Genomic DNA, 60,948 nt, shown 5'->3' on the forward strand with positions numbered 1-60,948 from the left:
CCTCCCCCAGCACGTGGCTAGCCCATCCGCCCTCCCCATGGCTAACAGCGGGGAACATTTCTGTTCAGGCACAGGCAAATAGCCCAGCAGGAACGGGCACCTCTGAATGTCCCCTTAAGAAAAGTACCCTATTTCAACCAGGTGACCATGAATGGTATCACTGTCCTGAGGATAACACAGAGAGATAAAGAACAGATGTTGTTTGAATGCCAGCAAACATACACTGCAATGCTTTGTTCTACAATGATTCCCAAGTACGTGCTACTGGCCTGGTGTGGTAAAGTGTCCTACCATGGTGGATGGAATAAGGCTGCCATCCCCAGAAACCTTTTGCAAAGGCTTTGGGAGTATATCCAGGAGAGCCACGAATGCCAGGGCAAATTAATCATTAAACATGCTTGCTTTTAAACCATGTATAGTATTTTAAAAGGTACACTCATCAGAGGTCCCTTCTCCACCTGGCGGGTCCAGGAGGCAGCCCCGGGAGGCAGGTTTGGGGGGTACTGGCTCCAGGTCCAGGGTGAGAAACAGTTCCTGGCTGTCGGGAAAACCGGTTTCTCCACTTGCTTGCTGTGAGCTATCTACAACCTCATCATCATCATCATCATCCTCGTCCCCAAAACCTGCTTCCATGTTGCCTCCATCTCCATTGAAGGAGTCAAAGAACACAGCTGGGGTAGTGGTGGCTGAACCCCCTAAAATGGCATGCAGCTCATCATAGAAGCGACATGTTTTAGGCTCTGACCTGGAGTGGCCGTTCACCTCTCTGGTTTTCTGGTAGGCTTGCCTCAGCTCCTTAAGTTTCACGCGGCACTGCTTCGGGTCCCTGTTATGGCCTCTGTCCTTCAGGCCCTGGGAGATTTTGACAAATGTTTTGGCATTTCGAAAACTGGAACGTAGTTCTGATAGCACGGATTCCTCTCCCCATACAGCGATCAGATCCTGTACCTCCCATTCGGTCCATGCTGCAGCTCTTTTGCGATTCTGGGACTCCATCATAGTCACCTCTGCTGATGAGCTCTGCATGGTCACCTGCAGTTTGCCATGCTGGCCAAACAGGAAATTGAAATTCAAAAGTTCGCAGGTCTTTTCGTGTCTACCTGGCCAGTGCATCTGAGTTGAGAATGCTGTCCAGAGGGGTCACAATGGAGCACTCTGGAATAGCTCCCGGAGGCCAATACCGTCTAATTGTGTCCACAGTACCCCAAATTTGACTCAGCAAGGCCGATTTCAGCACTAATCCCCTTGTTGGGGGAGGAGTAAGGAAATCGATTTTAAGAGCCCTTTAAGTCGAAAAAAAGGGCTTCGTCATGTGGACGGGTGCAGGGTTAAAGCGATCTAACGCTACTAAATTTGACCTCAACTCCTAGTGTAGACCAGGGCAAAGTGCCCAGCCCATGAAACTAACTCAAAAAGCTTTTAAATGCTTCTTGACCAAGCTTCCTAAATGCAGGATGTCCTGAGATGCTGAAAGGAGCATGTTCCAGAGGTGCAGATGGGAGCGAACCAGCTCTAACTCAGTGCAGATGAGTGCTAACGGGTAGCGAGTGCACCCTTCATTGAAAGTGTATCTCCAGTCTTTGCCGGTGTAGGACCTGATTTTCTATTGCCTTACATATTGGGCAGCATCTACATCTGTGCAAAATAAGTGTGAAACAAACCCAATCAAAAAGACTCTCCTGTCCCAATTCACTCCCACAGCAGGTGATTCGACAAGCCCTTGTGATTGGGGTATCTGATAAATATTACAAGATCCCAAAGACACTTTACCACCATTAGAATCATAGAATCATTGAACCATAGAATCTCAGGGTTGGAAGGGACCTCAGGTGGTCATCTAGTCTAACCCCCTGCTCAAAGCAGGACCAGTCCCCAACTAAATCATCCCAGCCAGGGCTTTGTCAAGCCTGACCTTAAAAACCTCTAAGGAAGGAGATTCCACCATCTCTCTAGGTAACCCATTCCAGTGCTTCACCACCCTCCTAGTGAAGAAGTTTTTCCTAATATCCAACCTAAACCTCCCCCACTGCAACTTGAGACCATTACTCCTTGTTCTGTCATCTGGTACCACTGAGAACAGTCTAGCTCCATCCTCTTTGGAACCCCCTTTCAGGTGGTTGAAAGCAGCTGTCAAATCCCCCCTCATTCTTCTCTTCTGAAGACTAAATAATCCCAGTTCCCTCAGCCTCTCCTCATAAGTCATGTGCTCCAGTCCCCTAATCATTTTTGTTGCCCTCCGCTGGACTCTCTCCAATTTTTCCACATCTTTCTTGTAGTGTGGGGCCCAAAACTGGACACAGTACTCCAGATGAGGCCTCACCAATGTCGAATAGAGGGGAACGATCACGTCCCTCGATCTGCTGGCAATGCCCCTACTTATACATCCCAAAATGCCATTGGCCTTCTTGGCAACAGGGGCACACTGTTGACTCATATCCAGGTTCTCATCCACTATAACCCTAGGTCCTTTTCTGCAGAACTGCTGCCTAGCCATTCGGTCCCTAGTCTGTAGCGGTGCATTGGATTCTTCCGTCCTAAGTGCAGGACTCTGCACTTCTCCTTGTTAAACCTCATGAGATTTCTTTTGGCCCAATCCTCTAATTTGTCTAGGTCCCTCTGTATCCTATCCCTACCCTCCAGCATATCTACCTCTCCTCCCAGTTTAGTGTCATCTGCAAACTTGCTGAGGGTGCAATCCACACCATCCTCCAGATCATTTATGAAGATATTGAACAAAACCGGCCCCAGGACCGACCCTTGGGGCACTCCATTTGATATTGGCTGCCAACTAGACATGGAGCCATTGATCACTACCCATTGAGCCCGACAATCTAGCCAGCTTTCTATCCACCTTATGGTCCATTCATCCAGCCAATACTTCTTTAACTTGCTGGCAAGAATACTGTGGGAGACCATGTCAAAAGCTTTGCTAAAGTCAAGGAACAACACATCCACCGCTTTCCCTTCATCCACAGAGCCAGTTATCTCATCATAGAAGGCAATTAGATTAGTCAGGCATAACTTGCCCTTGGTGAATCCATGCTGACTGTTCCTGATCACTTTTCTCTCATCTAAGTGCTTCAGAATTGATTCCTTGAGGACCTGCTCCATGATTTTTCCGGGGACTGAGGTGAGGCTGACTGGCCTGTAATTCCCAGGATCATCCTCCTTCCCTTTTTTAAAGATGGGCACTACATTAGCCTTTTTCCAGTCATCCAGGACTTCCCCAGGTCGCCATGAGTTTTCAAAGATAATGGCCAATGGCTCTGCAATCACATCCGCCAACTCCTTTAGCACTCTTGGATGCAATGCACCCGGCCCCATGGACTTGTGCACGTCCAGCTTTTCTAAATAGTCCCGAACCACTTCTTTCTCCACAGAGGGCTGGTCACCACCTCCCCATGCTGTGCTGCCCAGTGCAGCAGTCTGGGAGCTGACCTTGTTCATGAAGACAGAGGCAAAAAAAGCATTGAGTACATTAGCTTTTTCCATATCCTCTGTTACTAGGTTGCCTCCCTCATTCAGTAAGGGGCCCACACTTTCCTTGACTTTCTTCTTGTTGCTAACAAACCTCAAGAAATCCTTAGATGAAGGATAGCAGACATAGGTGCCTGGGACTGGTAAGGGTTGAGGACACCCAGGGGATTGTGACTGGAGGTGCACCACCAACATTTTTTCAATAAATGTCCCTCAAAAAAGTATTGGAAGTAGTGGCCGGACGTCGTCCTGTGTCTGTGTCTCAACTGATCTAGTGAGAGAGAAAAAATAACGAATGCATATGGAAATGGCAGTGTAATAATATCCATTTCATTTTATGATTCTGGAACCGATTAACTGATGAGGGGTAGAGTACATGCCAGCAACAAGTGGGTTTTGTGCAGTTATGCGTAATGAATATGACTGAAAAGTGTGTTCTGCTGTTTACCAACCTCTATTACATTTCTGCTCCAGCAGCATGCTGTCTACCAGATTAAAGCGTGTATGTTGTTGTTAGTACAGTTGTATGGATTGGCTTTTGTAATTGTACAAATAATATCTGCTTTGCTGATTATATTTCTTTCCCATCTGTACTTTTGGTTACATGTGTCATGAGCGGCATGAGTGCTTCTTCCAAGTAAACAATCTGGTAGCAGTCGAGATTGCTAAATCCATAACCCTAAAGAAAACTGTGCTTTTGTCTATTAAAGTGCTCAGACTTTCCTTTGTAAGGAAATGTGTTTGTTTGAGTACTTCAGGGTACTTTTTGTCTCTCAGCAGCATCTAAAAACCTGAAAATGTTTAGTTTAACTGGCTACAGCTGGTGTTGATCCTATGACGACAGCAGAGGTTTAAAGGGCTGTGCAAAGGGGAAAAATTAGGTTATGCCCTCTTTTAATTATAGTTCTTTATGATGTATAATCAAAGCCTGAAACCTGAATTTTTGTTGTCTGGGTTTTTTCACATTAGAAATTCAGATCTGATTCACTTGTCTTTTCCTGGAAGACTCTGTGGACAATTGGAGAACTAGTAGGATTATGACATCATAAGTAAGGCTATGATTTAGTCATGGGTATTTTTAGTAAAAGTCATGGACCGGTCATGGTCAATCCTATCCATGACTTATACTATAAATACTCCTGACTAAATCTTGGTGGTGGGGGGGACACCTGGGGAGGCCACTGCTGGGAGGGGACAGGGCCAGGGGCACCAGCTGCCGGGTGCCGCCGAGCAGTGGCTGCCCCGACTGCCCCAGGGACCGCTGCTCAGGCAGTCCCCAGGGCCAGACACTGCTCAGGTGGTCCCCAGGCCAGCTAGACCGGCTGCTGCTTGGGCGGTCCCTTGGGCCAGCTGAACAGGGCTGCCCGAGCAGTGGCTGGTCCAACTGGCCCCAGGGCCGCTCCAGCAGCAGCCAGTGTGGCTGTCCCTGGGGCCACCTGAGCAGCGGGCCTGGGAGACAGCTCTTTAGGTGGCCCTGGGGTCAGCCACACTGGCCGCTGCAGAAGTCACAGAGGTCGTGTAAGGTCATGGAATCCATGACTTCCAAGACCTCCGTGACCGACATGGAGCCCTAATCATAGAATCATAGAATATCAGGGTTAGAAGGGACCCCAGAAGGTCATCTAGTCCAACCCCCTGCTCGAAGCAGGACCAATTCCCAGTTAAATCATCCCAGCCAGGGCTTTGTCAAGCCTGACCTTAAAAACCTCTAAGGAAGGAGATTCTACCACCTCCCTAGGTAACGCATTCCAGTGTTTCACCACCCTCTTAGTGAAAAAGTTTTTCCTAATATCCAATCTAAACCTCCCCCACTGCAACTTGAGACCATTACTCCTTGTTCTGTCATCTGCTACCATTGAGAACAGTCTAGAGCCATCCTCTTTGGAACCCCCTTTCAGGTAGTTGAAAGCAGCTATCAAATCCCCCCTCATTCTTCTCTTCTGCAGGCTAAACAATCCCAGCTCCCTCAGCCTCTCCTCATAAGTCATGTGTTCTAGACCCCTAATCATTTTTGTTGCCCTTCGCTGGACTCTCTCCAATTTATCCACATGCTTCTTGTAGTGTGGGGCCCAAAACTGGACACAGTACTCCAGATGAGGCCTCACCAATGTCGAATAGAGGGGAACGATCACGTCCCTCGATCTGCTCGCTATGCCCCTACTTATACATCCCAAAATGCCATTGGCCTTCTTGGCAACAAGGGCACACTGCTGACTCATATCCAGCTTCTCGTCCACTGTCACCCCTAGGTCCTTTTCCACAGAACTGCTGCCTAGCCATTCGGCCCCTAGTCTGTAGCGGTGCATTGGATTCTTCCGTCCTAAGTGCAGGACCCTGCACTTATCCTTATTGAACCTCATCAGATTTCTTTTGGCTCAATCCTCCAATTTGTCTAGGTCCTTCTGTATCCCTCCCCTCCAGCGTATCTACCACTCCTCCCAGTTTAGTATCATCCGCAAATTTGCTGAGAGTGCAATCTACACCATCCTCCAGATCATTTATGAAGATATTGAACAAAACCGGCCCCAGGACCAACCCCTGGGGCACTCCACTTGACACCGGCTGCCAACTAGACATGGAGCCATTGATCACTACCCATTGAGTCCGACAATCTAGCCAGCTTTCTACCCACCTTATAGTGCATTCATCCAGCCCATACTTCCTTAACTTGCTGACAAGAATACTGTGGGAGACTGTGTCAAAAGCTTTGCTAAAGTCAAGAAACAATACATCCACTGCTTTCCCTTCATCCACAGAACCAGCAATCTCATCATAAAAGGCGATTAGATTAGTCAGGCATGACCTTCCCTTGGTGAATCCATGCTGACTGTTCCTGATCACTGTCCTCTCATGCAAGTGCTTCAGGATTGATTCTTTGAGGACCTGCTCCATAATTTTTCCAGGGACTGAGGTGAGGCTGACTGGCCTGTAATTCCCAGGATCTTCCTTCTTCCCTTTTTTAAAGATTGGCACTACATTAGCCTTTTTCCAGTCATCCGGGACTTCCCCCGTTCTCCACGAGTTTTCAAAGATAATGGCCAATGGCTCTGCAATCACAGCCGCCAATTCCTTCAGCACTCTCGGATGCAACTCGTCCGGCCCCATGGACTTGTGCACGTCCAGCTTTTCTAAATAGTCCCTAACCACCTCTATCTCCACAGAGGGCTGGCCATCTATTCCCCATTTTGTGATGCCCAGCGCAGCAGTCTGGGAGCTGACCTTGTTAGTGAAGACAGAGGCAAAAAAAGCATTGAGTACATTAGCTTTTTCCACATCCTCTGTCACTAGGTTGCCTCCCTCATTCAGTAAGGGGCCCACACTTTCCTTGGCTTTCTTCTTGTTGCCAACATACCTGAAGAAACCCTTCTTCTTACTCTTGACATCTCTTGCTAGCTGCAGCTCCAGGTGCGATTTGGCCCTCCTGATATCATTCCTACATGCCAGAGCAATATTTTTATACTCTTCCCTGGTCATATGTCCAACCTTCCACTTCTTGTAGGCTTCTTTTTTATGTTTAAGATCCGCTAGGATTTCACCATTAAGCCAAGCTGGTCGCCTGCCATATTTACTATTCTTTCGACTCATCGGGATGGTTTGTCCCTGTAACCTCAACAGGGATTCCTTGAAATACAGCCAGCTCTTCTGGACTCCTTTCCCCTTCATGTTAGTCCCCCAGGGGATCCTGGCCATCCGTTCCCTGAGGGATTCGAAGTCTGCTTTCCTGAAGTCCAGGGTCCGTATCCTGCTGCTTACCTTTCTTCCCTGCGTCAGGATCCTGAACTCAACCAACTCATGGTCACTGCCTCCCAGATTCCCATCCACTTTTGCTTCCCCCACTAATTCTACCCAGTTTGTGAGCAGCAGGTCAAGAAAAGCGCCCCCCCTAGTTGGCTCCTCTAGCACTTGCGCCAGGAAATTGTCCCCTATGCTTTCCAAAAACTTCCTGGATTGTCTATGCAACTTCCTGGATTGTCTATGCATAAGTATCAAGGAGATGAAGACTGAGCAATGGATATCAGAAGGGATTTTTATTCAGGTTGGTTAAAACGTGCATTTAACTCAAACCTTTGCCAAAGATATAGGAGAAAAGTGTTTTGTGAAAGGTTCAATATCCTGCCCCTTAAAGGCAGTAAAAGTTCCCACTCCAGCAAAAACAGGGAAAGATTAAACTTGGCATTCCTGTTATTTTCAAGGCAAAATCCAAGAAAAAAACATAAAACCCACCTCAATCTTTAAACGTTACAAAGAAGCAACGAGGGCACGAAACCCACGGTTTTCTGTCTGCAGGTCACTTTCAACTGGCTGGCTATTTTCACACTGGGGGAATGTGTGCTGTTTCTTTCTCTTTCCTTTTCTTTAATTTTTGATTGAGGTTCTATAATGGATGGGATTAGGCGTAGATCCGCTAAAGATTTTTACATGTGCTTGATCTTACACAAGGTGTTAAAGGATGCAGGCCTAAATTATAGCTGTGATGGGACTATTGAAGTACATAAATCCTTGCAGGATTGGGGCTTAAGTTTGAAAATAGTGCAATATGACAATCAGTATTACAGATGGACAAGCTTCCAGAAAGTCACTAGCCATGCTCTTGGTTGGAACCGAATTTAGAATAAGAATGGTAAAGATTAACCTTCAAACATATAAAGAAAAAAAACAACAGGCCCCTGGAGTATTTTTCTTAGTGTTACCACAAGCATTCATGGCAAAGAGAGGTAAGTGAAGATTAAAAACTGAAATGCCTGGCTGAAAAATTGATGTATGTGTTAGGTGTATAGACAACTGGAAATCTTTTTTTGCACTCTGTGGAGTGATACAGGCAGATTAGACTGCAGCTAAATGTTGGCTGCAAAGTGCAGGTGATTGTTGCGGGAAAAGTAAGGTAATGGAAAGAGGAAAAGAGATTGGGTAACCAAAATGCCTACAGAGAGCATGTGAGCGAATAAGTGGGAAATAACATGTGGTAGTTTTACTCTAAAAAGTGACTATATAAAAAATGGCACTGTCTGGCTTTACAAGTCTGCTTCCTGTGTGCATGCAGAGCCATATATGCTTATTTTAGTGACAAAGGTAAATTTTTACCATGGTCTTCCCTGGAGACATAACACAGCTGAGTTGGGAGAGTGTGCTGGGTTCTGTTCTGCCTTGTACTTTATTTCAGGGCCATCTGTGCATTCCCATTTGCCTTCAAATTACACTCCCACTGAAGGCAGGAGAATCACACAGGTGTAACTGAAAACATATTTGGAGGGCAATGGGGGCAGCATTTGGCTTGCTGAATTTTATTGATGATTCATGAGCCAGGACAGTTCCAGTTTGACCTTCGGATCCCAGGCTGAGTTTGCTGAGCTTGAAGTTAGAAAAAAAAATCTGTCCTTGTAAACTGAGTGAATGAGTGATCTGGAAATCATTGAGACATCCTAAACATGGAGCCCCATGATGTCATTTGTATAGTCACTTCTCCAAGTACAAGGGCACTGTAAGCTCTGAAGCAAATAACATACATAAGGTTTAGAGAGGAATAAAGAGGAAACATTAAGAACTGAACTACTAAGACTTTGGGCCAAATCTTGAGAAAGGATTTATGTTTCTAAGGTATCTGTAAACAGAGGCAGGAGACATGACAAAAGCCCATGTGCTTTCCCCTCTCTCAGTTGTGCGTTAATGAGTGAGGCAAAATCATGGGAAAAGCCATGATGGGCAGTACAGAGGGGAAAGGCAGCTGCATGGGATGGTCTTTCTTTGGCATACCTGCTTGATTCCCCTCTCTAAAAGATCTGCACAGCTGATAGATCACACTGAGAAGCGAGGCCATAGTAGGGGATTAAGTCTCAGTAGGAAACAGGGAGGAAATACATTGTCATGTTTTGTTTACCTCATACAGTTAAAGTTGCAGACTTTGATGCTTCTTGAAGCTATTACTAAGTCACTTTATTCTCTGTGAACCATCTTGAAGGGAGCCCCATGCTCCACAAGTATGCTGATTTGGCTCCAGAGGAGACAGATCACAGTGTGAAGGGAAAGTAGTTCAGTCTAGTTGGCTGAGATCTGCCAACTCTGGGGCGTTTGTTATCCCACAGATCTGTGGCCGCATGGTTGGTTTTATGTTTAACAGTTTGTGGGAAATTGGGAGATGCCTATTAATTTTCAGTGCAAGTATTGTAGCAAAATACCCATTAAAAAGTCCTTAAACAAAGGCGAGTACAAGTGCTAGCAATCACACAAGATTTTTGTAGATTCGTAAAACTGTTGGGCTGGAAGGGGACCTTGAGAGGTCGTCTAGCCCCCACCCCCTGTGCTGTGGCAGGATTCAATACACGTAAAACCACCCCTGACAGATGTTTGTCTAACCTGTTCATACAAGCATCCAATGACCAGAATCTACAACCTCCCTGAGTTTTTTGTGCATCTTGTACAAATCTGTACAGATCTCCACTGAAGGTTGGATTCTTATGGCTATAACTAAAGGTGATTATAATAGAAGAATAGGTTTATCAAAGGAATCTGCTATAGACAGACTGACAAGAAGGAGCAAAATATAGAGAAGAAGATAACAGAGATCAAAGTAACAGGTTTCAGAGTAACAGCCGTGTTAGTCTGTATTCGCAAAAAGAAAAGGAGGACTTGTGGCACCTTAGAGACTAACCAATTTAGTTTGTGGAAAGCAGCAAACCAGTGATTTCAAACAAAGTACCTGACGTGTAGTAAGAAATCTGAAGTCAGAGGAATAAACTAAGAAATGTCTGTATTCTTTGAATAGGACAAGTGCTTCCTTCCACAAAGTATGAAGGAAAGAAACAATTTCCAACTAAGGTTGTGTGGTTTGTACATAAGGCAATGATTTTGGCATGTATATTTTTATTAAAAGCCACGGACAGGACATGGGCAATAAATCACGCTGAAGCCGAATCCTGAGCCCCGCTGCCTGGGGCAGAAGCCCAAATCCACGCCCCACTGCCCAGGGCTGAAGTTGAAGCCAAAGAACTTGCAGACATGTTAAAATCACAGAATCTGTGACCTCTGTGACAGAGTCGTAGCCTTACACTATGCTCAAAATATACTTCTAGGTGTTGAATGACAGGATCAGATTAGTGAAGACTAAGTAGAGATGTCTATATTTATCATAGTCTAATTAGAGTTACAATTACTACCACTGTGAGACCAAATAAGGATGTTGAATTTCAGCATAGCAAATTTCAAAAGAATTTGGGAAGAGCCAAGTGAAACCAAATGAGGTAAATCAGTGGAAGGTTAGGACACACAAGGGAGATGAAAAGTGCTGAGCGAGAATTTATAACCCTTAGACTTACCATACATTATCTGCCATCTAGCAAAAAGGAAACTAGCAATAGCAAAACAGATTTGGAAGTTAGTTACTGAGGTGGATAGAGGTGGGCAAGGTTTAAAGCACCTGTTGCAGACGCTGGACTGGAAGAATTAAGCAATGAGGTGTGGCAAATGTAAGCAAAAAGAAAATGGGCTGAAATTAAAGGAGCATGTCACTAGAGAGTAAGAAATTATTTGGAAAAAGTTACAATAAAACAAGGAACAAACATCAGTAAAACAGGCTGACTTAGAATTGTGGAAATTAATCTGAAAATACCTATTGGGCCATCTTGTCCATCTCCTTGCCGTGCAGCACTGGGACAATATAATTCTTTGTCTAGTTTAGTTTTAAATGAATCAAGTGATATGATTAATCAGGCACCATCAAACAGTATCTTACAGTGTCCTCTGGACTCCAAAGGCTAGATTTCAAAAGACCTCCAGTGTGTGTGCCTACATCCACTTAAACATGCAAAACCGATATTGATCACATACAGCAGTATTTGAGCAGACAGTTGTCCAGTTACCCAGTCTATGTCCAAATGAGTATGTATGCACACTATTTGTACAAACAAATCATAAGACTGTGGAAATTTGACTCCAAACATCTCTTCTTTTCAATCCACTGCTCTGAAGTAAAGAAAGCACCGCTCATTATTTATTAAGGACATAGACAAACATTATTTTCTGCTCACACACACCCTGTGTGGTAGTAGTAAAGTCACATCCTATTTGCACTAGTTCATAAAAAAGTAAGTACAGATGGTAAGAAGGTGACACTCATGAATAAAGCAGTGAACAGAGAGGACAAGTTAATTTCATCTTCCATAATAAGTATGGAGGGAAAGAGTTTGCTGACTGAAAAGATTTCTAAACTAAATTGAAAGGCTTTTGATGACCAGATCAAAATGTCTTTAGTATTTGTGAAAGGGGCAGAGGTGAAGGTTTGCAAGTAAGGCCTACTACTAGCAATTTTCAGTTCATTTACATATCTCAACAGTGATAAGGTCATTGCTGTGACATTTCCAAAAATGCCCAGTTGGTCAATCAGAATATGGATAATCAAGTCCTGATTGTGAAAAGCAGCCTTGATTTTGCACCTTGATAATGCCTGAAAATAATTATGGGTACAATACTGTGGTTGCAAATAAAGTGCACCCACAATTTATAGGACGCAGTCGCTACCCGATTTCTACATGCTATAAAATGTAGCCATAATGATGACTGTGTGAAGCATTGCACCGGTAACTATTTCCAGGTGCAAAATCAGAAGCGGAGATGAGGTTCTTCTAAAAACAAGGAGTTCTATGTCAAAATCTGTACGCTTATTTGAGAATGGATTCATCCAAGGAAGATCATGCCTAACAAATCTGATAGGATTTTTAAAGAAGTGCGTATGGGCTTGATTTACTTTGACTTCAGTTTTTTGTAATTTTGCTTCAGGAAACTTTGCTTCTCTGCAAAGCTATCATGTATGGTATAACTAAGACTGCTAGTCTTTCACAGTAGTCACGGATTCTGTGACTTTCTGGGACCTCCATGACTTCTGCTGTGGCTGCCGCCCAACCAGCTGGGGCAACCCCAGGGCCAGCCACATCAGCCGCTGCTCGGGCGGCCCCAGGCATCTGATCCAGGGCACTGCCCCAGAGCAGCAGTCGAGGAGCAGCAGCGGCACCCAGGGCTGCCCCCAGAGCAGCGGCAGTGGGGGGACCCCAGGCCACCACCCCTCCCCAGTGGCCTAAGGGGGGTAGGGGGGAGTGTGACATTGCACTTTATATGATTTTATGAAAATATGCTTATGAGTGTGAATATAATGTAACTGGAATATGCTTCCTTCAAAAGGTCTCTTATAAGGTATCATTACAAAGCTTATAATCTACTGAGTGTGGTCATCCTATTTGTATGTATGTATCATTCTTGTATCTGAAACTAGAAATATGAAATATAACTCTGAGGTCCTATTGTAATTATGCAAAGTGTGGGCCATTAATAGTGGCTTGGAATTTTGATGGCTGCCATTAACCAGAACAATTGACTGTGGATGGCTCTGTTTACTTGTAAGTCTTTCGGTATACCTGTGTGCTGGCAAGTGGGTAATGAAGTCTTACAGTGCCATGTGATCATATCACCTGAACTGGAATCCATCTTTAACCTGGTGCTTTTCCATTTAGAAGGAGGGGTGGGAACCTAGAGAGGTACAAAGGATTCCTGCCTTGTGCGAAAGATCTATAAGGGGTGGAACAGAACAAAGGGGGCTGCAGTCATGAGAAGTCCCCTAGCTACCGCCTGAGCTAGAGCACAGACTGTACCGGGGAAAGGATTGGGCCTAGACTAGAAGGAGGCTAGTCTGTTTTCAGTTAAGCCTGCAGCTTTTGGGGGACGTTGTTCAGACCTGGGTCTGTGTTTGTAGCAGGCTAGCATGTCTGGCTCAAACCAGGCAGGGCACTGAAGTCCCAAGCTGCCAGGGAAAACGGGCTCAGAGTTCGTCTCGGTACATCAGATGGCAGTCCCAAAGGGGGTTTCTGTGATCCGACCCATAACAGGGGGACCCTGGGCCGCCGCCGCCCCCTCCTCAGCAGCAGTGGCAGGGGGCCCCAGGCTGCCCCTACCCCACGCCAGCAGTGGCGGGGCCCAGAGTGCCCCACCCAGGATCAGCAGCATCCCTGGAAGCGGCTCCCCCCCCTTCCAGCACCTAAGATTTAGTTAGGGCCATTTTTAGTAAAAGTCATGGACAGGTCACCATCCTGTGACTTTGCCGGTGACCTGTCCGTGACTTTTACTAAAAATACCGTGACCTAAGTCGTAGCCTTAGGTATAAGTATGAAGCACTTGAGAGGGTAAAGAATCACTTAGATCTCAAAGACAGAGGGTACTTGTCAGTGCTAGTAGTTAGGGAGTGATATAGAAGACTAATGAAATGCCTAAAGGATGCACATGAGAACCAGTTCTGCTCATTTCATTAGGTGGAACATGCAGCAAGATGATGAATTTTTCATTATAATATAAAACTGGAGATGTGAAAGTGGGGCAGACAATATAAAGGAGGAGGAGACTGTGAGCAGCATTGTGGTTTAAGCAATTCAGTGCATAGAAATGTAAGGTACAGAAAGTGCTGGGGACCAAAAAAAAAAACTAGGAATGCAACTTTAAAAAAAGGGCTGTAAAAAGGAAATAATACTGGGTTGCTTGAATAAATGTGTTCCTGTGTACGGAGTTAACCTCAAAAATGAGGTTATTAGCCACCCTCAGTGTGGCACTCCAGGTAAATGGAATGGGCCAGATTCTCTGATGCCACAGCACCAATGTAAATTGGTCCTTAAAGCTGATGTAACTAGCCTAGGGAAGATTAGCACTGCTCAGGCAAGATCCTCCAGGTGTGTAGCAGTGGAGTAGGGACTCTGATTACACTCTCCTCCATGTTGCCAGTCTTGCTCTTTTCAAACTCAGCCTGTAAATTGCTCACTTTGATTTGGTTTTCTAATAATCACAGATTACCCAAGTACTTTCAGAAACATCCTGGTTTTCCCATCCAGCTGTGCTCTCACCCCCACAACTACTGACCACTGTAGTACCTCTCTGGAACTCTTGCTCCTGAGAGGTGATGCCTCACCTTCCACCCCCACAACCACATTTCCCACCTGGGAATGGCAGGGGAATGGGGAAGGGATGAATTTCCTGCAGCCAGTTATAGAATCTGGCTGCAGGAAATCAAAGTGTGTGTGTGGCGGGGGGGGAGTTCAGAGATAAATACATTCTTTTCCCCTATGAAAAGTGGTGATGGGGAGGAGTTCAGAGATAAATGTGGATTCCTTTAGTAATTGCTGCCCATTTCAAGGGTGCAACTGGAAGCAGAAAGTGAAGGCAGGAAAGTGGAAACCTTGAAAAAAAGCTGCAAGTTACAGCAGGTCAGAGGAATACAAGGAAACTAAAGTGAGGATGAAAAGCAGAAGGATTTACAGAATCCAGGAGAGAAGAAGTGTCCTTAGGAAAAAGCTGCAGTAGCTGTATTACTGTCTGATCTCCTCATCTTTCAAGGGACCAAAGTTAAGGCCTTGAACAGAAGGGAGAAAAATGGAAAAAATGTAGAATGTCAGAAAATGGCCATTGATAGTGAGGAGGTGGGACTGGTACCTGTGGCAAGTTGTGTTTGGAGGGAACAGTTGTGTGAAAAGGAAATATATTGCTGTAATGGAAAATGACTTGAATATGAATACTAGAGTATGGCAACTACTCAGATGTAGGCCAGATTGTGTCAGATCATCGTATGTGGAATAGACATCTCAGGAGGTTCCTCTGATTTGGTTGCTTAAATATATATGCAGATAGTGGCAGGTAGGAGGATGGCACAGAGGGAGAAGGTGCTTTCTTTATGCTCTGGCAAAGGAAGAGACATATTCAGCTGTGAGTAGGCAGCAGTAAACCCTGAGATAATAAAAAGAGTGACCTGGTGCTATGCAGAGCATGAAAGGGTAAGAGCAATATTTGGGCAGTGAGGTTACAGGATACAATAGAACCCAACAGAGAAAAGGCCAGTTGCAGTAAGTGGCCAAAATTGAAATATTGGGTGTTACTAGTTGCATGACCATTGTGTAGGAGAATTCAGAGGAACATTCATCAGTAAATTCTGGTCTTTCATCCCAGAAAAACTTTGTATACACAGGGAGTGGTATATCGTTGCCATTCATTCCTGTCCATGGCTTGTTCCTTCATTAAGCCCCGCCTGATCATGTCCCTGTGAACAATGTCCTGCCATCTAGTCAGTGTTCGACCTCTAGGTTGGACTGACCTTTATTGTGTTTTCATTATTTTCTTTGACCCCCTAGGATAGCACAGGAAATTCTGGTAGCATCTATAAAATCTTCTCCCCAATGTCTAGCCAGAATAGCTTGGCTGGGTGCAGGTGAATTTCCACTCCTAACACCACTAGGCCATGGAGTGGCATGAAAGCCAGTTAGTTCCTTTTCCCGCCTCACCCTTGGCCTGCCTCAAATTGTCCAAGTGTGACAGAGTTCAGGGAGACGTCTATCTAGCCACCTCAAGAACTGCTTTTCACCTTGTACAGCACAACTACACAGAGTCCATAGCACCCAGTGAGGTGGAGGGAGCAACTGGCCCTACGTGTGCAGGATACTGTTTATCTGAAAATCCTCCAAGATTTACATGCAAACAGAGTGCGGGCATTCAACACTACACTGTACGCGAAACTGAAATGTGTTTCCCTGATTCCATTGTTATCAGGCAGTCCATATTGTAAGAATGTGGCTGCAGTTTCGGCATGTACAATGGTTTTTAGTATTAGCTGCATATTTATAATATTGCCTAACAAAGAGTGACCAACAATAGGGTACACTGCTAATATAAAATAGCCACCAATTATCATTGACAGAAAGTCCAGACAAAAGATGGGGGAACTTTTGTAACCTCATAGTAAATAAAATAAATAGAAATACCAAAGATATCTTTTTGCTGTGGGTTGGGACTTTCAAGGGGACCTAAGGGAGTTTCATAGAGTGTAAGGCAGTGGTGGACAGTGGTGTTTACATTGACTGTCCAGAGGCGTGGCCGCGGTTCACTGTTCCTGGCCAATGGGAGCTGTAGGAAGTGGCGCAGGCCGCAGGGACATGCTGGCTGCTGCTTCCTGCAGCTCCCAATGGCCGGGAACAGCGAACCATGGCCACTGGGAGCTGTGGGCGGCCGTGCCTGCGGACAGTCAATGTTTACATTGTCTTACGGCCCGCCAGCAGATTGCCCTGATGGGCTGCAGGTTGCCCACCACTAATGTAAGGCCAGACAGGACCATTAGATCATCTAGTCTGACCTCCTGCGTATCACAGGCCATCGATTTTCACCCAAATACCCCGAGTGACTTCAGATAAACGAAAACATTTCAGTCCTCAGGAAGCTAAATTGCTGTGTGCCACAGAGAACAGGAGGGACTTATGTGACACCAGTGCTGAAGGCCCCTGCAATGGCAGGGAATTGATTAGGTGAGATATAGCCAGATGATCCCACCAGGCGATCTGCACCCCATGCTGCAAAGGAAGGTGAGAAACCCTCAAGATCCCTGCCAATCTGACCTGGGGGAAAATTCTTTCCTAGCCCCAAATCAAGTGTTCAGTTGGATGCTGAACATGTGAGCATGACACACCGACCAGCTATCTAAAACAAGGGGATTCTCTATACCACATCAGAACACCGGTCTACCTCATCAGGTAGCCTGTCTCTAGCAGTGTGGCAGATCTCCAGTGCTTCAGAGGAACAAAACCAAACCCTCAATCCCAAATTATAATTGTGCATTGGTGGGAGGGAAAAAATTCTTCTTGACCCCTGCCGGTGACTTGCTGAAGCCCTGAAGCATGAGTTTAGATTACAGTCGTACAGTGCTACAAGTATTATGAGCAAGCTGAGGGCAGTGTTCTCCCCGAGGCCCACAAAGGAAGGGGGTGAACAGGGGAGTAACAGATTTACAGATTTCAAGGTCCAAAGGGATCACCATGGCCATCTAGTCCAACCCTTACACACACGGGCCACAGAACTTCTCTCAGAAGCTGGATTAAAGCATATCTTTCAAAAAAGGCTACTAGTGATAGTTAGTTCACCACCTCCCCCAGTAAACTACTCGAGTAGTTGATTACCCTCGCTGCTAGGAAATGTCATCTGATTTCAAGGTTGAATTTGTCCAATTTTAACTTCCAGCCATTGACTCTTGTTTTGCTTTTGTCAGCAAGATTGAAGAGCTCTCCCCTCCCCTCCCCCGTCAGATAGCTTTTCCATGTGTAAGTACCTAGGCATAGTGATCAAGTCGCCTCTCAACCTGCTGTTCCAGGGGTGGCCAACCTGTGGCTCCAGAGCCACATGCGGCTCTTCAGAGGTTAATATGGTGGCTCCTTGCATAGGCTGGAGCTACAGGCGCCAACTTTCCAATGTGCGACAGGGTGTTCACTGCTCAACCCATGGCTCGGCCCCAGGCCCCAGCCCCGCCCCACTCCTTCCCCCAAGGCCCCCGCCCCTTCCCCTGAGTCCCCCGCGCCCTTGCTCCTCCTCCTCCCTGCACACCACAAATCAGCTGATCGCGGCAAGCGGGAGGCACAGGGATGGAGGGCTAGGTACTGATTGGCGGTGCTGCTGGTGGGTGGGAGACATTGGGCAGGAGGGAGCTGAGTGGGGGGCTGCTGATGTGTTACTGTGGCTCTTTGGCAATGCACATTGGTAAATTCTGGCTCCTTCTCAGGCTCAGGTTGGCCACCCCTGTGCTATTCGATAAACTGAATAAGTTGAGCTCCTTCAGCCTCACATCAGAAGGCTTGTTTTCTGGCCCCTGGATCATTCCTTTGGCCCTCCTTTGAACTCTGTCCAATATTTCCACATCCTTTTGAAGTGCGGGCACCAGAACTGGACACAGTATTCTAGCAGAGGCCTTACCATGCTGTTTAGAGATACAAGATCACTTCCCTGCTTTTCTACTTGATATTCTCCTTTTCATATGTCCAAGGAGCTCTTTTTGCCACAGCACTGCTTTGAGAGCTCGTGTTGAGACGATTATCTATGATGATCCTCTAAAATCCTTTTCTGAGTCACCTCCCAACCTGTAGGTAACCTGCTGTCTTCGTTCTCATATGTATTACATTGCACTTGCTGTAGTAAAGTGCATTTTGTTGGATTGTAACCATTTAACCAGGCAAGTCAGATTACTCCAAAACAATATCCTGTCCTCCTCATTATTTTACTATCCCACCAATCCTTGTATCATCTGCAGACTTTATCGGCGAAGATTTGCACATAGGCCCAGATCCTCAAAGGTATTTAGACACCTAACTCCCATGGATTCAATAGGACATAGGCACTTACATACCTTTGAAAATCTGGGACCTAATTTCCATTGAAAACCATTGCGAGTTGGGGGCCTGACTCCCTTTGGCTCCATTAAGAATCCCAGCAGTAACCCTTGTCCTCCCTTTGCCCTAACCTACTAATGTCTGTACTTAGAGAGTGACTAATCTTGGCTCAGAACTCTTGTTACCTCATGTACATTATCCCCCAACCTATACTGCCTGTTTGAAGGAGCCTCAAACCACAGCCTCTCCAGCAACTGTCTCTTTTTCTAGCCAGGGCAGGTGTAAGTACCATTTATACAGATCGTTGCAGTGGTTCCCTCTGGTGGTATTGCACATTAGGGGGCTGATTCTGTGAGATACAGAGCACCTTCTGCAAGATGCTGAACAAGCACGATACTCACTGACTTTTGTGAGCGTTGAGGGTGTTCAGTACTCAGCTGGATTGGGCTTTAAGGATAAGGATGTAGCTGCTCTGGACAGTATCTGGATCTTTTCCATGTTTGCTGATATTCAGTCAATTACAGCGGATCCTCCCAGTGTTTCAGAAGTTATGTATTTCTTCCTTATTTATTAGTCTATTTGTAATACTGATAGTCCGTGTAAGTATAAAACCACCAGGTGATCTGAGCTCATTATCCTATTTTATCTGAAATATTGCAATTTACATTCCTTAGCTGACCACTAGAGGTTTAGCTAAGTGTTCTTTCTCTCCCACGCTTTCTGTGTAACTGTAAAACATCTGCATTTACTCAGCACTCATCTTTATTTCACACTTTGTTTCCTTTGCAGATCATGCAGCTATTATTTCCAGCTAGAAAAATGTAAGCACTCCGCAGATGCAGAAGTGTACAGAATGAGGTAGATGAATTGTAAAACACCAGCAGGTTCTCTTGCTAAACTAGTCTGTTAGCTGAACATTTTCACTTGCAACAGGTGTTCCCAACATCACAAGGTCTAAAGTACTAGCCATATATGGCCTGATTCAGTGGAAGGCGAGGGCGCTCAGCACCTTGCAGGAATTACTTAGATATGATGGCAATGACTGCTCAAGAAAAACCTAAGCTAGATGGTCCTACAGAAGAGTAAGACACTGAGACTGCAAAACACATCAAGCAAAATGAGGTCATTTAAAGTATAAAATAAAATAATACAAAAGAAATTATGCAGTACAAATCAAATTACATGCTTTCCTCTCAAGTGCACTCATGAAGTAGATATTGTTTACTTATTCACAGTTCCTTACTTGGATTTTTAGACACTAATGTCTGTTTACTCTTTTGTATGGGAAAGCAAATGGATTTTAAATTCATATTTTATGAAATATTATATTTGTTAAATTTGGGGGGGGGGTATTGTAACACACACATTTCTTCCGCTGTTTATTCAAGTTAACAATAGGAATTGCTTGCTAGTAAGAAAACAGAATAAAATAATGAGGTTTTGTTTGGGAAGTAAAACCCCTAAGATAAATAAAACGGGTGTGATGGGGTGAACAAACCCCACAGTGGGCAAAAAGGGGTTAAGGGATTATTTTGGGCCCAGACAGCCCAAATGCTCCATCTGATGGAGGAATTAAAAAACAGGGAATTAGCTCATTTGGGGGTAGACTTGGAAGAGAGCAGGCCTGCAGTGCAGAGAAGAGGAAAGGCTGAAGTCTCTGATACAATTGCCCCAAAAGGGCCCTCCCTGAAGGAAGGGAGGACCTACCCCAGAAACAATCGGAGCGGGAAGTACCTCTCTCTCCCTTCTATGTGGACCCTGGACATTGGTAATCCCCCTTTATTTTCTTTATTTGGACTCCCCCAGCAGGGGAAAGCCTTGGACTAAGCTGACTCAGGGTAGGGAAAATAGGAAGCGGCCCAGGGACACCAGCCTCGGTTGCCAGACCACTGGTAGCCCATAGGGCCCTGGGTTGGAGTCCAGTGGAGCGGGAGAGCCCAGGCTCCCCTACCAACAACCCGCCCATCCCCCTGCCGGTCATGGGTTGAAGCCATGACCAGTAGGCTATGCTTCCCAACCAAACTGCTAATGAGGACCATTACAAAGGGTAACTAAAACTTGCTGTTCCCTTGTTTGTAGCGCTCAGTACTAGTATCGGAGAGCTGTTATACACATATACACTACCCCTCTGAGATACTTGTTATGGAGGGATGGAAAAAAGCCATACATTTTGCCTCATACAGTGTAACTCTTGGCACCTTCTCATCAGAAGGAAGCGTTCTGTTGACTATTAAATTAAGCAGCTTGAAAGATGTATCATTTCCCTGATTAAAATAAGATTTAAGAAATGACAACATGGGGGAGGGAACCTCACAAGTTCGGAGTGTGACTGAGATATTGGGAACTGACACGATGATTGGGACTAACAAGGTTACAACACCGCTGTATATGACAGTGATTTACTGTTGATAGCACTTGCAAAACAATGTGCTTTATAACCAGCGTGTCACTAGGCAGCATGGAGGCAACTGCTCAGCAACAAAAACCTGTCAGTAGTAGAGATGTTATAAAGTGAACTCTGTAACTGTCTTTTATCCTGACATTTCTGTGTATGTGCTGGCATTTCAAGGAGGGAGGTGGCAGGCAATGTGTGAAAAGCTGAGGTAGCTCTGAAAAGGAGAATGCTTGCCACAGAGAGGGCCTGACACTAAATTATGTGTAAAACCATTCAGGAAATAAATAACAAGTCTGAGCATTACCAAAGGCCTGGATTCTTCCTTGAACTTTGAAATTTGTTTCTTAACTGTCCCAATAACCCTCCTTATACAAGTGTCCCCACAGAACCAAGTCAGCAACCACACCAGGCAGGCAGGGTGTGTGGTTTTTAGAATCCAGCATCTCTGATTTCTAATGATGAGGTGCTTGTCCCAAAATGCCACCCTGGAGTGTGTTCTCTTACCCTCTGGCCTACTGACATTCTCCAGCAAGATGTCAGTGAACTTTTCTCACTTATTACACAAAATTATTAGTTCTTCTGATTCTAGCTCCTAGAGCTGTTCCAATGCTGTTGAAGTTGGAGCAATTTGAAAAGGATTCAGGAGATCATAGAAAACACTACAAATAATCAGGAAGCCATGTTCTGGCTCTAAAGACACTGAATTTTCTGCAGAACCCACTCTTCACTACAGAATTTTACAGATATGTTCATTTAAAAATACAAGTTTATGGTACTGATGGTCTTAAAGATTAGCCTGCTCAACGTAGTGAATGAAGTATTGTCTTTCTGGCTTTGCAAACAGCCTGAAATAATGACATTGAGAGGTGAAGAATCCAGGCCTTCGGTAATGCTCACCCATCATCTCAATTCATTGTTAACACTGAAGCTTAATTATGTCAACTTAAATATCAACATTACCTACTCGTCATGTTAGCAGACACATTTAGTGAAAGTACTTAATCAGTGTGTGGAGCAGTAGTGGGTATTGGGCTGGGGGAAGTGGAGCAGCTATTACTGGTGTGAGGAACTAAAGAAGCCTCCTCAAAGAGTGTCAAGTCACTTCCATCCCTGCCCACAATAGGGGGGAGAGAGGAAGGAGATGTATCCATTCCTCACAAGAGCCAAAATCATCTGCTACCTTCTGCATAACAAAAATCCAAACCACTTCCTATGCCAGTGGTCCCCAAACTGTGGGGCATGACATCTTAAGGGGGGTGCAGAGGAACATTTGGGGGGTGTTGCAGGACCCAGGCCAACCTCCACAGGGGGAGGGAAGGAAGCACCACCCAGCCCCACTCCACCCCCAGCTCTGCTCTGACCCTGTGCCTGGCCCCAACCGTGGCCTGGCCACAGCTCTGCACCTGGCTGTGGCCCTGACTGCCAGCCCCTATCACTGCCTGGCCACGGCTCCAGCTCGGCCCCAGCCCCACCCCCAGATATGGTTTCCAGGTGGCTGTTTTTTGACTGGAATACCCAGTTGAAAAGGGACCCCGCAATGCTGACCAGGCTGCTAGAAGTTCGGTCGGCAGTGCAGCGGAGCTAAGGCAAGCTCCCTGCCTGTCCTGGCTCTACGCAGCTCCCAGAAGCAGCCAGTGTGTCCGGCTCCTAGTTGCAGGAGTGGCCACAAGGGCTCTGTGTGCTGCCCCCACCAGGAGCATTGGCTCCACAGCTCCCTTTGACAGGGAACCCTGGCCACTGGGAGCTGTGGGGGCAGTGCCTGTGGGCAACGGCAGCGCACAGAGCTCCCTGGCCCCTCCACATAGGAGCCAGACATGCCGGCTGCTTCCAGGAGTCGCCTGAGGTAAGCGCATACCTCAAACCCTCTCCCACACCCCAACCCCTGCCCCAGCCCAGAGCCCCCTTGTGCACTCCAAACCCCTCATCCCTGGCCCCACCCCAGAGCCCCCACCCCCTTCCACACCCCAACCCTCTGCCCCAGCCCGGTGAAAGTGAGTAAGGGTGGGGGAGAGGGAGCGATGTAGTGAGTGGGATGCGGGGCTTCTGAGAAGGGGCAGGGCAAGCGTGTTCAGTTTTGTGTGATTAGAAAGTTGGCAATCCTACCCGCAGCCTCGGCCCCTGGCTGTGACTCTGTTCCCAGCCCCAGATCTGCTCTTAGCTGCGACTCCAGCCTTGGCCCCCCTACCCCATGCCATGTCTTCCCCCCACCCCCCTTCCACCAGGAAGCTGCAGCTCCACTCCCAAGCCCGGCTCCTGGGGGTGGGGGTGGCAGACAAGGGTAAAGGGTGGGACGTGACCCTGAAAAGTTGTCTGCTGCTCTGGAGAACTGGATTTTATCCCTGCCTCTTCCACAGAGTTCCTGTTTGATGCTGTCAAGGTTCCTTCCCCACTTTGAACTATAGGGTGCAGATGTGGGGACCTGCATGAAAACCCCTAAGCTTATTTTTACCAGCTTAGGTTAAAACTTCCCCAAAGTACAAACTATTTTATCTTTTGCCCTTGGACTTTATTGCTGCCACCACCCACCGTCTAACAAATATATAACAGGGAAAGAGCCTGCTTGGAAACGTCTTTCCCCCCAAAATCCTCCCCAAACCTTACACCCCCTTTCCTGGGGAAGGATTGATAAAAATCCTCACCAATTTACATAGGTGAACACAGACCCAAACCCTTGGATCTTAAGAACAATGAAAAAGCAATCAGGTTCTTAAAAGAAGAATTTTAATTGAAGAAAAAGTAAAAAGAATCACCTCTGTAAAATCAGGATGGTAAATACCTTACAGGGTAATCAGATTCAAAACAGAGAATCCCTCTAGGAAAAACCTTAAGTTACAAAAAGACACAACAACAGGAATATACATTCCATTCAGCACAGCCTATTTTATCAGCCATTTAAACAAAACAGAATCTAACGCATATCTAGCTAGATTACTTACTAAGTTCTAAGACTCCATTCCTTTTCTGTTCCTGGCAAAAACAACACACAGACAGAGAGAACCTTTGTTTCCCCTGCTTTGAAAGTATCTTGTCTCCTCATTGGTCATTTTGGTCAGATGCCAGCGAGGTTATCCTAGCTTCTTAACCCTTTACAGGTGAAAGGGTTTTTCCTCTGGCCAGGTGGGATTTTAAAGGTGTTTACCCTTCCCTTTATATTTATGACAGCAATAGTAGCAGATGATTCAATATCTCTAATAGATACAAACAGCTGTAGGCACAAGTGGAAATAATTACAGCATTGGAGTCAGGTTAACTTAGTTAGCTCATTTAACAAATGGAATTGTTTCAGATCATCCTATAGCATGGCAAAAATTCAGTGCTGGATTTCTGACCTGAAATCCTGTTGTTAAAAAACAGTCTTTTCAGAATTTGAAAACAAGTTTATTTTTTAAATATAAACTGACTGTTTTCCACCTGAATGGAGGGGGAAGCCTCATTCCTGAGATTGAAAAAGAAACTTTACATTTAGGACACAAAGCATCTAATAAAAGAAAAATAATAGAACATTGAATAGTCCTTTCTTTTTTGCAGATAGCTAAGACTGTTGCTGAATAGTTCATGCATGCCATGGTTTCCTCTTGATATTCATGTCATAAACTGAGAGAGAGGCAAGTTTCATCTTCTGTGGACAAAGAAAATTACATTTTTGGAATTCTACAGAGACCAGTTTCAGTAATGCTAATGTACTTTCCCTTTGCCTTGTGTACTGTGTCATTTATTGTTAGTTACAATCTTTTCACTCTGCTTGAGGTTTCATGAGCTTTTCCCCTAGAAAATATTGTAGATGTAAAGTTGATAAATACATGTGTATCTCATCCTCTTTTATAGATTGTGTCTAGTCAAGATTATAACAGGTAGCCTGGATTTTGATCTAGGGTGTTTGTAAGAGCAATCAAAACATTTTAATATTGATCAGTTCACTTCCGATAACTTGTGAGGTCAGGGCCCCATTGTGCTAGGCACTGTACAAACACATAATAAGGGCTCCAAAGAGCTGACAATCTGAACAGAAAAGACAAGCCAAATGTGGGAGAAATGAAGTAGTATTATCTCCATTTTAATAATAATCATACTTCAGTAATTGTATAGATGGGAAAATGAGGCACAGATTGCTTAAGTGACTTCCCCAAGGTCACACAGGGAGTCTGCGGCAGGCCTGTGATTTTGGATTTTCTGCTTTTATTGTTACCACATCCTCCCAACCCATGCTCACCCCATTTGTTTCACCCACCTATTGCATACTGTCTAATATATAGACTGTGAGCCCTCTGGGGCAGGGACTTCCATCTTTACTTGTCTGCCCGGTGCCTAGCAATTCCAATTCTTGACTGGAGTACCTAGGTGCTATTATAATAGAAATGATGATGACTGGAAATTGAACCCAGATCTCCTGAGTCCCAGTCTAGTGCCTTAACTACAAGATCATCAAAAATTATCTTCAAATTGTGTCTATAAATTTTGCTATCAGTAAACATATTTTATACGATATGAATTATAAATCTTATGATGATAAGGTATAGGAATTGTCTTGGTACCAGTCAGTAATGTCACTTTCCAGCTTGTCTGCTAACTGGAAGGGTTTGAGCACTGCAGAATGGATACACTGCCTGAATTCTCCTTTGACTCCAGAGAAAACATTTTGCATTCAACCTAATGTATGTTTCATGTCTGTGACTTTAAATCATGTAACAATAACCTGTGCTCTGTTAGGATGTATTTGGTTCCACAAGATACATTTAAAAATCCGAACTACTAAAAAGCCCCATAGTCTTCAGCAACTCAGTGCTAAAAAAAAAAAAGAAAGCCCTACAGTACCTCGTAACTTAGAACAGCAGATGGAGTGAGGACATTCATCCCAGTTTGGAGCCAATTTTAGATAATGGTCCCTTGTGCAATGCCAAATGGCCCAGATGAAAGAAGGTAGCTGCTAGAGGAGTGGGTGGTGAAGAGTGCATGTGTGCATTGAGGGGTGTGCAGCAGGAGGTGTGGGTGGCAGATTACCCATCTCTTCAGTGGATTACATCATTTGTCGAAATATTCCGTACAAATCTTCTTATGAAGCCATGGTTAGAGGTTGAAGATTTACATCATCTTTGAACTGTTGTGCAAGAAATACAATTTAAAACAAGACATCTGCAAGGTGCAGATCATAGAAGATGTGACTCCTGTCCTTTTCATATATGGCAGAGAAAATGTTTTTTCTCAGGGTTTCAGGGTTTTTTTAATGGAAAATACTGTGGATAATTTTCTCCTCCATGCACAATCAGCCCAGAGTAATCTTTTAAAAAATGTTCCTTGCATTGCATTTTGAAATAACAACCACCACACACAGGGCCAGATTCGCTCCTACTCAAAGATCTGCTAAGTATAACGGACAGCTGGTTTCAGTCCCCTGAATTTCAAGCTGACCCAGCCTTGGGACTGCTTTAATTTATGACTGCTGGCTATGATCCCCTAGGGGAATCTGCAGAGCAGAGTTGTGATTTGCCCCTCCCTTTCCTTCATACACTCCCAAGCCCATATTGGGGAGGGAGGCAGTTGCCATAGGAGCTAGCTATACTACCTGAGGGTCCCCTACCCTGATGGCACAAATTCTAAGTTGGGCAGCTGTGGCAAAATTCCTATCTGTATGCAACACTCAATCTGACCCATGATATACTGTCTTGCAGCCACAGGTACGAAGTCAATACAAGTCTGTGGTAGTTGTCATGAAAAAGGCACAGTACTTGATTCTGAACTTCCACCAGTTTTAGCCAGGGTCATTCCACTAACTTCTGTAGACCTACTCCTCATTTACATTGAGGAGAGCATCAGGCCCAGACTTTCCTATGGGCCAGTTGTACAGTGAGGTGATCACCACTGTACCTAGCCATACGTTTTCTCATAAGACAGTATGATATAAATTAAACCTGGCCATGCCTACTTTCATAATAGATACATATTTTTTGTTGTGGCTGAACGCTTTGCTGATGGTTTAGATTTATTCCACCTAATGTGACTAGCACAAAGTGATATAAAAATTCAGATAACTCCAGTCAGGGAAGTACATTCTGAGCCACTTATAGGGTGTATGTTTTGATACCCCCATTCCTCGTCTACCCATGTGTTGATTAAATAAGAGAAATGCCAATTGACTGATGCTGTAACACCATTTCTGGAAGTGTTGGATTTTAAAGCGACATTTTGACTGCCACTTCACTGAAGGTATGTGAGTAGTTTAGACTAGAGAACATCAACATGCAGTGAGTATTTTAAGACCCACGTAAATTTGACAAACCCTTAATATTTCTGTGAAGGTCATCATGATACATTCCATGCCTATAAGTCAACGACAGTCATTCCAGAGTGAATTTACTGCTCAGGAAAGGTGCCAGCATGGCAGGCCTGAACAACAGTTGATCTGCTGGACAGTTGAAGCAGCCGTGCAAGCTTTCCTATGCTGTTCCATCAACATGTCTCAGCCATGATCTGGAGGGACCACTTCTAAGGGGTATCAGGGAGAGTAATGCAGCTCCATGTCTATTCAGTAGTTTGGCTCTGTAGTGACACTTCCAAAAAAGGTACCAATTGGTGACATTTGTAATGGTGGTTTTTATTATGTGGATGTTTGCCTGCTAGTAACATGACTGACACCAGCAAACTTATTCCAACTGTTAATATAATTTTCAAGTCTGGTCTACACTGGAAAATTAGGCTGGCATAACTATGTCGCTCAGGGGTGTGAAAAATCTACACCTGTGAGCAGTGTAGTTAAGCCAACCTAAATTCCCATGTAGACAGCACTTGGGGAGGTTGATTACCTACGCCGATGGGATAATACCTCTCATGTGTAGGTCATGTCTACACTAAAGCGCTGCAGTGGCACAGCTGTAGCATTTTAAGTGTAGACAAGCCCTCAGAAACTACCTGAGATTCTGCCTGCTGACCTAGAGGAGAAAAGCTCCCTATTGTATTACCAATCCCCTATCCAGTCACCAGTGACAATTTAATAAAAACCTGAATGTCTGATTCGTTAAGTTAATCAACAGGGTTTTTATAAAACATATCCTCCTTTGTAGTTCAGAGAGCTGGAAATGAAAAGACCAGTATAAACTGAATGCAAAAATCTACATGCACATCATGCTGCTGCTTAATTCTCATTCACCTAGAAAATTGGACACACATAGCATTAGCTTCAAAAGAATACTGGAAATGTATTGGTCTTTTTCTGCACCATCATGCTCATGGGCAGGATGGAAGAAAGCAAATCCTGGCTTTTTGCCACAAAATGATGTACATTACTTTTCAGATGTTGACTTGTATAACAAGTGAGGCATGAAACAAAAGCATGATGCCCAGAATAGTGGCAGTGAATATTTTATCTTACTGACCAAAAGCAACAAGAGGCTGAATCCTTAAAGCATATGCTGTGTTGACAACGCACCCTTACTATGACAGTAATGGTATTTGCAATCCCAGCTGCATTAAAGTCCGTGAGATAAGGCACCAGTTTCACAGGATGCAAGTTGCTATGAGATGCCGTTCTTTATTCTTTGTAGGTTCTTAATTCCTTCTGGACTAATGAAGTTTCCCATAGCAGCCTCTCAGTGCACTGTCTAGGATGGAGCTGTCGTACCATGTTAGTGCCAACTAACAGAGAAGTTAGTTGTGCTGTGTTAAAATTGGTTACCCTACTGTGGCTCCTGCTGAGACAGACCACCAGGCAGAGGGATGCTATGGAGCATCTAACAAACCAGTCAGACGATCTACATCCTCCAAAATTAGCAAGATAGGGCATGAAGAGAAAATGGCATACAAATCCCTTCCCTCTGAGGAATTTTTTAATAAAATAAAATATTCTTTGGGTTCAGGCCTCAAACAGTTTCTTTTGCAAATTGGGAGGCATATGACAAATAGAAACATTTAATCGCTTTCACCAGAAAATACTTTAGTTATGTGAAATGTGGAGAAAGGAAAGTACAGGTTGTTGTGTAGTTCTAGCAGTCTACTCTGTCTTATTTGACCTAAGATGAAACTGACATCAACTCCAGTACAGAGTGTTTATCTACTTTACTTAGTTTGTCCACGTATTTTTGTAGAGGACTAAATACTGAAAATCAATGGGAATTGGGTATGCAACTTTGGAAAATCCCACCCTACGCTTGTTGCAATTCTATGTAGAGGGAAATCCAGTTTCTGTCATTTTGACTGTGGAGCCTACAGAAAACTTCTATGACTTGGACTTATATGAAGACTACATCACACTTCAGAGCCAGACAATTTTTCTTTATTTCTCTTATAGAGTTCTGATTTAGGATGTAGGCAATGCATCTGTTAGAGTTAATATGTCATGGCACCTCATATTCTTCTTTCCCCTAGTCCCAGTAATGTATATAGAATGTGACCCATATTAGATGCAGGCATGATTCACTTAACCGTAACTGAAGAGAACAGTAATTGTGTGATGCATGCCTTCAACTAACAAGCATTTGTCATTTGCTGCTGGGAGGTCTTTTGGCTTAATCTATCTAAGGACTGATTGAAGCCAAAGGAAAGAAGAGCTACTGTGATTTTGTCTTTGAATATATAATAATATGTAGTTCTTATATCGCACTTTTCATCACTAGATGTCAAAGCGCTTTATGAAGGTCAGTGCTATTATCCCATTTTACAGATGGGGAATCTGAGGTACAGAGAGGTGAAGTGATTTGCCCAAGATCACCCAGCGGGCCAGTGGCAGAACTAGGAATAGAACCCGGGTCTTCTGAGTTCCAGTCTGATGCTCTAATCACTAGAACACTCATATTCAGTTTTCTTTCCAGCACATGTGAATGGGAAACCAGATGAGATGGAAAGTGGATTGGAACATGTTACCTTCACCCCAGTTGTTGAATTCCCACCTCACCCTTACCATCCTGCCATCAGTGCTGTTAAACTATCCCTCATTCCATAGCTTTTTCTCTGCGCTTCTACCTAGTTATAGAGCCATTTCTTCGAAATAAAATTGCTCCCCACCTCTAGTCCACTTTCAGTCCAGATCTCCTGTTTCGAGGCCCAGAGCTCCAACGCTTGTTTATTTTCCTTACTTACTTACAAAGGTCTTTATACAGCCCAAGAGGCTTTGAGTGTTCCCCTGCTATAATTCCAGAGTACCTGAGACCTAGTACACTAGTGCTTCAGGAGGAAAATGGGTGGAGAATAGAGAGGCTCAGAGCTCTGGAGACAAGTGGTACTGAGAGCAGAATAACAGGCAGCAGATGCTGAATAAATAAGTTTAAGAGATTTGAGGACAGTGGTGCAAGAAAGAGGGGTTCTGTTTAGGGGGTGAAGGTGAGGTGTAAACTCAAACGTTTACTCAAGCCTGGAGCTGCTGCTGATGCCCGATACATTCAGAACAGCAGCAGATTAAGCTCTTCTGCCCTGGTCCATCACAAAGAAAGGCTTTCCAACCAGAGACTTTCCCCGCTTCTTGAGAGTTGCTTAGGGAAATGGGGTGAAATCCTGGCCCCACTGAAGCCAATGGCAAAACTCACCATAACTTCCACAGACAGACTTTCATGCCTGGTGTTTAGATAAAAAATGCCAGTCAGGAAGAGCAGTCGTCACTTGCTTCTCTGGTTCCTCAATTTACTTGATTGAAATCTGTTGCTGCATTAGCCAGAACTAACATATGGTCCCCAGTGCTCCAGTCCAGCTTGACTTTTGTTAAGCAAATTTCAGTGGGACTTCTCACAGAGAGAGTAAACGCTACTGTGTAACTATACAACATCATCTGGTCCCAAGTTAGTACAGCAAGCAGGTCCTCTGTTTACAAGCTACTTTCAGCCCCACTTCATTCTTAGATTTCAGTCTCCAACTATCTCCAGCTGTGACTGCTGCTGACTAATGAGTCTCCTTTGGAACTTTGGCAGGTCAGAACATTCCAGCTCTCAAAGGTGCAGTACCCGCATCTATCACTGCAGTTCTTGAATTTCCATTCACCACACGCTGGAGCATTGCTGATTTGGTTATTCCAAATTTTAAGAATCAAAATATGATCCTCTTAAAGATAGTTTTCATACAGTATGATAGCTACACAAACTGCTCGCCATATGCGAACTGTGTAAGCCAGTGTAGCGAGGCACAGCTGGGCCCCTCTTGCTTCTGCCCCTGCTGCCCTCACAAATCAGTCAGGAATGCCTCAGGTTGATGCAATCACCAGTGCACTGTATGTGTAGCTATTTCCCACCACCACCTTACTATCTATAAACAGGTTTGTTTCTCAGCCAGGCAGGGCCATCCCTAGCTATTCTAAGGTCCTACACAGCACCTGCACGGGGGGTGACCAGGCCTCTGATGCGAGGGCGGGGTTTGGCCCCAGGCCTCCACGGTGGGGCTGGCTTGGGAGGCAGGGGGGGAACCACCACCCGGCACTCACTGGCAACACGGCTGGGGCCAGGTCCCTGCACTTCCCGCTGCTGGTGAGTGCAGGCCCAGCCCTGCTGTAATCCTCAGGGGAGTGGGGGCGGAAAGAGGCGGGGCTGAGGTTGGGGCCATGGGGAAGAGGAGGGGCGGGGGCTGGACCTGCATGCAGCTGCGCAGGACACCAGGAAATGTGGTGCCAAATTTCCTGGTGCCCTACGCAGCTGCGTAGTTTGTTGTAGGAATACGAAGGCCCTGCAGCCAGGCTTTACAAGCAGCAGACCAGAGCCACCCTTCTGGCTGGCTGGCCGGCCGGCCGGCCTGCCTGCCTCTCTCTCTCTTTCACTTTTTCTTTTTCTCTTTCTCCCCACCCTCACAGACCTTTCATAGCCCCTGGCTAATTAGGCTGGCAGCTGTTGCTAGTTGCCAGGCAGGCACAGGCCTATTCACCCAGCTCCAATTTACTCCCCTGAATTGGGGTTGGCAGGGCAGGGGGCTAGTTAAGCACTCCTTACCCAGCACCCTGTCACAGCCATGTTAATTGAAAAGTAGTTGAACCATATCAGTAGATGAACACTGATTGTGAAAGAGGTTTGCACTCTCACCACTGGATTATACCATAGTAGATGCATCCTCTGGATTTGTCAGAATAAATAAAAGGTTTTTCAACAAAGCCTTATCTGATAACCTGTCAGACTCCCAGGCCAATGGTGATTTCCATTTTAACGTGCTGCCACACAAATTCTTCCCCACCCCTCCGCCCCCTGATGGACTGGCTGGGGCATTACTGCTCCTCTAGAAAGGAGTGGGCCACAATGATGATGCATTACACACACTCCCTTTTGTTTATTGCTTGGAGCTGCATAGTAGGCTCCAGAGGCATGGACCCAGCTTTCTATTTGATTGCTGTGAGGAGTGCTTCTCAGTCTCAAGGTAGGGGGATGAAAGCAGAGTGGGTCCTAAAAGACTCATCCTAAAATGCAAACCAAATTTTAAAAACTGCAGAGAAAACATTGTTGTGGAATTGGTTTTCTCTACTGAAGCCCTAATTGTCATTTTTAAATTTCCTTTTGCAGACTGGCCACTTGTCTCCACTTTATAATCTCTTTCTCTGAGTAGATCGGATACCTCCATGAACATAATAAATGTATCAGGAAATGGCATTGCTCACCGGGAACGCAGATCCCAAGTTCACTTCGTATTCCTACAACAATTTGGAAAACTTGTGCGAGGTACAGACCAAGAAAGGGTTCTTCTACAAAAAAGCCAAGCTTCTTCACCCTGGGGAAGACTTGTGCTGCTTGGCCCATCTAGAGGACCGAACCAGGCATGTGATCATCAATGTAGGTGGCATTAAATACAGGATTCCGTGGACCACACTGGAGAACTGCCCTTTGACCAGGCTTGGAAAACTAAAATCTTGTAACAACTATGATGAGATCATGGACATCTGTGATGATTATGATGTCAGCTGCAATGAGTTTTTTTTCGATCGTAACCCTTGTGCCTTCAGGACCATCATGACTTTCCTGACAGCTGGGAAGCTGAGGCTTCTAAGGGAGATGTGTGCCCTCTCTTTCCAAGAGGAGCTAGTGTATTGGGGGATAGAAGAGGAACACCTGGAGTGGTGCTGTAAGAAAAGATTGCAACAGAAGGAGGAGGAGGCAGCCGAGGCCATGCTGTATGAGAGGGAGATGATGGTTAATGAAACGCCGCAGTGTGCCTTCCAGGACAATAGCCGTTTGGGTTTGTGCATGAGAAAGCTCAGGGATATGGTGGAGAACCCTCACTCTGGGATCCCAGGAAAGATCTTTGCTTGTATATCAGTCTCCTTTGTTGCCATCACTGCAGTCAGTCTCTGTATCAGCACCATGCCAGATCTCCGAGAAGAGGAAGATCGGGTGAGTGCAGCCTTCAATGGCAACTCTTATACTATACTTTATCAACAGCAAAACACACTAAGTAAGCTATTTTGTCGTGTCTCATCTGGAAAGATCAAGGACAAAGTCATTCAGATACTGTCTGCAGTATTTATGATGTGGAGTGCAGTCTGGTGTAGGAGACCATTATTTTATTGTTAGTCTAGCTGAGGCAATCCAAATCCTCTGCTTTGTCAATGGCGATGTGCCAGTTTACAGCAATACAGAATTTTCTCCCAGAACACATGCGTGCCACCACCACAAAACAGATGCTAGAATAACAATTATTTGTTCTCTCATTATTATACAAATGAACCTTGCTTCAGGTTCACTATTTTTGACTTTGGATTATTAGCTGTGTCTGTCTCTAGATTGTCAGTTCTGCCTTTTCCTAAAAAATACTTTAAATATTTTGCTTTTTTAAATTATTAACAACTCTTTGTAAGGAACTTAACTGAAAAAATATCCTCCTGGAGGAGGAGGCGACGAAGGGTTCAGGGGAGCTGAGGCAGCCCCTGGACAAGAGAAACAGAACATACCCTCATGTGCCTTAATTTTCAAATGTGCTGAGCACTCATAGTACCAATTGATGTTAGCGGGAGCTGTGGGTGCCCTGCACCTTTGAAAATCAATCACTTTATATATTCTTCATTTTCAGTGCAGGTCCCTAGGGTCTGGTCTCTTACTCATGTGGGTAGCCCAGATTTCTGGGGTTAGTCCCATTAAAGTCAGTGAGAGTTTTGCTTGAAGATTGCAGGATGCAGCCTTTAATTTTTACATTGAAACGTGTGAAAACAAAAGATCGAATGGGATGATGGAGCATTGCAGGTGAGGGGTTGAAGGTGGGGGAGAAGCTTCGGAAAAGTTCTCTTGTCTCTGAGGCTTTGGGCAGAGCATGATTACAGTGTAAGTGGATGGATATTTTACTCACAACCAAACAAGCCACTTAATGTTTGTGCTTGTTTTCCAGCCCAGTGGTTATTTAACACAAACCTGACCAGTCACCTGTTTCAACAGCACTTCATCCCATCAGGCTCTGCCAGCGTAAACACACTTCTGTACCAAGCTCTCCTCATGGTAAAAATCTCCAGAAACCACTTCTTCTCCTAGCACCCCATCCCACAGGGTGCTGTGCGCCCTCAGCTCCCCAGAAATTCCAGAGAGTTCTGTGCTGTGTTTTTATGAGTACTTCATACACAATTAAAATCCACCCTCTGCTGGTATGGTATGCACAGGACATTATCAGGTAGCCATGTTCATCAGAGGTGTTGAATTTAGAGTCAGACCCATGGAACAATATTACTTCCTGCTAAGAAAAACCATGCAAAACACCTGGTCTGGTTTTTTTAATTGTTGTTTTGTTAGAATGATCTTGTTTTACAAGTTTTTTATCTCCTAAAATGAACATTTTAGGATAGTGGCTAAAGCCAATTTGTTCTGATAGTTAAAACAAATCATAGTTTCAAAAGCCAGTAGCTGCAAGAAAACTGAACTTCCTTAATTTGTATTTTAGATACAGCTTGTGGAACTGAAAAACTCAATACCTTTAAATAAGCAAAGTCAAACAAAATCTACTAAAAATGGCCTATGACAATTAGTTAACCACTAGCCACTATTGTCTGCAGAGTGCTCTAGATTTTGAGAGAGTTTCTACAGCAAATGGATGCAGGATGAATTCATCTTACTGGGAAAGCCCTGTCCATGCTACTACTAAATAAAATGAGTTTGAACTTAACAGTAGTCTGCAGAATAATGCTCAGCACTAGTCTTGTAGCAGGGCTGGGACTGGGTAGCTTGTTAGGGCTTGGCAGGACCACTAGGAAACACTGTGTCAAGATTGAGACAACAGGGAACACTATGTCAAGATGAAGGGGGGGTTTTCTGACCTCTGAAAAGTAGGGTAGGTTGGGCTCTTGGAAGAAGAGTCCCAAACTGGCCTTTCTTCCCTTCTTTCCTCTGCCTGTCCTCCCACTAATAACACTTCTCCAGTACCTTGTAATCAAACATCTCATAGCACATTTCAAAGGTGGATATTAGCTCCTTTTAATAGATGGGAGAAACTGAGACATGGAGAAGTTAAGTAATTTGACCAAGGTCACACAATGGGTGGTCAGAGTTGAGAATATAACCTGGAAATCTTGACTGCCAGTCTCTTATTTCCAATCTACAGGAAATACTGCTTCCCTTGAGTGCAATAAGGGTGTGACACGGGGGGTGCCGGTAACAGATTGATCTTTATTTCCTGTTCCTAATTACCTGTTGTGAGTAAAGGTTATAAAAAGTCATACCCCTGTGATTGTCACGTGGCAGGAATTGGTCTCCACTCTTACAGTGAGGAAGAGCTGTTACAGAGAGTGGAGTGCCTGGTTGAAAGGCGTCTGTTGGGGAGCATGAAGTTTTCATTAATGTCACATAGATGTAACATACTTGACTTTTCTAGGGCATTTGACTGAGGTACCACACAACATTCCAATGATAAAACTAGCAGTATACAATATCAGGACAGCATACATTAAATGGCTTAAGAATTGACCAACTGACATATGTCAGCAACTCGCCAGCAGTGGGGAATCCTCACTGAGTGGGGATGTTTCTAATGGGGTTTCACAGAGATTGATACTAGGCCTTTTGCTATTCAACATTTTCATCAATGATCTGGAAATAAATGTAAATCACTGCTGATAAAATGTGCAGATGATGCAAGGATTGGTGGAGAGGAAAATAATGATGAGGAATGGGCAATCATACAGAGCAGTCTGGATGGCTTGGTAACTTGGGCCCAGGCAAAGTGTTGTTGTTTTTTTAATGCAGCCAAATGCAGAGTTATATACCTAGGAACAAGTAATGCATGCCAGACCTACAGAATTGGAGACTGTATCCTGGAAAGCAGTGTCTCTGAAAAGCATTTAGAGGTTATGTGGACAGGCAATTCAGTGTGAGCTGCCAGTGTGGTGCTGCAGCAAAAAGGGATAATGTGATCCTTGGACGTATAAATGGGACTGGAAATAGAGAGGTGATTTTTACCTCCAAGTATGGAATTGTTGAGACAGACAATGCAATACTGCGTACAGTTTTGAGGTCCACATTTTTTTAAAAGATGGTAAAAATTGAAGAAGGTGCAAAAAAGAGCCACAAAAATTACTTGAGGGATAGAGAAAATGCCTTACACGGAGAGACTTGAGGAGTTCAATCTATTTAATGTATTAAAAAGAAGCTTGAGAAGTGACTTGACCCATAGTGTGTACAAGAAAATGCACATAAAGAAAATACTGAGTACTAGGGCTTTTTAATCTAGCAGAGACTGGCATAGAAAGAAATAATGGTTGGAAACTGAAGCCAGACAAATTAAAATTAGAAATTAGGCACAAGTTTTTAACAGTGAGGGTGATTAACCCTCATTGAAACACATTACCAGGGGAAGTGGTGGAGTCATCATTTCAAGTGTCTTCAAGTCAAGAACGAATGCCTTTCTGAAAGACATGATTTAGCCAAACACAAATCATGCTTTAGTCAAACACATGAGTTATTGGGACAATACAGAAATAACTGAATAAAATTTAATGGCCTGTGATGTACAGGAGGTCAGCCCTAGATGATGTAATGGTCCTTTCTGGCCTTACATTATGAATCACTGATGCTCCTGGAAGCAGGCATTGTTCTGTCACTCGCATTGAAAAGGGGTTGTGGAAGGGCTATGGGCATGGTAGAGTGCTTTGTTTTATTAGAGGTAGAGCCCCAGGATGGGGGATAGGTGATGTGAGCACCTGTCCTTTATTTCACACTGAATATCCCATGTCCTGTATCGAATCAACATAGGATGCACTTCTTCCTGCATGTCAGCAATAAATAATCTTTCAAAGGGTCAAACTCAGTAATACAAAAGTACAGTTTTATACCATGAAGAAAACATTGTGGGTGCTGTCCCTTTCAAAAACAGGCTTTCTCCAGTATTTTTCACACCAGTGTGTGTGTGATGTTCAGCACACAGTTATGTAACTATCATGACTGTTTTCTGGGTATAGCTCATTTTTATTGTGTTTGCCTGGCTTGCTGCTGATGCTCCATTTTGGAGAACCCAGTTCAGTTCAGTTCAGCTGCTCTTGCAGTTTGAGCAACACACATTTTGCTCTCTCATGGAGATTTGTTCTTTGTTTTCCTCAATCTAAAATAAAAGTCATTCAATCTGAAAACACATTATCTCTCTAGTGTGTATGGAAAACACAACATTCTTCTTTGTTTTCCTTGAAACACAGGTGGGGGACGACGACGACGACGTACAAAAATATTCCACTTCTGTACTTTAAAGACCTACCAATGTAAAGCTCTGTGTCTGATATAGGCCCCTATCTGGCAACAGATTCTGCAGGAGTTGGAGCCTTGTTCACTTCAGTGAGTCTCCACCTGGTTGCAGGAGTCTGCCCACAAGGAATAACTTGTAGGATCAGGGCCTTGGATTGTAAACTCCTCTGGCAGGAGCAGTGACTTCCTCATTGTTTGTACATGGCTCAGCACACTGATGGAGCTTAGCAAGTAACAGTATTAGTAAAGCGTGTTAACCACCTTGCATGCTGTTACTTGTGTACAGTTTAAAATTTGTACCCAAGGATAGATCCTAGGCCTGGTTTGGAATCTTCTTATAGGGAGAAAATGTGTCTACATTCCTTCTGGACAGGGAATAAACAAACACTAAATATTCTTTCAAGGACATGCTGTACTCTCCGACTCAGGCTATCTAGCTGGAATTATTATTGTTGTATTTATATGTCGGAGATATCAAGACAGGTACACTGTTTTTCAATGCACCAGTCTTATTCCTGAGTGGATGAACTCTGAGAGTGAAAGGTTTATCCCACCAAGAGAACCCTCTTCCTGCTGATAAGTCATACATCCATCCTATTACTGCTGCAGGAAAAAAGGAAGGAACTGATAACGGAAAACAAATGCTTGAGCATATTTACTTAGAACCTGATCCTCCACCCTCCATTACACCCTTGTGGTATCCCCTGGAAGTCAATGTGACCTCTTACAGATGCAGGATCACAGCCTTAGAAATCAAAAGTAATTATCATCTGTGCAGTTTCAGTTGAACAGATGGGATTATTTGGAGAGTTATTCCATTAATTGGGTGCCAGCACACTTTTAAGAAAAATATGCAAAATTAATCATTCATAATTTTTTCTGCATATTTCAGATGAACTCTAGATGACGATAGCAATCCCTTGTGGTTCTGCAGGGGGGTAGATAGCACTGGGTTGCTATTTTCACACTTAATTTTTTTTTCTTAGTAAGGGTCAGATTCTGGCACCGTTATTCATGCTGAATAGTACCTTCCACTGCAAATAGTTCCATTGACTTCAGATACTGCTCAGTTTAAAAAAGCGTGGCAGAATTGGGTTCTAGATTACTTTTTACCTCCAGATACTAATCTTGACTTACACTAGGACACTTACTATCTTTTCCAGATTTTTCAAATTAATCTTTGTGATAGAAAAAACCCACCAACAATATACATAATGATCACTCCTGAAATGTTTAGGAAAAAGAGAGATTTCAGATATTCAAAGAAAAGAAAACTAGAAAGAGAATCAAGTAAATCTGCTAAAAGTGACAGTGGGCTATTTAATTTAAAGTAGTCTATTGGAAGACTTCTACACCAGGCCTGTGCTTAATTTAAAGGGGAAAACTTCTTAAGGAAAATGTACTTCTGAGTCAAATGCATAGCAATAACCCTCAGTCAGTGAGTTCTTTCAAGACAACTACGCAAAGGATCTCCAAGACACAAAAATAGTTAGAGGCATATGATATCTTTATGGCATTGTAGGCATATAATATCCTTAAGGCAACTTACTAACATACTAAAGTAATGGCAAGAATAGAAGAAAAGGAGTACTTGTGGCACCTTACATAAATTGGTTAGTCTCTAAGGTGTCACAAGTACTCCTTTTCTTTTTGCGAATACAGATTAACACGGCTGCTACTCTGAAACCTGGCAAGAATAGAGTCACTCAAGGCATGTGGTTAATATGTCAGAGAAATTTTAAAATGATCATTAATGCATCAAAGCAAAAGCAATGCTGAGAAACCAAGGGTATGAAGAGAAATAATCAAATACCATTGGGTTGCCACACTAGGACTGTTCTTTTGTTCTTGGTGAGGAACCTTAAGCCATAAAAACAGCCTCTCCTACATAAAGAAGGAAGCTTACTTCTTCTACAGGATATCTTTCCTTTGGGAAGAATAGTAGCAAAACACAGAGAGTTTACATTGGGCATATACACCTGTTTTCTCAAAAGGGAGACCCACTTGCATTTTGTATCCTTTGTCTGGGATGATCCAAAATAACAAGGGTTTATAGGTGGCTCAATGTAAATTATACAATAGTCAATAGGCATTTATATATTGGCTTTTCAATTGGTTTTGTTTGCCCTTTTGTTCTTTAAGGAGATTAGTTTGCATATCTAACAATACTGCTGCTGAAATAAGCAAAATGTCAAGAACATTTAAAAAAATTATCTTTCAGCATAACTAGATTTTCATTTCTTCCCACTCCAGCACTAGGATTAAAGATGTCCCATGACCACACACACACACACACTGGGTAGGGTTCTCGTCTCATGTTGGTTTAAGCCAGGGGAACTCCAGTGCAGTCACTTGAGTTACATCTGTATAAAAATGGCAGAGGCAAATCAGACCTGTGCTTTCTTCTTCTCTACACTTGGTGTTATCACGTGGAGCTGTTGTAATTAGAAAAATTCTAATAGAAAGTTACAGTTCAGTAGCCTTGAATTGGAGACCGTGTTATAACAGAGAGACTCATAAATATATAAGAAGATTCCAGGATTGTTACTCTGTGTCACTCCATAGCCTAAAATTTCTGTACAGTCAGTGTGAAACGATGGAAACAGCTATAAGCACGCCTGAGAGCTCTTTTTGGTTCAAAGTATCATCTGGTTCAGTCATCGCTGGGATTCACAATCTGTTACCATCCAGTTTTAAGTTCTCAGCTATTTTGGCGTTTCAAATGTATACCCATTTGTGTGTACATGCCAAGAGTCCTAAACCATTGTGATATCAGAGGTAATTCAACCAATCCCCACCCTAACTCTACAGTTAGTTTGCATGCAACAATTTAATTGGTTGTAAGAGGGAGACCACACAGATGGTGGATTACTTGGCTCAACTGCCACACCCTGCACAGGCTTTCAGCTACTAGTCAAGTTAATAATACCTTATACTATACAGAGAGCTGAGACTGTTTAACCTTTTGGGTTTAATTTACACACACTATCCCCTACCCTCAGCGGTCAGGATCGGGAATAGATGTATTTTGTGAATGTGAGTCAAATAATATGTGACTCGAAACCTTATTTCACAAAAGATACCCAACAAAAAATTAATTTCAGACTTTAAGGCAGTTCCTGTTGTTAAATTGTTTAGATTTCTAAGCTATATTCTGATGTACTTTAAATGGGTCAGAATTAGAACTATTCAGGACTGTAGAATGTCAGAAAGGCCACGTATTTGTTGCACAAATAGTATCAGATTGTCTCATGAGCCTCACTATATTAGGGTATTTTTAGATTTAGAGCTCCTGTCATTTTTAGGTTAAACACTTTATTTGTTTTAATGAAAAATAATGTAGAAAGATGAAATAGCAATTACCCTTGGCATTTTCTATCTCAAGGGAACACTCCACTTCAAACTCTTTATGAGGCCCTCTATTAATCTCTCTCTCTCTCTCTCTCTGATATACAACTGTTTTCCCTTGGCTCCCAGCTGCATTAAATCCCATCTTGTTCATAACTATTAGATCAGCACCTCTTTGTGATACCTTGGTGCTCTGCTTTCATTAGTAGGAGTCTTAATAAAAATGCAGTTCATTTTATTCATTTCTTTATCGAACAGCATGTTTTAGAAGTTGAGACACAGTGAACATAACACTCATATTTTAAAAAAATACCTTTACCCATATTGCATATATTGTCTACAGTGTCTAGGCATGTAGAGTGGGATTTTAGACTTAATTCAACTCCCTTTGTCTTGTTTGAAAATCCCAGCTGTATAGCACATTCATCACTGTGATATCTGAGTACAATAACACTGAGGTGTAATAACAAAATATTCTTTCAGATGAAATAATTGTTCTGTTTTAATTTACTTGTTACCATTCATGTTGTTAGTTTGCTTTTTGTATTTCACTTGCCTTAGACAATTCAGTCCTATACTAGCTGGAAGCAGGGGAGGGACCAAATGACCAGTTATGTCTCTTCCATCTCGAATTGCTGTGATTCTGTGGACAATGAAACTAATTGGTGAGAGTAACATTCCCTTTCTAGTTCTGATGTGCTTGATCAGTGAGGTTATTGCTCAGAGGAATATTTTAATTTAACAAGTGCTCATTTTTTACAAATTTCATGACAATATTTTTGTTCGTATTATGTTTTTGTAAAACTTACATAAACTCCAGTTTATGAGCATGAAGCCCATTGACAACATCCTTTAACTCCCAGCATTCATTCCTCAGACCTAAACAAAAGTTTGTCTTCTTATTTCCTTTGGGCTCCCCTATCTGTTTGGTTTAGCCATCTGTTGTCTATAGTCATACACATAGATTGTAAACTTTCTGTGGCAGAGACTCTCTCTCTGATAAAAGAAAAGGAGTACTTGTGGCACCTTAGCGACTAACCAATTTATTTGAGCATAAGCTTTCGTCTACACGAAAGCTTATGCTCAAATAAATTGGTTAGTCTCTAAGGTGCCACAAGTACTCCTTTTCTTTTTGCGAATACAGACTAACACGGCTGTTACTCTGAAATCTCTCTCTGATATGTTTGTACAGTGCCTAGTACAATGAGGCCCTGGCCTCTGGGTGTTACAGTAATACGAGTAATAAATAACAAGTTGTATTTTTGGTTGCTGTTCAGGTGCACTTGCACACAAAATTGACATTTCTGATGTGTCTGGTCTAACCAGCTTGGTTACTGAGTGAAGGAGAGCACAGATTTTTTTTTTTTCTTCTTGCAAATGAGGCCATCTCAGATTGTAAAAGATGCATTGCATAAAACCATTAAGTCATTATGCAAGGTAGCCTGTTTCCTCTTGTTTTTTCCTACCCCCCCCCCCCAGATGTTCTGGTTTAACTTGGATTTAAACCTGGAGAATGGTCAGTTTAGATGAGCTATTACCAGCAGGAGAGTGAGTTTGTGTGTGTATGGGGGTGGGGGGGATGTGAGAAAACCTTGATCTATGCAGGAAATAGCCCGACTTGATTATGTAAAGAGCTGTCACTTTGGATGGGCTAGCACCAGCAGGAGAGTGAATTTGCGTGGGGGGGTGGAGGGTGAGAAAACCTGGATTTGTGCTGGAAATGGCCCACCTGTTGATCACTTTAGATAAGCTATTACCAGCAGGACAGTGGGGTGGGAGGAGGTATTGTTTCATGATTTCTGTGTGTATATAAAGTCTGCTGCAGTTTCCACGGTAAACATCTGATGAAGTGAGCTGTAGCTCACGAAAGCTCATGCTCAAATAAATTGGTTAGTCTCTAAGGTGCCACAAGTACTCCTTTTCTTTTTATAAAACCTTTACAAATTCTAATCAAAGAATTTTATGCTTGCATCATCTTGATGTGGTCTCCTTTCTCCACACCTGACAATCAGAGAAGTTTGCTGTGAAAGTTCCAGTTTGAATTACTCTACCATATCCAAAAGCAGTCATGGAAGTGAGGGCTGTATTCCATGGGTCACAAACAAAATTCTACAACCCAGGCAACCTGCAGGCTGTAAATCCAAAACTTTAACATTGTTTCCAACTGTTTGATGAGGTTCTTTTGTCTGAACCCCACAGAATCTGCACATATTACAATACCAATGGCCAGATTTTTCATGGCAAGGCGCAGGGGGTTGTGATTATGTCTTTTGGAAACAGTAGTGTGCTTTTCTGTGAATCATCACAATGATTCAGCCCTTCACATGTAAGAAATACCTATATTACTCTTTCCTTCATGTCTGTCTTTCGGTTTCCTGGTCATCCTATTCTGTAGTGGGCTTCCACCTCCAGCTGTCAATGTTACAGTATCTATCACCATTAGCTCCACTGATCACCAGTGTGGATGCATCTGATCTCTAGGGAAACAGAGTTGGTGTGAAGAGTTCTCTCACTTCTGTCCCACAAAGCACCGGTACAGCAGAAGTGGCCTGTCTGGCCACTGTCCTGCACTCCACTGCCGGGGACTCAAGATGGCTGGAAGACACCAACTTATCCAAATAGCTCTGCACTCATGGATCTCCCTTGTGAGCCATTTTCAGAGAGAGACACTTCTGCAGTTTTGGAGCGGGCTGCTCATGAGTAGAAAATGATGTGGGGGTAAATAGCTAATGTTGGTAAAGCACTTTGTAGATAAAGTGCTATGTAATAATCATCCATCATATTTAGCAATCACTGTCCTCTTGAAGCAGCCACAGTTCTAGTTTTTTTTCCTGTTTCTCCCCCTTGTGTTATTTGTCTGTCCCCTTAAAAAACAACAAAACGGCACGCTAGTGCATATTTTTGGCAGAGAGTAATCTGCCTCCTTGATTTAAGCAGCTTAAACCTTAGCAACATCAACAGATTCTAGAGCAGAGGTGGGCAAACTACATCCCATGGGCCACATCCGGCCTGTGGGACCGTCCTGCCCAACCCTTGAGCTCCTGGCTGGGGAGGTAGCCCCCAGCCCCTCCCCAGCTGTTCCCACTCCCCCGCAGCCTCAGCTCGCTGCGCCGCCAGCACTCTGGCCCACCGCTCCTTCCAGGCGGCGTGGCTGGCTCCGGCCGGGTGGCAGGGCTGCAAGTTCCTGCTGCTCTGAGCTGCATGGTAAGGGGGCGGGGAGCCGGTGGGGCTTTGGGGGGCAGTCAAGGGACAGGGAGCAGGGGGCGGTTGGATGGGGTGGAGGTTCAGGGTGGGGCGGTCAGGGGTTGGGGAACGGGGGGGTTAGATAGGCATGGGAGGGCCGGGGGGGCGGTTAGGGGTTGGGGTCCCGGGGGGGCGGTCAGGGGACAAGGAGCGGGGGGGTTGGATGGGTCGAAGTTCTGAGGGGGGCGGTCACGGGGCGGGAAGTGGAAGGGGGCGGATAGGGGGCGGGGGCCAGGCTGTTTGGGGAGGCGCAGCCTTCCCTACCCGACCTGCCATACAGTTTCACAAGCCTGATGTAGCCCTCGGGCCACAAAGTTTACCCACCCCTGTTCTAGAGCAACAGCTATCGAAAACGACATAAGGACATAGCCCTGCCATAGCCCCAGGAAAAAGAAAAAGCCAGCTCTTCCAGCCAGTATGGAGAGTTTAGGGGCTGTGAGGGCATTTTGTCTCACTTAGTGTCAGTCACAACATTTTTGAGTGAGCATGTGGAATAATTTCTCAATTTCTGCAAATTCTCATGATCGAGAACTCCCCATCCATAGCAAATATTACAGACTCGGCTTCTGACCCTCGCCCTCTTAACTTCAAACCTTACATACAGTTTAACTTTACATGGAAATTGCTTTCTGTGGGGGTGGGAAAGGGCTAAGCTTTCTTCAAAGGACAAGGAGGAGCCTGAGGAAATTTTAAGGAGACTGGGAGATCCATGTTTGTTGAGGTCATAAGAATGGTAAGTTCTGGATACAGTGGCCAATCTGAACGTAGGTGTGATAAAATGGACAGATTATTTCAGTGTAGTAATAACTGAGGAGGGGTTCAATGGGGTACGCTTCCTGTTAACTTGGTAATAAGTATACCCTGTGCTTAATGAACTTTTCAGCCCCAAATATGAATTTTACCTCATAATTGGTAAGCACTGTTAAGTTTTCATTTTCATATTATGTTAAAATATCACAATTACATTACAGTCATTATAAGGAACTAAACATTCAGGAATCTTTTCGCAAAAAACATCAGCACCCTTGTGATTTTAAACTTATTCACATTTGGTGTAACTGTGGTACAAACAGCAAAATGTGTTCCATATTTAATCTATTTTAGGTTCTTAGCTGGTCCACGTTTCTGAGCACCTCATACTCTGTAATATATTTAGTCTCACAACACCCCGGTGAGGCTGGGGTTTATTCTCATTGTGGAGATGGGAAACTGAGGCACAAAGGCAGGTGACTGACCCAAGGTCACACAAGGAGTCTTTGAAGAAATCCAATGCTAATGTCTCCTTCGCCTGCATCCACAGTTTAAAAAGTACAGAAGGCCAATTTGCAATACCCTTATTCACCCTGAGTAGGATCCATACTCCACAAATGTTTGCATTGCCTTCAGTGGGACTGCTTGTGCTGTCAGGTGCTATTCAGTGCTAGTAAGGGTATCATAATGCATCCCTGGGTGTCATTATTTATATCACAGGAAATATTGGGCATTTTCACACTCATACCTTGGCTTGCTTTGAAGGGTAAAATCTGTCCTTTACTTGAAGAAGAAGAAAAATAAATGGGCATGTTCATCTCAGAGCTCCAGGAGATGTTACTTTCTGAAAATGGGAGAACTGGACTGGAATAGAGAAGCTGATTGTTTTTGGCTAGTCCCTATGTAACTGGACTTCAGTAATGAAGTGATTAATATCTATGCAGCACTTAGACAAATTACATCAGATCACTTAACGTTACAAATACTTATATTTCAGCTTCTCTAGATGCTATAAGTGGGGTCAAGGAAATGGAATTGTGTGGAATTGAAGACTTTTGGAACTACCCAGGAAACCTTTAAATTCAAGACAGAGGGAATGGAATAATATACAAATGAATACATTTTTTTAAAAAAAACACCTAAAGGAAAAGCTTAGCCATTGCCATTATTATTTATCGAAGGCCTAACAACGAAACAGAGAAGTGGAAGCAAGCTAATGAGACAGTATTTTTAAATGGTACATTAGATGATCTAGGTAATTATAACTAGTTAGCTTGATATTGATCCCAGGAAAAAAACATGAAAAAGCTGATGCAGGATGTAGTCAGTAAAGTATGACAGAATAATTAGTGCCAGACAACACGGTTTTATGGAAAAGACATGTCAGACAAAGTTGATACTGCTTTTTGATGAGATACAAGTTTGGCCGAAAAAGTTAACTGTGATGAAATAATAGTTTTGGTGTATGTCTACAGTGAAGCTGTAAATGCGACTCATATTAAATTAATTTAAAAGCTGGCTGATTGATAGGTCTCAAAAAGTAATTGTAAAGGAGGAATTATGATCCAGCAGGTGCATTTGTAGTGGGGTCTTTTAGGGATCAGTTCTTGGCTCAGTGCTATTCAATATTTTGATCAAAGATCTGGAATAAAGTGTAAACTCATTGCTGGTAAAGTTTGCAGATGGCACAAAAACTGACAAAGCAGGGTCAGTTCTAAAGAATGATATGGTAATGAGGGCCCCTTACACCTGGACCATAACCCCACACCCTGTCAGCTGGCTCCACCCACACTCCGCACCAAGCCCTGTTCACTCTAGGTCTTCCTGCTCCCAAGGCCCCCCGCCTGCTGAGTCCCTTTTCTACTCTGCCCCTTTCCCCTAACACGCCCCCCCCCCCGCCTGCCGCTCACTGAGTCCCTCCACCCTCCTCCCCTGAGACCTCTGCCACTCACTGAGTCCCTCCTCTCCTCCACTCCTTCCCCATGACCCCCACTGCCTGCTGAGTCCCTCCACCCCCTCTTCCCTGAGCGGGGTGGGGATCACGAGGGGGGGTGGAGGAAGTCAGCAAGCGGTGGGCAGTGAGGACCTCAGGGGAGGTGGAGGAGAGGAGGTAGTCAAGACTCAGTGAGCAGTGAGTGGGGGAACACAGGGGAAGTGGAGATGGGGGGAGACTCAGCGAGGAGCGGCAGGGGCCTTGGCAGAGGAGTGGAGCAGGGCAGGGAAGAGATGGAACACGGATGTGACTACAGGGGAAAAGTGGGAAGGGACCTTGGGGACGGACCAGAGGCGGGGCCACCACGGTCCAAGTGTCCGCACTCTCAAAGGTGGTAGGTTGGTGGCTGTGTTGCAGGGGAGGCTTAGCCTATTATACCCACTGTCTATGAATGTTAGCAAGTTGGAAAGAGGTCAGAAAAGAGCTATGAGAATGATTCAAGGTTTGAAATCCAGCCTTACAGTGAGAGACAAAAGGACTCTTTAGTGTAGCAGACAAAAGCATCATAACTGCAGACAGTGGAGATCCAGTGGCTGGAAGCTGAAGTCAGCCTGGAAATAAAGAGCCAATTTTTTTACAGTTTTACCATTGGAACAATTTACCTAAGGATATAGTGGATTCTTGTTTATTGGGGGGTCTTCAAATTGAGGCTGACTGTCTTTCTGACAGAGATGCTTTAGCTCAGCCAGAAGTTATGAGTTTGATGCAGGCATCGCTTGGTGAAATTCTCTGGCCTGTGTTTTGCAGGACCTCAAACTGACGACCACATGGGTCCCATAAAATCTATGAATCTACGTATGATCTAATCCCAAAAGATGCCGCACTCTCACCTTGCACTGGAGTTTCCAATAGGAGTTGAGTGCACTGAGCATCTTTTGGGAGGTGCTCAGCATCTTTCAGACTCAGGCCCAGAGTTATCAACAACATGAAAGGAGCAGTGACAAGTTATTGTGATAAAGAAAAGGGATAGCCATAAAAATGCAGAACATGAATGCTTCCTGTAATGACTGAGTGAACCTTTGTGAGTTTCACCCCTTTTAATGCAGTTCTCTGACTGAAGAATCTTTGCCAATGCTGGCTATATTTTTTGGTACAAAAAAGCACATCTAGGCCAATATCTAGCTCTAATTTAATATTTTCAATCAAAATGTTTGGTTGCTGTTCAGACTCAGCCTGTAGGTCATTTGCGAGCAGGATGACTCCACTGAAACAGACTACAATAAATGTCAAACTTCTCATTCGCTGGCAGCAACCACTGCTTGCGTGTGCTCGCTGGCTCCCTCTCTCTCTCTCTCACACACACTCTCTCTCTCCAGCACTTTGCTCCTGGATGCAAATGGAAAATACAGAGACCAATGTGAAGGTGGGGGACTTCCCAGTACTTTTGATCCCCTAAGATTTATTTGAAACTTAGCTGATGGTGCTCTGAATAGAGACTACAGGGGGCAAATTTTGTCATGGTAGTGAAAGGTCCATGCATTCTGGTGAACACAACAGCTTCTCCCATTCCGGCACCAGCCTCTGGGTACCAACAGAATAGTGTCAGCTACACCTAAAACTAACCAGCCTATGATTTCAGAACAGGATATGAAAAATCATCAGCCAGGAGAGGACATGTTAGCATTGTCCTTGGGCCTTTGTTTTGTGGGGGAAGGGCACAGAATTACCAATGCCACCTTGAGATGCTCTCTCTCTGCTGTGCAAAGGCAGAAAGCGACAGCATTTCAGTATTTTGGAGCAGAGGTAAAGGCAGCAGCAGGCTGGCAAATTCAGCCAGAGGCAAGCCAGAAGACCCTTTACATCGCATGATAAAGGGGGAAAGAAGGAAAATCAGAAAGACCCACTTTGGGGAAACAAGTGGGAAGACAGGAACCAGCTTTACAACAACAACAAAAACAGGACTGGAAATCATGGCAGGGGAAACCAGAAAAAGAAAAAAATATAGGGCAATGAAGGAGAAGAAACAAAAAGTGGAAAGAATGGGGAGAAAACAAAGCTAAAAAAGATGGGGAAGGGAAGAGATAAAATAGAGGGAGGCAAATAAGCATAAAAAATGTTGCAAGGGATCAGATTTTAAAACTGAGGCTAACAAGGTGTGTGAGAGAGTGTGATAACGGCAAGTATTAGAAAAGGGTGTTGGGACAAGCGTTACAAAAAGACAGAAAGGGATGGGTGTGGCAGGAACACATCTTGTCCCAGATGCTGTATATCCTGGGTTACAATCCTGCTCCCAAGTGCTTCATGTTTTAATTTTCCACTAGTTCCAGGAGAGGTGTGATTATAGGAGCACAGCCTAAAAGGGGGGGGGGGGGCATCTCCCTGAACATTTCAGAATTTCACTGCCTTGTGAGACCACCCTATGGCTCTTGGGCAGCTCCTTTCAGCTAAAAGCGCAAATTCTTCGTGCTGGCATTCCCCATGGAAGCTGATCAAGCTGTACAGAAACGTCTTTGGCGTGGACTCAGTCTCAGCCCCAGTGGAGTTCTGTTTTGTTGGTGATTTACACGCTATAGTGCTGCACAGCTGCTCCTTATGGGAAACAATCCCTGTCTGAATTGTCTCAGTCCCTGCCATGTTTATATGAAGCAGGTGTTTGGTAGATTCCAAGTGCTACAGTTAGCTTTTTTTCTGGCAAGACTGCAGAGCAGAATCTGGCTCGTTTCTATAGCATCTGCACTTACACTTGTGAGGATGACAATTGCAAGGGCTATCAATCCTCATACTTCAGGGCGTACTGCAGTGCAACTGAACTCAGTTCTCTTCACTGCTGCTCAGGACCCAGCATTTACTGAGGCATACAGAAAGATGGATGGGAGAGGGATAGCTCAGTGGTTTGAGCATTAGCCTGCTAAACCCAGGGTTGTGAGTTCAATCCCTGAGGGGGCCATTTAGGGTTCTGGGGCAAAAATTGGGGACTCATCCTGCTTTGACCAGGGGGCTGGACTAGATGACCTGCTGAGGTCCCTTCCAACCCTGAGATTCTATGATTAAAAAGATTCTTCATTGTTGCTTCCAACCTTTGTGTTACTGGCTCTCGTGCTGCTGCTCAGATGAAGAAAATAAGGTGGCCTAAACTCACTGAACAGGATTATAGTATTTGGAACTGGAAGCCAAATGCAATTGAAATGGACTCTTACGTAAAAAGATGCTTATTCTAACAAATGACAGCCAAAGCTTATCAAGTAAGGAGAGTTATGTGCGCACACAGCCCAATCAGGAACAGACCTATAGAACATTTGTTGCATTGTTTTTAATCTTCGTGAGACTTAATGATATTGGACACATCCATTTGTAATGACTACTTATTTGTATTATGGCAGCACGTGGTGGTTCTAGATGCTGTACCCCTTGCAGTCAGATTGTCAAAAGCCCTGAATACCCACTGTGCTGAGCTCTTTTGGTCAGTAGTAAGAGCTGGGCCCTGCCACCGCGAGTTTACAAACTAAATAGACAAAAGCTGATAGTATTACCTTGATTTTACGGAAGATGCGGGGACTCAGGCGCAGATGAAGAGGAGTTAGGTGCCTAAATACCTGTGAGGGTCTAGGTCCAAGTGACTTACAGAGGAACTCTGTGCCAGAGCCAGGCATTGAACTCTTATCTCCTAAATCCTCATCCAGTGCTCCCCCCCCCCCCGACCAGAGAAGCTCTGTCGTCCCCCTGCCATGTCCCCTGGACCGCAGTGGGGACTGAGAGCTCCCCCAGCCCTGAGACCATGCAGGGAGCAAGAGCTACTCTGGTCCCAGGGTCGCAATTGGGGTCGGGGCACTCGGGCTTGCCTTGCCCCACCCAGTGCTTCTTCTGGGCCTCTGGGCTTCTGCCATGTGGCAGTGGATTTTTTCCAGGGTCCCCCAATTGACCGGGGCCCCTGCGCACGGGCCCCATCAGCCCAGTGGCTAATCCGCCACTACCTGAACTCCTGCTCGCCCAACACACTGCTGCAAGAGAGGGGCCTGGACTAGAAGTGTAAGGGAGAGTGCTCACTTAGGGACAGGGTAGATCTATCTGTAAGAGTGTTGGCACAGGTGGTGGGTATAATAGGCCATGGGAGGCTCAGCCTCCCCTTGCACTGCCATGGCCGCTGGATCCCCGGTTGCAGAGTTTTGGGGGGAAGTTTTTGATTTATTATGCCCCATGCCGGTGCTGGAGTGGCTGAGGAGGCAGTATGTGCTATTCAGCTTCAGCCCCTGGACTCAAGGGAGATTGCTGATGAACCCAGGAAGCTGAGTTGCACATACTACCTCTTCAGCCGCCCCAGAGCCTGCATGGGGCATAGCAAAGCTTCTCCCGGAGGAGTGTCTGAGAGACACACGCTATTGTCCAGGTGACTTGGGATCTGCAGAGGGGATGCATGGCCCGGCTGCAGGTGGCCTGGGACTCCGGCCCGGGGGTCTCAGGGCTTCGGCCTGCGGGGAGCTCCTCCAGCCAAAGGGAGGGAAGGGGGCTCGGGTCGTGGGGGAATGGGCAGAAGGGGCGGAGCCGGTGCTAGCCTCCCCGAAGGGGGGCTCCACCCACCACCCATGAGTGTTGGTTAGGGTTATGTTGCAGCTTGCTGTTAGAAGTTGCAGCCATTAGCTCTTCCCTTGCAGCACTAAGAGCTTAAGCTACATTAACCTGTTGCACTTCCTATTGTATGTTGTTAGGATAAATTTTAAGTAAAATTGCATTGGTTTTATTTTGGGCATTTATTGTCTGCATAAGAGCCATTATTTATATTTTTGTTCCTGGAGGCAATGGAGGTACACCCACCAATGTATACAGTGCCTGGCCCTGTGCGGCACCACCACCTATAAATATTCATAAGAGTAATAGGAATACTGCAGAGGGGTGACTAGAGGATACCCATCTAATTCCCCCTCGCAGCTGTGGTCCCACGGTTCTCCGTTATCCTTAATGACATAAGGCTTCCAAGCAGCATGTGAGAGTTGCTGTCTTCTGTGTAACCTGGGAAGAAAATGGGGTTACAAAACTTATCAACCAAATAAAAAAAACAACAAAGAAATCCCAGGTTTACCAATGGGGAAAATTCCCAGTTCATTTTTTTCTCCTAAGATAGATAATTCTTAAGGGATGATGGTTGAGTCTTTGAATCCAAACAGGAAATAGTCTGCCGTGAGGAGTATGTGCTTCTCTGCACTGGGATGTGGAGAAAAGAAAGGGTTACAAAAATCAAATTGAAGAAGACATTATAAAGGCCTCCATAGATAAAAAAGTTAGGACCATGGCCCTACATAGTAAAAGATGTCTGTAAGTTGCCAGCTGTACAGTTAAAGAGGGATATGGTGTATGTGGGGACACATCTGTTTACATTCACAAATATCCTAGCATGTTCATAGACAAGGTCAGGACCAACTTGCCTCTTCCTCCGTCCTCCATTTAAAAAAACAAAAACATTCAACTACCCGAGGCAGTAAAAAATCAAATAAAATGGCAGGGTTTGTGCTCCAGAGAGGCCTAGGGCAGGTGTTCTCAACCTTTTTCTTTCTGAGGCTCCCCCTCACCAACATACTATAAAAACTCCAGGGCCCAGTGGGAGGGAGGGGTCAGGGCTCCTGGCTCAGCTACCAGGTGCGTGTGTGGGGACGGCTTTTGCACTGTGAGGCTCAGTGCCACGGAGCCCTGGTTGAGAACCAATGGAGTAGGGCCTTCCAGAATATTTCCCAACTGTAAACATTGACAAAAAGCATTGGCGGCAGGTATAATAGGCCAGGTAAGGCAAAGCCTTCCAGAGGCAGCTGCCCCCATGGGATATGGTGGCTGGGCTGGGTGAGCTGGGGCTCCTCTGGTCACGGGGAGCACTCAGGGCTCCTCCTGTTATCGGGGGAGGGGGGACAGGTTTCAGGGCTGTGAGGGGCGGGGCCAGCAGGCAGAAGGGGCGGGGCCGGCAGGCTAGCCTCCCACTAGTGGAGGTTCCGCCCGCTGCCCATGACAAAAGGACACATTTAAATGGGTGATAAATATCAGTCAAATATAATTTAAAATAGAATGAGAGAAGAAGATAATCGTATACAGTCTGTGGCTACAGGAGTTATGTTAATACATAAAAGTTCATGAACCATCCTGAAGTCAAACAAATAAGATGTCTTACATTGGTGCTAAACAAATGCCCCTCCACTCCTCCAAAACCTGCTGTAAAACAGTAACATTTCAACATGAATATTTAAATATGAGAACAGTTCTGTGATCCTAAGTAAATCAGCAACTGTTTATTTGCTCAAGGTGATTACCACTGGGATGAAAGTTAATAGCAACACTATAGCTGTGAATTGGCAGTGTATTAGCAATCAAAGGACAGTCATTATTATTATTATTCTTCATTGCTGCTCAAGTGCTCAGAGGTTAGTTTGTTTGCAGCTTTTGTGAATAAAAAGCTCATTTTCCATTAAGCCAGTCTGCAGTGGAAGGAATTTATTCAAATAATTCTCTGCCTCCAACAGTACGAGGGAAAATTGTTATGATTAGTTATAAGTAAGTAAATAACTAAAAACATCTTTTTCCCAAAAAAACAGAGTTAGGGGAGGGGGTTTTTATTTTTTCTTTTAGAAATACTTACTCACTGTTCCAAGTAGTTTTTATAGAAGGTTAATAAATTATTAAGATTGTTAAGCATGTTACACATGTGAATAATGTTATAGACTATTCTAAGCATGTCATTTAAAAGCATTATAGATTGTCGTAAGCCACAGTTATAAACAGCATGTTGATTGGTGGAAGTCAATTATTTATTAAAAATCTAACTCTGTAGGAACTATGTATTAAAGTTTCATTGATATAAATTGTGACCCATCATTCTTTCAACATCTTCATATTCTGGGTGTAGTACCATGCAATCACAGAGAGCTCACTGCAGGATCAGGACATTAGTCTCAGCTTTGATCTACACTACAGAATTACTTCAGTATAACTTCGTTGCTCAGGCATGTAAATAATCCACACACCCGAGCAACGTAGTTATACCAACCTAAGCGCTGGTGTAGACAGCACTACATCAGTGGGACAACTTCTCCCACCGACATAAGTACCGCGTCTCATGGCGGTGGAGTTATTAAGCCAACGGGAGCGATCTCTCCCATTGGCTTAGAGTGCCTTCACCAGAAGGGCTACAGCAGTGCAGCAATGCAAGTTTCTAATGTAGACCTGCCCTCAGTCTTCATCGGCAGCCTGTCAAGCCATCAGTGTTCTGTCTTGACATCCGTTATTCTGGTTTTCAATTACCCATTCTAAACATTTTCTGTGGTTTATTTTCTCTTTGTTACCAGTGATTTGGATAAGTTTTAAACTACACTGGAGGGTGTCTTTAAGAAGCACTATTAAACTTTTATTCGTTGGTCCTTTGGCTAAATCCCTTGTCTTTTATTCTTTTCTGTTTTCTCCCCCTCCTGTTAGGGTGAATGTTCTCAGAAGTGCTACGACATCTTTGTGTTGGAGACAGTTTGCGTGGCTTGGTTTTCCTTTGAGTTCCTCCTGCGCTCCATTCAGGCAGAAAGCAAGTGTGCCTTCCTGAAGACCCCGCTCAACATCATCGACATCTTAGCCATCTTGCCTTTCTACATCTCTCTGATAGTGGATATGGTCTCTGCCAAAAACAGCAACAGGAAGCCTGGCAGTGGAGCAGGAAACAAATACTTGGAGCGAGTGGGCCTGGTTCTACGCTTCTTGCGGGCTCTCCGAATCCTGTATGTCATGAGACTGGCACGCCATTCGCTGGGACTGCAGACACTGGGACTCACGGTGCGCCGCTGCACCAGGGAATTTGGACTCCTCCTCCTCTTCCTTTGTGTTGCCATGGCGCTCTTTTCTCCACTGGTTTATTTGGCAGAGAGTGAACTGGGAGCCAAGCAAGAATTCACTAGTGTTCCCACCAGCTATTGGTGGGCTGTTATCTCCATGACAACTGTAGGCTATGGAGACATGGTACCTCGGAGCATCCCAGGACAGGTAGTAGCCCTGAGCAGTATCTTGAGTGGTATTTTGCTGATGGCTTTTCCGGTCACTTCCATCTTTCACACTTTTTCCCGCTCCTACACAGAGCTAAAGGAACAGCAGCAGAGAGCTGCAAGCAGACAGTTGCACCAGCTAGAGGAAGCCCCAAATGCTGACAGTTCTCAGGGAGTGGGTACCTCCTCCCCACTAGACGCAGATGGGGCGTGGCGTCAGCCAGCAATGAACCAGGAAGACAAGAGGAGATGTTGATTGCAAACAACTAAAAGATTTAGCCAGCAAATGAGAGTTTCAGATCTGAAACAAAACCCTATGGAACTAACATAAATCTGGGTATTTTAACAGTGAGACCAGTACAAGAGACTGTCCTTCTTGAGTAACTTTTATCTTAAGAGAGCACCCTAAAGTGTGTCTAAAAACAACGTGGGAGTTCAGTTCTGCTCCCTCTTTCGTAGAAGGCCACTTTAGTTAAGCAACTGATTTTGGATAGCCCCCAAGGAGAAGTTGCTTAAGCCAGGTTTCCACTGTGTCTGCTAACAAGAAAAAATAAATTTGGAGAGAGAATTCATCCTAAGGGCCCATTACCGGGAGAAAGAAGGGTGCCATTTACTGTACATAAGCTTCCTGGTGGCCCTACTCTGTGCTGAGAATGTCCCCAAACCCTTATTCCCTATGCACAATGGATGCAATCTACATGGCACCCCTATGGGGTGTACATCTCAAAATGTAAAGGGGAAAGTTGAAAGATGGGGGAGAGAGGCCTGCCTTGGCCAGCAGAAGGGCAAATTTATCCCTATTCCCTTGTCTTTTAATAAATAGTGATTTCATTTATTTATTTATTTTTTAAATTGGGAACCATCGTCTGGGCTACCTGCTGACTTGCGCTCTCGCTCTTTATGCATTATGTAGTAAACATGCATATCTACAACTATAGGCTTTGCACTTGAGCCCTGAGGACAGAAATATACATGGACAACCTGGTTAATGACACTGACTGTCAACTTGTGTGTTTTGCATAGTGCTGAAAAAAAGGAGAAAAAAAGGTGTTCCTCTATTAGCCTCCTCCTTCCTGTGTTTTAAAGACCGTTTAACATTTAAGCAAAAATCAAAACCACCTGCCCTTATGGTGAGGCAGGATGGGAACCATTGCAGAGACTCATGTCTATGTAGTTTTCTGCAGTAGTACTTTGAAGACTGCAGCTCTGTACAAAAACCTTGATCCAAATCCATTAAGTCAATGGGAGTCCTTCCATGGACTTTGGGGATCAAGCCCCAAATCGGCAGCTGTCCCACATGTTAGGGAATAATCTTGCATCTCTTCCAAGCTGGGAAGAGATTATCTTTTTAGACCCAGGTTACAAATGTCCTTCCCTCCCTTCCCCCTAGTTTTCATTCCAGAAGAACACTACATTTAAACAAAAAGTCAACCATTTTTTGTTTACTGAATCAAATTTTTCATATCATGAGCATCTGTGAGCTCTCCACCCTATGCTGCTCCTCCTTTGCTGAGCTGCGTAGCTGGTTCAGTTCAGCGTGTAGCGTACCTCTGGATGTATTCCTAATACTGGGTAACATTTAAGAAAAACAACATTGATGGGCACCTCATTCTTTACAGATATAGGAACATTTACACTGCCCTTTTCTGTTCCACCCCTGCGGTCAGGAAATGAACAAATACTGTTATATTACAGATGTTTTTGTTTTTCCCCCCAATGGAGACGAGAATAACCCTACACTAGTAGATGACTGTAGTAAGCTATTCCTCGAAGGAATGGACTGAAAGACCTAAAAGATTGTTTTATTTTAATAAAAACTGGAAGTTTGGTTCCTGTATTGTTGCATTGGCTTTTCTTTTCCTTTGGAGGCAGTGCCATGTGCTCCAGTGTCCCCACAGCTGACAGCAGCCATTTGCTCTTCCTGGCCCATGTTAAACATTGGCCATTATCAGAACAACGGGTCAAGGAATTTGAAAAATCTGTTTAATTTAAAAAACAAGATGAAAATCTGAGCTGTCTTCATGCTGGAAACCGCCAGTGCACCCACTTCCATTCTCAAATAGGTGCCAGCTCTGGGTCTGAGGTTGAGATGGGAAGGGCATCTACCACTCCAATGGACTCTGAGGAGAATTGTGGTCTCAGCCCCACCCAGCAGTGAGCCCTTTTAAAGGGGCCTTATGGACATATAGCACAGTAACATCTTATGGGGAGACTTTCCCTTGCCCCTGCTGATCCTCATATCTAAGCTGTGGAAATAGCATCCCCTTGGTGTGGGATCCACAGAAATACTATGCTGGGTTTTTTTCTATGCGTTTAGCTTCATCAAGATTAGCCCCCATCCCTCCAAACAACTTTGGGGTACTAGGGAGGGATGAAGGTTAATAATGGATTAAAATCTATATACTGCCTCTTCCTACAGGAAAAAGAGGAGAAAAAATATTGACCTGTCCCTCTATGAACCACTTCCAGGCCTGCCAACTGCTGCCAGCATCTTCACAGCATTGCTCTTTTTGAGTTATTAAAGAAAACTATCGGCCAGTAGTAAAGCAGCCACCACTCAAACCTTATGGTTTCTGCCCAGAGCTCCACAGTGAATGAGGGCAGAGCTCTGAATACCAGCTTGCAATGGAGAATTAGAATGAAGCTTCATACTGCCAGAGAATTGCCACATACTGCTACAATTTGATATTTTAAACTGGAGCAGGATTTTCACATGTTAAGTCTATTAAGGCTTGTCTTCAAGGCCCAGCATACTAGCCTGCTAAATGTAAAAGCAAGCTGTACTGTATGGTAATACATGCAGTATGGAGGCGATGAAGAAGGAGTCAAAGTATTCTTGTCCCAAAACTTAAAATTAAAGCAGCGCACAGATTTTCCAGCTGAACTCAATAGACTAAATCATTTCATAGTATTTACTTTAGTTCATGAACACCATATGCTTTTTATACATATAGTCTAAACACTGGACACAGTGATCACACAAACCTTAAGGACTAGTTTACAATGGATTTGTAGATGTCGCTTCAGACAATGAAGGTTATCACTGTGTCTGTTGAAGTCCATGAATCTAGGAGCATTAAATTCTTTCTAAAAAAAAAGAGCACATCATGTTTTTCCTGACAGAATGAAAACAAATCTTTGCTCTTGGAGGTTTATCAAATAGTCATTAGTGAAATCCCCTTATGGATCAACAACACAGAAACCTGTATTAACTAGTATGTTGTTTTAGCAGTTTCTAATGAACCCATCACCATAGTATCTAGCAGCCAGGTGATAGGTATTTAAGGACACTGTAATGCTAAGATCAACGGAAATGTAGAAAAAGAATGACTTTGCATGTCTAGCACCTTTCAGCTTAAGGTCACAAAAGTATTATTATTGAGCTATAGTAATTTTTATGTATTGGCTGACCATAACCAGTATCTTATAGTTTCAAAAGCCATGTAATTAAATTACAATGTGCACACAGGTTTTTGACTAATAAATCAACAACTGCAAAGACATATTACTCCTGTTACATAAAGCATGGCTTTTAATAAAGGTTCAGTTTGCATATTGAGATGACAAACCAGGAAAGTATAAAGCAGGAACCCTTTAAACAAATTATTTTGGAAGCCTTATCAAGTTCTGTTGCACTGAATGTCAGACAGAAGACACCCATATGAGAATTTCAGAGTAACAGCCGTGTTAGTCTGTATTCGCAAAAAGAAAAGGAGGACTTGTGGCACCTTAGAGACTAACCAATTTATTTGAGCATAAGCTTTCGTGAGCTACAGCTCACTTCATCGGATGCATACTATGGAAAGTGTAGAAGATCTTGTTAAACCCTGGATTTGTGCTGGTAATGGCCCACCTTTATTATCATACACATTGTAAGGAGAGTGGTCACTTTAGATAAGCTATTACCAGCAGGAAAGTGGGTTTGTGTGTGTGGGGGGGGGGGGGTGAGAAAACTTGGATTTGTGCTGGAAATGGCCCAACTTGATTATCATACACATTGTAAGGAGAGTGATCACTTTAGATAATCTATTACCAGCAGGAGAGTGGGGTGGGGGGAGGTATTTTTTCATGCTTTGTGTGTATAAAAAGATCATCTACACTTTCCACAGTACGCATCCGATGAAGTGAGCTGTAGCTCACGAAAGCTTATGCTCAAATAAATTGGTTAGTCTCTAAGGTGCCACAAGTACTCCTTTTCTTTTTCCATATGAGAATGTTTTTTATTCAGCAATAGGTCTTGTCACTGCTAAGGCTTATTGAGTGCTTTGGGAGCATTTTCACTCTCAGATTTTTCCTTTGGTGAATCTGAGCTCTTTCCTAACCCCTGGTCTGCAATTTTTGACCATCTTAGTAGGCATCCCTATGTTTTTTTTGTGTAATACGTGTTTCCGATCCACAATCATAATTAGAAAGTCACTTGCTCTTTCCTAAAGACTGTAAATAACCATTAAGACCTCTTCTACAAATGGCCAGAGTTGCTAAGCTCTGTGATAGAGGCCATCTTTCCCACTGCGATCTACATGACAACGTTTTGATTTCATGGACACATTAGAGGTCTCGTACTCCAAGTGATTTGAGGCGCACACATACTCCTAGAAGAATATTTTAGTTTTGCAAACTCTGGCGCTCTTAGTGTGAGTCTGGTCAGGCCCAGCTTGACAAAGCCCTGGCTAGGATGATTTAGTTGGGGTTGGCCCTGCTTTGAGCAGAGGGTTGGAGTAGATGACCTCCTGAGGTCTCTTCCAACCCTAATCGTCTAGGATTCTGTGATCCTTAAAGCCTCAGCTTGAGGAGTCATGTGACTCAAAGAATTTCAGCTTTCATCTCTAAAACAAAAGTAAATGTCTATCCCTTATGGCTGCAGAGATAAGAACTTAAAACATGAACTCAAAAGGTTCAAAAAGCAAATCACACATTTATTAGTTTTACAATTTGTTTTGTTTTTAAGCCAATTGACTGATAAATATTTAGAATGTTTAGGGCTGGCAGCATTGATATTTTCAACACAGTGCTAAAAGTTTGACAACAAAACCCAAAAAAATCAGAGTTATAGGGACCAGATGGTACAATGCAATAGAAAAACGGGATAGACAGGCTTTTACTATAGCTCACTACGGCACGTTCAAAACCAGCCCTGATCAGCAATGACCAAAAGCGGTTACTGTACAATGAGCTTTGTGAAATGAGCAGATGGTCTCTGTTAAAGCTGCTACTCAGACTGGGACCAAAATCACAAAGTCATTATCACCATTGGCATAGTTATCGGTAGCCTCAGTGCAGAAACTTTATTGGCCGTGGAGGCCAAACTACCCTTTAGCCTGTAAAGGTACTGCCATCGCAGCAGGGCTGAGGTACAATAAAAAGGAACGGGCAAGGGGAAATCTGCACTGCTGCAGCGTCAAAGGGCTAGTCTACACTGGCAATGCGGAAGTGCTGCCGTGGCCGCGCTCTCCCAGCGCTCTAAAAAACCACCTCCACAAGGGGCGTAGCTGCCAGTCGGGGGGAGGGGGGGTTCCTCACACCCATGAGCGAGAAAGTTTCAGCGCTGTAAATTGCCAGTGTAGACAAGCCCTAAGAAGAGCATTTCACTGCTCCAGAGCAAGTAACCCAGAATCTTTCACAAGCATTAAATTCACAAAAATGGGGGAGGGGGGAGTTGACCGCTGAAGTTCACTGCACCATCATTTACTCTGGGCATTTCAGGCTTCTGAAGTCCTTTGGGATCGTGTCACTCACAGAGTTTTGCGACTTGGAGAAATTTGATGTGTTTTCCTAGATGTGCATCTTACTTGTTAGAGCCACACTGTACATCTTTCACGCTAATCCTTACTCTCATATATACTTGAACCATATATTCACTAGGCCACTGCTAATATTCACACTAATTCTTTCTGCTGAAAAATCTCAACACAAAAATTAAAACTAAACTCTCACACTATTACTGGGCTCCCTGTAGCCCCTTGGGACAGTTTAAAAATGCCACCCTGGTGTAAATCCAAAGTGAAGTGGAGAATTTTAGACCCTGGTTTTTTAGACAGCCACTTCATGA

General features: G+C 44.2%; 1 protein-coding gene across 1 annotated transcript; it reads left to right on the top strand.

The window, feature by feature from the left end:
- Positions 1-32,567: 32,567 nt before the first annotated feature.
- On the top strand, positions 32,568-56,734 carry KCNG2 (potassium voltage-gated channel modifier subfamily G member 2). Its single transcript, XM_073331811.1, has 2 exons — positions 32,568-33,311; positions 54,349-56,734. Exons 1-2 carry the CDS (start codon positions 32,568-32,570, stop codon positions 55,153-55,155), a joined length of 1,551 nt encoding a protein of 516 aa, XP_073187912.1. The 3' UTR covers positions 55,156-56,734.
- The last annotated feature ends 4,214 nt before the right edge of the window (positions 56,735-60,948 follow it).

The sequence above is a fragment of the Lepidochelys kempii genome, chromosome 2 (assembly GCF_965140265.1).
Source record: "Lepidochelys kempii isolate rLepKem1 chromosome 2, rLepKem1.hap2, whole genome shotgun sequence".
Classification (NCBI taxonomy): Eukaryota; Metazoa; Chordata; order Testudines; family Cheloniidae; genus Lepidochelys; species Lepidochelys kempii.

What these genes read in the sequence shown, in the direction of transcription:
- KCNG2 (XM_073331811.1), top strand. Translation starts at nt 32,568, where the DNA reads ATGGCATTGCTCACCGGGAACGCAGATCCCAAGTTCACTTCGTATTCC. An exon ending in TCCGAGAAGAGGAAGATCGG is followed by an intron (nt 33,312 to 54,348) that starts GTGAGTGCAGCC and finishes CCCTCCTGTTAG; the next exon opens with GGTGAATGTTCTCAGAAGTG.